This window comes from Peromyscus maniculatus, chromosome 1 (genome assembly GCF_049852395.1).
Source record: "Peromyscus maniculatus bairdii isolate BWxNUB_F1_BW_parent chromosome 1, HU_Pman_BW_mat_3.1, whole genome shotgun sequence".
Taxonomy (NCBI): Eukaryota; Metazoa; Chordata; class Mammalia; order Rodentia; family Cricetidae; genus Peromyscus; species Peromyscus maniculatus.
The window spans coordinates 18,664,313-18,736,401 of NC_134852.1; the positions used below are offsets into that span (position 1 = coordinate 18,664,313).

The 72,089-nt window shown below is 37.3% G+C and overlaps 3 protein-coding genes and 1 long non-coding RNA gene across 4 annotated transcripts in view; all 4 read right to left on the minus strand.

Annotated features, from left to right (window-relative positions):
* LOC102911678 (vomeronasal type-1 receptor 4-like) overlaps nucleotides 1-197 on the minus strand; it is a 900-nt gene extending 703 nt beyond the window's left edge. The window contains exon 1 of the mRNA XM_006996373.3: nucleotides 1-197. This exon is cut by the window's left edge and continues 703 nt beyond it. Coding sequence (XP_006996435.1) covers nucleotides 1-197 — 197 coding nt within the window.
* A 7,759-nt stretch (nucleotides 198-7,956) lies between these two features.
* On the minus strand, nucleotides 7,957-14,545 carry LOC143273049 (uncharacterized). The gene is made up of 3 exons (XR_013050897.1): nucleotides 14,288-14,545; nucleotides 10,418-10,496; nucleotides 7,957-8,417 (listed from the first exon to the last, which is right to left on the minus strand). It is a non-coding gene; the product is annotated as an uncharacterized LOC143273049 (long non-coding RNA).
* Nucleotides 14,546-18,583: 4,038 nt separating this feature from the next.
* Nucleotides 18,584-19,501, minus strand: LOC102911374 (vomeronasal type-1 receptor 2-like). The gene has a single exon (XM_015989721.2). It carries the CDS (start codon nucleotides 19,493-19,495, stop codon nucleotides 18,584-18,586), a length of 912 nt encoding a protein of 303 aa, XP_015845207.1. The 5' UTR covers nucleotides 19,496-19,501.
* Nucleotides 19,502-51,520: 32,019 nt separating this feature from the next.
* LOC102910742 (vomeronasal type-1 receptor 4-like) lies at nucleotides 51,521-52,555 on the minus strand. The gene has a single exon (XM_006996372.3). It carries the CDS (start codon nucleotides 52,553-52,555, stop codon nucleotides 51,521-51,523), a length of 1,035 nt encoding a protein of 344 aa, XP_006996434.1.
* Nucleotides 52,556-72,089: the final 19,534 nt, after the last annotated feature.

Consider the following 72,089-nt stretch of genomic DNA (forward strand, 5'->3'; position numbering starts at 1 on the left):
ATTGTATTTGGCACTCCTAAAGAGAGAATGATCAAGGTATTGGCTGCCATTAGGTGCATGAGAATCAAATCTGTGGGCTTTAATTTGCTTTCTCCATAGTGAACTAGATAGTAGTAAAAAAGAGAGAAATTTCCCAGAATTCCAGCTATATTTTGTGACAATAAAATGATTTTGGTGGTCAGATTCCAGAAGTCCATTTTGTGATTGGGTATGATTTTATGTAAATAATGGCCAAAGCCATTTCTCTGGTCAAATGAATGAAAAGTATTAGTAATCCAAAGAGTTACAGAAATGACTAAATCAAAATGTCCTTTAGAGCTCTGGAGTACAATCGCAGCCTGGACTACATATCAAGAATTTCTCAAAGTTACTGATAGTGGTATTTATTTATTACCATGCATACAACTGTAAGATATCTAAAGGCCTCAGCACACACACGTGGCTGAGGGATACGCCTTCATAATGAGGAAACAGGCAGAATTATGGTCTAGGATGTTTGGCCTATGAGAAGCAATGGAATGTGAGAGCAAATACTATCAAGTATATTGTAAGAGAATGAAAATATACTAATATTCTCTAGAATTGGTATAAAAGAAGATAATTTCAATAGCTTTAAAAAACTCAAAGACATCAATTCTTCATATGTATCTCATCTAAAATTCAAAGATGAGTAATGAAAAGTTTATAATGCCACCTAGAATATATCTAGAGTCATACATAAGAAAATTTTATTAAGAGCATAATACATATTCATATGATGGGGTAAGTGACAGATTTTATCTTTTGAAATTAAGAGCGACCTATTATGTGAAGTCACACCAAATAGACACACACACACTATTGTGCACACTTAGGTTAGGACTGTTAGAGAATTGATCACATCCAATTGTATGAAATGCCACACAATACTCAACAGAATAATAGTAGGCAAAATAAGTCAGCAGAAATAACAAGGAGAGGGCCACTATCTGAAGAATGACTGCTAATGGGGAAATGTTCATTGTCTTGATTGAAACTATGTCTGTGATATTCAGTCACCACTCAGAAGTCTCAATTAGAAATTGTAAAAATGAAATCGGTTAAACAGCCCATAAGTTCAGATGGAGGAGACTGTCAGGATGCAATACTCTTCCTGCAGGAGAATATGTCTGTAACCCTCTTTAGTAGGGTGAGATCCCCTTGAAGATGTAGGCAGAAGCAGCTGTGAATCAGTACCAGCCTGAACCAAGGAGCCTCAGGAAGGAAGACATTATTTCACTAATTTGCTATGCAAAGACAGCTGGACAATCGGCAGGGCAATAAAGAACTAGAGAAGAATTTCCAGTGAATCTTGAAATCTGAGGAAGTTAAAACAAAGTGCAGAGATGAGCTTAGGAACTACCAGACAGGTGCAGTTTCTCTTTATCCATGCTCTGGGACTGGAAACTCCCTAGAAAATGGATACATCAGAAAATAGAAAGTATTCTAAATGAGGTACTACAGGCCTTGAAGCATCAATAGTGTACATCGTGTCTCAATGTTGTTTCTAAGCTTATCATTTTTAAAATATGTGATTATGTGGCAGTGACAGTGTATCAAGGCCACAAAAGCTAGTACGGGGCCCTTAAGAGGATTAAAAAGAGACTCTATATGAAGCCAGTGAAGATGAGAACATACAGTGATAATAGAATATAAGAAATGTGTCTGGATCACATATGCTGGATATGGGTGGAGAAATGGGAAAAAAGTGGCATTGATTAAATCAGAACACTAAATAGGAAAAAGCATAAAAGAAACCTGCCACTTTTAATCTAATTAAAATTGGTTACCAAAATATAATAGATAATCAAAATGAAAACTAGTAAAGAAAATATAGTTGACAACACCAAAGTTGGTTATAATTCTGGGTATAACAAGAACATCACAGCCTGATAATGTCACTACAAACGATCAGAAATCTGGTCACATCTGCTTATGGGGAACAAATACAACAAAACAACCTACATGCCAATAAGGACAGTTCAAATAATGAGAACCAAAATAAATTTCTTTGTATCATCAGATAAAATGGTGGTTATAATCCACTAATAGTCTTGGATACTTCAACCGGCAGACCATCCACATTAGCCCAACTACATTTCTTGATCAATTAATCAACAGAAACACAGGATAGAATTCTGCATACCAGTAGGTCCTTGAAATCTTACAGTATTGTTTTGTGCTTCATCTGTCGGGTTCCAAGTGATATTTCCCTTGTGACATTCCCATGAGATGTATGGGTATGAGTTTTGTTTCCTTATTTGAAAATGTACAGTTCTCAAACAAAAAAGAAATTGGGTTTGTTTTAAGGTTGTTGGAGGAATGGCAGCAGGTGTCTGCACATGAAATTCATGGAATTACAGTTTGAGACTGATATTGTAACAAACATGTTCCAATTTCTGTCAACACTGATGCTGACTGAGAGATGAGATCACTGAAAAGTTCACATGAAGAGTATCACAAACATGTTCTTCATTGATGTTTTTGCTTCTTCTTCTGATGATCTCATGCATAGGAAATATGACATATTTTAATTTAATTTTTAACTTCTTTATTGATTCTGAATTTCACATTGTTCACCCCATTCTGTTCACCTCATAATCCCTCCTTTTTCCTCCTCACCCCTGAAGTGCCCTCCCACAAAAGAAAACAAAAACAAGGAAGGAAGGAAGCAGAGAAACAAAAAAAGAACAAACAAAAAACTCTTCTTAGATTCTCCTTCTTTTTTGCGCCGTTCCTGGAACTCGCTTTGGAGACCAGGCTGGCCTCGACCTCACAGAGATCCGCCAGGCTCTGCCTCCCGAGTGCTGGGACTAAAGGCGTGCACCACCACCGCCCGGCAAAATTCTCCTTCTTTTCCACCTCTCCAACACTCTTCATTCATCCTGGTAGCATTGTGGACCTCAATGTGTCACATATTACATCCTTTCATCCTATTAGCTTTATGAGCAAATGCTCATTGAATGAGTCACTCGTCTTGTTCAAGGACTCTGGTTTCTTGTAAACCGTCATCATTGGATTCTCACTGGAACTCCTCTGGGATACCACATCGCTGCCCTGAGTCTTGGAGATCCTAGGAGTATTATTTCATAGGACCAGTCTCTTCAAAAGCTACAGCATGTCCTAAATGGGGTAGATGCTAGGGTGCCTAAACCCATTGTCCAGGTTTGGGCCTGGCTGGTGACTGAGAGGGTCATTCTGGATCACTGTGGCTGCCCACCTCAGGAAGGACAGAGTCAAATCCCTAATGCCCATGTCTTCAGCATCACTTCATCCTTGCTTCTGATGAGGGGTGGGGACACCTCTCTGGAGTGCAGGGGCCAACTGTGATATTGTTTAAGATTCACAGAATTTAACATGATACAAATAAAACTCAACATCCCTGGAAGCCTTTGAAAGTTCTACGTACCTGGAGTTGTGCTTACTGGGAGTCCAGGAACATTTCTAGGGAATTGATGCCAGTGCATCTACCTTGTCAAATCTGGGAAGATGAACAAAAATACAAGTATTTAAGGAAGAGTGTGGTCACAGTGGTCACATCCATTGATACCCTGTATTCTCACATGAAAATATTCAGTTTTTAAAATTTTTTAGCTGTAAATGTATAAATACAAAATAAAATTATTGTGATATATATATATATATATATATCAGAAAACAGTAATGAAAATTTATGATTGTAGCAGGAAACCTAAAGGTACTTACTAATAAAATCAAACCTGAGGCGAGTTATTGGGGTGAATGCTGGTAGATCAGATGCAGAACAAGCCACAGCTACCTCACCTTGCCAGTTCCTCAGCTGGTCCTGTTTGCTCAGACTGGAAGCCTCTGAGTCCTCACCAGAATGAATCTCATCTGAACTGTGCTGCTCCAAAGCCTGAAAGCTTAACCAGCCAAATGCTTCTAGTTTCTGGTCTTCATGCCTTATATAACTTTCTGTTTTTTGCCATCACTCCCTGGGATTAAAGGCTCACTTCTTGAGATTAAAGGCGTGTGCCACCATGCTTGGCTGTTTCCAATGTGGTCTTGAACTCACAGAGATCCAGAGGGATCTCTGGAATGCTAGGATTAAAGGCGTGGGTGCCACTATTTTCTAGCCTCTGTATCTAGTGGCTGTCTGTTCTATGACCCCAGATAAATTTATTAGGGTGCACAATATTTTGGGGAACACAATACCACCACATATGATTCATTGCTATGCTCTAAGTTTGACACCTTCTTTGATGTTTAAAACTGTATAATATAGACAGTATCATTATTTCCATTGTCAGGAACTGAACTTAGAATCACAAAGAGCCTGTGCCTCTTTAAAGACTAAAAAATGCTTTAGGCAAAGTCAATATTGGGACTAGACCATGGCTACTTTGGCACAAGCACAGCCATCTCAGTCAATGCTAACAAAGCTAACAAATTCTGTTCTAGAATTCTATGCAGTTTGTGTTCCTCATGTGATTGATTTTTGTTCACTATATTGGTATTTGGTTGTATGTTTGGGCTTTAAAATGTTTTCATTTGAGGGAACTAGAGGTTGCTCAGTGTAAGGAAAATGTGCTGTTGATGTAAGTGTTCTGTGTTTGGTTTCCTGCCCCCACATGGTGCCTTACAACTGCCTGGAACTCTAATTCCACGGGGTTCCCTCACCCTCTAGTGACCCCTGCTGGCACTGCATTCTCAAAGATCTCAGTTACATGCAGCCAAAAGCATACATGCACACAAAATAAATATAGACACATAAATCTTTTTAGAAATAACTTTCACTTTGACATGAAGGTTTATCTCACTGGAAATGTCAAGTTCCATTGCTTCTGAGCTTTTAATAAAGTGCAGTGTTCTCAGTACAGTCTGACCTGACAGAAAACTGTCCTAACTTCAGTTTGATTTCAGAAGCACACAATGTCACAACAAATATAAATTAGTGTCATCACACAGGTAAAGGCTTTAGTAGGTAATACAGAGGAATTACTAACACTATTAATCTGTACAAAATATACATGAAACACTAATATGTAATTAACAAATAATAGCATGAGAGGAACATTAAGTTCCTAAACATTTCTTTTAAATGTGAGCATGCACTTGCTGATTTTTTGTGATTTTTCATGACTGGGTATCACTATGCAGCTATGGCTGTCCTCAGACTCACTATGTTGATTCGGTTGGGCTCAAATTCACAGAGATATGCCTTCCTCTGCCTCCCAAGTCCTGGGATGAAGGTTTTCACCACACGTCTGGCTTATTTGCTTATTCTTATATTGATGAATCTATTACAATGAAATTTATGGTGCATTCAAATAGAGGGGTGACATGTGAGAAACATTAAATATTGGCCAGTGAGATATTGCATACTAAATGTTAGTACCAATTTAGTTGACAGAAACCTGGAACATCATGCACAAGGCTCTGTCTCCCTTTAGCAATGCAGATAAACAGTGAATAAAGGCATGCCATCAGGTTGTGCTTAATAATAGAGTATGATGAAACCAGGGGAAATAACTCAAGATAAACTTGGTACTGGATGTGCTTGTCTGATACTCATGCTGGACATTCCCTTCCATTTGCCTTTTCCAAGGACAAGAGGCAGAGGCTTCAAACTAGTCACTTAAACAATGTCCCTTAAACAAAAATTCAGTTATTGCTTCTATAACCAGATCATAAATTTATTGTCACATATGAACATTTACTTTACAAACCTACTTTTATCCTGCACTTCCCAAGGATGTGTACTTCTTATATTTCCATTCTAATGTTTACTAGGACATAAAACCATATAATAATAGTGAAAAGAGAGTATACACATCATGTTAGCTGAGGTGACTTATCATATTGTCTTATTACCAAAATGCTTTAACACATTCACAGATGAGCTGCATTATTCTGGTGTTACCCAAAGTCACCCGTAGTGGAGGACTTATATTTACATTAAGAAATAAAAAGAGACAAGTAGGAACACTTTGATCTGTCTGACTCATCTCTTACTTATGCAGTTATTCTTTTGCCTTCTTTGTCTAATCCATAGATTTCTATCCCCTATCTCATTACCAGACAGGAACACTTACTCAGAACTTCCTTCCTTGCTGACTCTGCCAATCAGAATAAAGTACAAAGCACTCACCTAGCTTCTTGTCTCTGCAGGATGATTGTTTCATAGGGCAGATATATTCTCATTAATAAGCATCACTGTGGGAGAGTAATAACAAGTTGGATGGAGAGGTCTGTGACTGTGACCTCACCTCCTTCCAAAACTGCAATTTTCATTTCAACTGTGGTGGCAACGACAGGGACAGAGCTTGCTTTGGGAGACTAGATCATTAATGAAAAAGTTCTCAATGTTAATTAGTAAAGACCCTTTGGAGTTCCTTGTGATTTTATCCATAGGGATAAGGTGTATTGAAGAGGCACTGAGTTTTCATGATCCCTGAAGGCTGACCAGGGCACCTGGGGAAGGATCTAGAAACTTTGAGTTCAGATTTATGAGAAAGTTAGAGAAGTCTCTGTGTCTCATTGGATTCCACACTTCACTGATTTCTTCCAACACAAACCAACACAGTTAACATTTAGAATATTTATATCATCTGTTACTTAAAACATTTGAGTGTTTTATACATGCATATGTGTTCTAGTCAAGTCTACAAATGATTTTCTCCTTTCAGTTCCTTTTTTATGCACAGACTACAATTTCTTTCAATTTTCATATGTCCTTTAATACAAAAAAAACACAAAAATTAAAAATCAACAAGTCTACTTAGTAAGTCTACTATGTGCCTAGTAGACTGGCATCTATGGAATCATGAGTAGTCTCCAAAAGTTACATATCTGACACATTATCTCCCAGAAACCATCTGTGGCCACTAGCTCTTCAGCTAAGAGTGGGACATTCTAAGCATCTCCAGTCTACTGGGATTTTTCTAGACTGATCTGTGCAGGTTTTATGCTTAGGTCATAACAAGCAAATTCCCATGTACAAGGGCACTGTTCTGTATGGACAAAACCAGTTTTCTTGGAATCACCTACCACCAGAAATATTTTAACATGCTTTCTGCCTCGTCTTTCATGATGATCCTTAATTTTTGAAGGAAGAGTTCTGTGGGATAATGCTTTTGTATACTGATTTAATAAGGTGCTGATTGACCAGTAGCCAGGCAAGAAAAATAGGTGGGATAAACAGACAAGGAGAACTCTGGGAAGAAGAAGCCTGGGTGGGGAGACGCCAGCCCACTATCCAGGGAGCAGCATATACTGGCACACAGGTAAAGCCATGGGACATGTGGCGACATATAGATGAACAGAAATGAGTTAGTTTAAATGTAAGAACTAGTCAGTGGTAGGCCTAAGCTAATGGCCGAGCAGTTTTAGTTAATATTAAGCCTCTTTGTGATTATTTCATAAAAGGCTGAGGGATTGTGGGTGAGAGATTTGTCCCAACTGTGGGACAGGTGGGACACAGAAAAAATTCAGCTATATAAGAGGTATTATAAAGATGTCCATTTTAGGTGGATTTTCTAGCACATCTTATTCTCAATATCTTGCATGATCTGGGCATCTGTGTCATTCCCGACAGACTGAAAACAGAAGCTTTTCTAATAATAGTTGAGAAATATATTAATCAATTGATATAAAGTTAAGAGCTTAGTAAATAGTTTGTCAATATGTTCTTTTACCAGAATAATAGTAGTAGGTTCTTCCCAGGTGATGAACCAGTCTGACTATATATATATATATATATATATATATATATATATATATATATATATATATATATATATACATATATTTTATTTTTTTTTTGGTTTTTCAAGACAGGGTTTCTCTGCATAGCTTTGCGCCTTTCCTGGAGCTCACTTGGTAGCCCAGGCTGGCCTTGAACTCACATCGATTCGCCTGGCTCTGCCTCCCGAGTGCTGGGATTAAAGGCGTGCGCCACCACCGCCTGGCCTGACTATATTTTTGTATTGGTAGCCATCTTGTTACAATATCAAAATAAGTTCATTTCTATTTACTTTAAAATTTAATTCTATGGTTTTTGGAATTTGACTCCGCACCTTGACTTTATTTTGACCTCCATCCTTTCCCAAACCACATGATGTTCTGCTAGTTAATCTTAAACTGTTATCTGCTCCTATATTTTTTCAAGTTTCCTATGTTGCCAAATCCTCAGGCAACAACAAAAAGGAGTCTAGAAATTTATCTGTGGCTGGTCTTCTAAGCCCCACATGAGGGGACACAGCTGCTGGACCAGCTTTGCTGTACACAGAAGTAAAGTCTGCTTAACTGGATCAAAATTATGGCTGGGAAGTGGTGGTGCTTGCCTTTAATCCCAGCACTTGGGAGGCAGAGACAGTTAGATGTCTTTGAGTTTGAATCCAGCCTTTTCTTCAGAGGGAATCCAAGGACAGCCAAAGCTACAAAGAGAAACTCTGTCATAAGATACCAAAGTAATGAAAACAAGACCAACACCAACAAAATTTGGGTTAATATCATTATACAGATGGTCTTTGTATTTATTCAGTGGATTTACCACTGGGACTATGTACCCCATAGCCACATATTCTTGTCCCTGGTACTATCTCAATACATAGGTTCCATCGTGGGAAGTGAACCTTGAGTTCTTCATGAAATTGTTAGTTACTCCCATGATGTTCATGACCCTATTACACCAGGTTTGTTGTTGTTAGGGTTACCCTGGTAGATTCCATTGTGTTTTCATGGCACTGTATTAGTACTTCTGAAATGTGCCCCCAATTCTAGTAGTTTCTCCCATTTTTTTCTCCCTTCCCCCCACAACTTGATCACTACTGATCCCAACTCCACCCCATGACAGTAAATGTGTGAAATCTATTCTATTTTCCCTTTACAGGGAGATCCTTGTGCACTCATTAATTTCACTGTGTTACTTAGCCTCTCTGAGTCTGTGGATGATAGCATGATTACTTTTTACGTTACAAATAATATCCATTTATAAGTGAGTATATACCATGTTATTCTTTCTGGATCTTGATTACCTCATCAGGATGATTTTTTTCAAGATCAACTTTTTTTTTCAGATTGCCTGCAAATTTCATGATATTTTTTAACAGCAGAGTAATACTCCAATGTGTAAATGTACAACATTTTCATTATCCCTTCTTTACTTGGGTGACATCTAGGTTTTTCTAGATTCTGACTATTGTGAATGAAGCTGCTATGAACATAGTTGAGTAAGTGTCCTTGTGATGGGATGGAATATCTTTGGGTATATGCCCAGGAGTGTTATGGTTTTGAGGTAGAAAGTTTCCCATTATTTAAGAAACCAACAATTTCTTTTCAATAGTGGCTATACAAGTTTGAACTCCCACAAGCAGGGGAGGATTGATTCCTTGCTCTAAATCCTCACCAGCATGAGATGTCCCTTGTGTTATTGATCTTAGCTATTCTGATGGGTAAAAAATAGCATTTATGAGTTATTTTGAATTGCACTTCACTCCTTGTAAAGGAAGTTGTACATTTCTTTGTAAGTGTTGCTCAGCCAATTCAGACTCTTCTGTTGAGCATTCTGTTTAGATCTCTACTCCATTTTAAAATGAATTATTTAGTTTGTTGATGTTTAATATCTTGATTTCTTTATATATTTTGGGTATCAGTGCTTTGTTAGATATGGAGTCTTTAATGTTGAGGTATGTTTCTTGTAAACAGCAGAAGAGTGGATTCTGTTACCTTATCCATTCTGTTTGCTTATGTCTTTTTATTGAGGAATTATTCCACTCATATTGAGAGATATTAATGAACAATAATTGTTAATTTTGTTATTTTGTTGGTGGGGGTGTGGTGTGGTTGTGTGTGTGTGTGTGTGTGTGATTGTGTGTGTGTCTGTATGTCTGTCCATTTTGTGCATTTTGCTTGTGTGAAAATGTCTATTTTCTGTGTTTTTGTTGGTCTAGTTAAATTTCTTTTGTTGTTTTCCTTCTAATAATATCTATAGGGATGAATTTCTTTTTTTTTTCTTTTTATTATCCCAAAATAGAGGATATGTGATATGTTACTTGTCCTGAAATGTAATATTTTATTTGTGCTTTAATTAATAAAGCTTCCCTGGAGATCAGAGGAATAGAAACAGCCATTATAAGTAAGCAAAGAAGTCATGCAATGGTAACACATGCCCTTAATCTTATCACTTGGCAGGCAGAAATCTGTCTGGATCTATGTGAGTTCACGAGTTCACAGCCACACTGGAAACAGAGCCAGGTATGGTGGCACACACATAAATCCCACCACTAGTTAATCATGGAGGTCTGGAGGTCTGAACAAACAGACATTAATCAACAGAGCTGGGCAGGAAGAAAAAGTGATGTAGCTGGAGAGAGAGAACAAATCATATGGAAGAATAGCAAGGCATATAGGTATAGAAAGACAGGAAGTAACTCACATTTGGAAGCTGCCGAGTTGGTGAGGTAAGGATAGCTGTGGCTTTCCCTATTTCACAGATTTCTCTAAGGCTTTCACCCCTAAAAAATAATAGAAAAATAAAAAAAAACATTATAACTAATATAAAAAAACTATATACAATAAGTACAATAACTATATACATTATATACAAGCAATAAATAAATCAACAATGTCTAGTCCATTTGCATTTGTCAAATTCAGAGAAAATATGCCATATCTATCCTATTTTGGTGAATCCAAAATGTACCTAATTCACTTTCTATCATATCTTGTATTATGAACCGAAAACTTATCTTTTGATGTTTTTCATACTTAAACATTTTTAACACAACCTAGTGAGTTTCTTTTCTGAATTTCTTAACAAAGTATAACTATCTAATCATCAACTCCCTCAGAGACCTGAGAAGTAAATAATATTACCTAGTAAAAGAGGAAGTGCAAACAAGTAACTTCCAAAAAACATGAGTTATGACAGAAACAGCAAGCTTCCTTGACAGTTACCAGAGGTTTCTCTACACATTTGGGCATCATCTTCAGTATAACAGGCTTAGCATATGTGACAGACTCATTTGTGAAATAGGATGTACACAAGGCCTACAGCTCAACAAAATATTCAGTGCAAGTATTCCATGTACCAGGTAAATCTGAATTCCACAAGAATCATGTCATGGTTAAGAATTTTAAATTCTGGAAACTACTGGTGTGTTTTGAATTCAGCTTCCCATTTTTCTCGGTTTGTGGATGGCTTCATATCTTTTATTAAATGCCAGTCTAACATTGAGAGGCCAGACTCCATCAACCTAGTTACTCCTCCAAGAAGAACTGTTTCAGCTACTGTTCCACTGCACACCAGGAGCCATCAACCCACTGCCTATTCGGCTGCCTTCGAAGAAAGGGGCACTGTCCCTTTTCTGGATTGCAAAGCCACTTCAGCGATGGTGCCATATTGTCCTACCCTCAGAGGATTCCTGTTGCCAAAGCTGCATCCACACTTGTCTTGGCAAGGATTGGTAGCCCCTTTTTCGTGTCCTGTTTGTCCATTTTGGACAATATACTGTCAGCAGTAGATGAGAGGGCACTTTGTTGCCCAGTGGCTAATATTTGCCACAGTGAAAGTTAACTACATATGCAGTTTGCTCAATGACCATATCTTTTCTGAAGTTGGTGCTGCCAGAAGCAGACATGTCTCATAGTCATAAAAAAAGGGGGGAAAACAGTGTTATTAAAATATCTTAAATGCCATATTCTGTAGATTTCTGAAGGGTTTGAAAATGACCCATCTATCTAAAATAAAACTCTGCTTGATCTTGAGAACATACCTAATATGACTACAAGTTCATGTAATGACTAACTACTAACTTTAATTTCTTTATGTCTTAATAGTTGGTAATAATAACTTTCAAGATTAGCAAATTGCATTACATTGTTAAATGAACTATACAGGTACAATATCCTGAAGAAGATTAGAAACATATGTACAATATATCAATCTCAAATTGGTATCAATATAAATAATTTGTATATAATATACAAAAATCCAATCCCATGTAAAATATTTAAAACTAGTAGTTGCTTTTAAAACTAGATTCAATAATCTACCTTTTTATCTATATTCTGTCTTTTTTCTTTTCAGAGTAGGTTCAATAATAATCTACACTTTATTCTATCATTTATGTTTCTATCTACCTCTTATCTATATCCTCTTTTTTCTTTGTCTTTATTTTTCTTTTTTTCTCTCATTTTATTATCCAAAAAAGAGGAAATGTGATATTTTACTTGTCCTGAAATGTGATGATATTTTATTTGTACTTTAATATATAAAGCTTGCCTGGAGATCAGAGGAATAGGAACAGCCATTATAAGTAAACAAATAAGTCAGGCAATGGTAGCACATGACCTTAGTCATATCACTTGGCAGGCACGGATCTGTCTGGATCTATGTGAGTTCAAGGCCACACTGGAAACAGAGCCAGGTGTGATGGCACACACCTTAAATTCCAGTACTAGTTAAACATGGAGGTCTGGAGATCTGAACAAACAGACATTAAGTGACAAAACTGGGCAGGAAGAAGAAATGATGTAGCTGAACAGAGAGAACAAATCAGATGGTAGACCAGCAAGGCTTATAGGTATAGGTAGACAGGAAGTAACTTGCATTAGTAAGATGCCAAGTTGGTGAGGCAAGGTTAGTTGTGGCTTTGCCTATTTCACTGATCTCTCTAAAGCTTTTACCCCTATATCTAGCTCCATATTTTTTATTTAATAAGATTGTTTAGAAATTCACCTACAGTCATTTCCACAATGGAAGTATTAATTTGCACCCCTGGCAGCAGTGAAAAAGAATAACTCCTTGCTCTTGCTCTCATCACCTCCAACATTTCTTGTCAACTATTTTGATAACAGTACTTTGAATGTGGTGAATTGGTACTATAAAATAACCTTAATTTTTATTTTCATGATGATGAGGGTGTTAAACACATTTTTTGAAATACTTATTGGCCATTTGCATTTCTTGTTGGAGAAAAAAAATCAATTCATTAACTCATTGATAATTGTCAATTTTTTCCTTGATACATAATTTCTAAAGGGCTTTGTAAATACTGGATATTAGTTCCTTATCTGCCATCATTCCCAGGGTATTGAGCAAGCCATGACAAAACATGGGCTTTCTTCTATCTGTGAAACTCCTCAGACCTTTCTGCCTCTTAGCACATCTCCATTCATGAGTGTCAAATCCCAATAGCTTCAAAGACATTTTACCTTGAATCCACAGTGCACATGCCTGTCAATTATCCCATAAGAACTTAAAGAATATTAAAAGCAGCAAGTGAAAAAATCTAGTAAATATAAAGGAAGAATTATTAGAATCATACTTCATTTCTTAATCAAAAACCTAAAGGAGAATGAGCATAAAAAGATGAGATATAAACTTAAGATGTGCTACAAACTCTAAGAGATCACAGCTGCCATTCCAGACTACTACACCCAGCAATATTTGCAATGACCATAGTTGGAGAAAACAAGACTTTCCATGATAATAATATACTTAAACAATATCTAACTACAAATCCTGCCACACAGAAGGTGGTAGGAAAATTCCAGTAGAAGAAGGTTAATCACAACCAATAAAAGCAAGGAATAAATAATCCCAGAAAGCCAGTCCAAAGAAGGGAAACACACACACACACACTAATATACACACAACCCACAAACACTGCACATTGATATTGTAACATCAATGGTCTCAATGCCCTTTAAAAAGCACCAACAAAATGAATGCAAAATCAGGATTCACTCTTCTGCTGTATCCAAGTAACCTCTGTTAACCTCAAGGAGAGACATTGCATTAGTGAAAAAAGGTAGAAAAAGATATACTAAGAAATTGGGCATAAAAGGCAAGCTGAAGCAACCATTTTAATATTTGACAAAATAGACTGCAAACCACAACTTATCTGAATGGTTATAGAAGGACACTACATAACAGAAAAGGAAAAATCGACCAATATTACATTTCATTTCATAATATCTATGCAACAAACATGAGGTCTGTAAAAGAAACAGGACAACTAAATCATATATGAATCCTCACACTGTGATAGTGGGAGAATTCAGTACCCAGATCTCCCCAAGAGACAGATCAGCCAGAAAAAAACTAAAGAGAGAGGGATAGACATAACTGACATTATAAACCAAATGGAACTCAGAGATAGAACACAGCACTTGGGGACAAAGTATATACATGCTGCTCCATACCTCACAGAACATTGTCCAAATGTGACCACAAACTCAGACCCCAGTCAAGTCTCAACAGACACAAAAAATTGAAATAATACTATAGAGGCAATCTTACCACTATGGATTAAAATTGGGTATCTGTAGAGAGCTGCATATAGCCGCGCCTCAAAGATGGCACTGGCTTCTGCCTTCCACCTTCCCAATGGTAAGTGCTCTCTGTGATAAACAACTCCTTATTTGGCTTGCTTCCGCACACCTGGACCTATCCGCAGTACCCACGTGGCAGATTGGGGTTGGCTGCCCAGAAGCTATTTAGGTTATGGGTTGGCTTTCCCCGGGGTCAGAAGTCAGAAGATTGTTTCAAGGTTCCTGAATAAACTGCTTGGAGAAGAGTCTGGTGTTGTGTCTTCCTTTCTGGTCGAGGCAGACATGACAGGTATCAACAACAGAAACAGCAGAAAGATTAGAAACGGTTGGAAACTGAACATAACCAACTGAATGAAAAATGCTTCAAGATAAAAATTAAGAAAGAAATGAAAGATATTCAAGAATTGAATGAAAATGAATACACAGCATATCCAAATTTCTGGGACACAATGATGAAGGTTTTATGATGCAAGTTCTTAGCACTGAGTCAATCATAAAGGAGAGATCTCATACTAATAATTTAATGGCACACCTGAAAGCTCTAAAACAAAATATAGAAATCATACTCCAAAGAAGCAGGCAGCAATGGATACTCACACTCAGGCCTGAAAGAAAAAAATAACCCACAATACCAATAAAAAAAGTAAATAAAACAAAATGTTGGTTGCTTCAGAAAAATCAATAAAATTGACAAACCCTTATCTAATGAACTAAATGGGAGAGAATATCCAAGTCAACAAAATTTGAAATTACAAGTGGAAATAGCAACAAAACAAAAGGGAATCCAGAGAATCATAAGAATATTCTTTAAAAACATCTACTCCACCAAACTGGAAAAGTATAAAGGAAATGGATAATTTTCATGATTCAAGTTAAATCAAGATGAGATAAACAATTTAAACAGACATATAAACAATAGTGATTTTGAAAATGAAACTCAAATGAGGAACACAGAAATGTTCAAAATTCTTAGAAACCCAAAAACTACAAATCAAAATAATTTTGAGATTCCAACATAATGTAATGTCAGAACCTGTCAGAATGGCTAAGATTAATTAAACAATTGACTGCTCATGCTGGTAAGGACTTGAGTAAGGGGAACACTCCTCCAATGCTGTTGGGAGTAAGCACAGCCACTATTGAAGTCAGTATGGTGGCTCCTCAAAATATTGGAACTCAATCTACCTCAAGACACAGCTATACAACTCTTAAACTTTTACCCAAAGGATTTTTCATCCAACTACTGGAACACTTGATGAAACATATTCATTGCTGCTCTAATCATACTAGTCAGAAATTGGAAACAAGCTAAATGTCCCTCAACATAATAATGATTGGAGAAAATGTGAAACCTTTGCCCAAATGAGTAATACTCATCTCTTAAAACAAAGAAATTTGCAGACAAATGGGTAGAACTAGAAAAAAATCCTTAGTGAGATATCCTAGACCTGGAAAGATAAAAATGGTATGTGTTCATTTATTCCTGGATATGATTTTAAATAAATGATAACAAAGCCATAACCTGTAGACCCAGAGAAATTAAGCATAGAGGTAGAAACTAGGGGAGACACATAGATCTCCCTGGGACAAGGAAATATAATAACTTTATGGTTGTACTGGAACCAGAGTAGAGGAGAGACAAGATTAAGAAGTTCAGATGGGACAGAAGGGGAAATGGGTTTGAGAGAGGGAATGACGGAGGGGAGACAGCTGGAAATGAAGGACATTTGATGGGCAGTATGGAAACCCAGTTCTAGTTCAGTGGAAACTTTCTATGTGAATGTGATGCTAATTGAATTCCCAAGTAATGAGGAAGGAAGAAGCCCAACTGGCCATCTCATGTCAACAAAGCTCCTAGTACCAAGCCTGTTTCATCTAATTGAGCTGTTGGTCAAAGCATCCCAAAATGTCTTAGTTAGTGTTTCTATTGCTGACACAAAATTCCATGACCAAAGGACAAGTTGATCCCCAAAAGGATCATTTGGCTTACACTTCCAGATCATAGTCCATCATTTGAGGATGTCATAATGGAACTCAAACAGGTCTAGAACCTAGATGTACTAGCTGAGGTAGAGGCCAAGGAAGAGAGCTACTTACTGGTTTGCTTCTCATAGGATGCTCAGCTGATTTCTTATAGAACCTAGGACCATTAGCCCATGGATGGCAACACCCCCATAGACAGGCCTCTCCCACATCAATCAGTAATTGAAAAAATGCATTACAGCTGGAGCTCATGAAGGCATGTTCTCAGCCAAGGCTCCTTTGATGACTCCAGCTTAAATCAAGTTAACACACAACACCATCCAATATACATATGGAAATCACCAGAGAGGCCAGGCAGTTACCAAGAGAATGGCTTGCTCTCAACAAACTGGCAAGGACCCACTGCTGAAGACAACACCCATACAAGTCACAGAACATGGAGAGGTCCAGCTGATGGCTGCATAGAAATTTTACCCCCATCTTCTAGTGTCTATGAACCAACCGGAAAACCTTTGATCTAACTACTTGCAAATATATTCAAGTAATGGTGGGGAGAAACCATTTAGGACTAACCAGCCAATGTCTGATTTGACTGAAGTCCTAGTCAATGAGATAAAATCCATACCTGATAATGTTTGGTTACCAAACCCAGAGGCTAGATATTCAAGTGTCCTAGGGTTAAATCAAAGATTACTTATCTAATAAAAGAAAAAAATAGAAAAGAAAGGTAAATGACTCCTAATATTATTCTGTTATACTCATAAATCTGTGTCATATTCTGCCAATATCAGAGAGGCTTTCTTCTGTAACAGATGGGATCAAAAACAGAGACCCATAGCCAGATCTCTCTCTCTCTCTCTCTCTCTCTCTCTCTCTCTCTCTCTCTCTCTCTCTCTCCACACACACACACACACACACACTCATACTCAGAGATATAGACAGGTAGATAGATAGATGATAGATGATAGATAGATAGATAGATTGATTGATTGATAGATAGATAGATAGACAGACAGATAGATAGACCTTTGAACACACAGTTCTAAATGAGTTCTATCCATCAAATTTCTCCCGTCATATCTCAGGGAACCACACAGAAGAGGAGGCAGAAGGAGTGGGTGAGACTAACGGGGCAGAGGAGGACATCACGAGGGCCAGGTTCTCTCAACTGAGCAAAGCTCATGGGAACTCACAGAGACTGAAGCAGCAATCACAGGATCTACATTGTCTGCTCCAAGCCCTCTGTATTTAAATGATAACTTTTAGTTCAGTACTTCTGTGGGACTCCTGGATACAGAAACAAATGAATCTCTGAATCTTGGCACTTCACTTGAATTCCCTTTATTTTTTTCTGCTGGCTGGCTTGTCCAATTTCGATATGATGAGTTTTGTTTGAGCTCATTACATTTTATTATTTTTTTTAGTTACCTCTCAGAAGCCTGTTTTTTTCCAATAAGAAACCAAAAGTGAATGGATCTAGATGGGAGAGGATGTGGGTGTAACTAAGAGGATTAAAATGAGAGAAAACTGTACTCAGGTAATATAATATGAGAAAAAAAAAGTTTATTAAATGAAAAGAAAAATACTATCTAACAAAATTGAAGATCACCTCATAAACATAAACATAATTTTAATTAATTTTGGTACAAAGTGAAAGATAGGAGTCACAATTTTTGTCCTTCGTGGCTAGAGGAAATGCTCATCTTCACAGACTTTTTTGAACACTGTCACTAAAAGGTTGGGAACAGTCAAACATTTACTTTTTCTGGAACAGCTGAAATCAAAACACATGGGAAATGATCATTGAAGATGATTTCTGGTCCTAGAGGATGCTAGAGCGGCTGTCATGGGACAAGGGCCACCAGAAGTACAATTTATCCTCCACCATGATGTCAGTTTGCCTTGCAAGTAGAGTGTGGTATACACAGGTGTCTATCCTGCAGCAGGCAAGCAGGCAAGATTCCATGAGAGTATAAAAGCCACAAGAAAGTCAGTTCTATTGGCAACAAGTTATTGGCTTCTTTGCACATCATATGGGCAAAGGAAAAACTCCACTTTCTGAAAGTTGAAGATTATAGTGCACTAAATACAGTATGATCAGTTCATATAGGCTGTTGATTCAACCATCTGACAAAACTCTCATACTCATTTAACTAGTCTTAGGAAGACAAGGGGCTAACCTTAACTTTCTTTGTTGATTTCATAAGGTGATAAATGAGTAAAATTTGTATGACAAGACAAACTAATTATTTTACATAGTTATACTAAAATTAGGAGAAATTTATTTTCTTAACCATATCAAACTGAATAAGGACAAAACTGAGTAATGTCTCATAATAACAAATGGTACAAAACAGGGAAAACAAAGAGAAGTGAGGCGAGAAATGTACACCAGCCACCAACTGTGATTATACAAGAGAGCAATGCAGCCTCGCAAGATGGTGGAGAGCATATAAAAAGCCAGGAAGGTAGCCAACAGGACAAGGATGTTCTGGGTCGCTCTGGACTCAGGGTAGTTTCTCCTGGAACCATGAGAGCTGCGGATATTTTGAACCCTCCTCTTGTGTCTGCAGAGTACGACAATCATGGAGGCACTGGACCATGTGATGAGCACGGCAAAAAAGGACTCAGGACAAATCACCAATGCTGTATAGAACGAGTCACTGATTTCATCACGCTCTACAGTAGAGCAATATCCAAAATCTCGACCTTTTGTAATATTTTTGCTTTTCATTTTGATAATTTTGTGCATAAGGAAAATGAACCATATCACCATGTAGAAGACCCAGAGTAGGGAAATGGAGCATTTAATGTAATTTGAAGCTTTGACTGTATGGTCTTTCCAACAGGATATCTTGGGACTGAGGGTCATGACCTGGAAGACACTCAAGAGGCAAGTGGTGCCAATAGACACACTTCGAGCAAATCCTTGAATGTACAGTAGGAGGTCACACCCAAAATCATTCAAGAACTGCTTCAATCCCCAAACTGCCATTGTTTGGGGCACTCCTGCAGAGAGAATGACCAAGGCATTGGCTGCCATTAGATGCACGAGAATCAAATCTGTGACCTTCAATGTATATTCTCTGTAGTAAAGGAATAGATAGTAGAACTTAAGATGGAGATTTCCCAGAATTCCAGTGGTAGTTTGTGATAAGAAAATGATTCTGATAGCCAGATTCCAGATATTCATTCTGTGATTCAGTTTAATACATTTATGAATATGGGTACACTATTTCTTAGGTCAAATGAATAATAACAAATGATGGTAGTCAGGGGTGAAGAAAGATGCCATTAATCCATGAAGCTCCTCAGAGGCCGAAACTGAGTGTCCTTGAAATTCAGGAGTTCAAGGCCAGCCTAGATTACATAAAAAATCTTACCCCCAAATTTTTGACAGGAGTAGTTATTTTCTATGTTGTTACTTTGAAATTCTTAATACTTCAGAATGCAAGTGTTGATGGAAAAATAGCAATCAGGTTTCCTAAAAATGAAACACTCAGGATGATAAGATGTTGACCCATTAAAAAATTGTTACAGGCAGCCGGGCAGTGGTGGCTCACGCCTTTAATCTCAGCACTCGGGAGGCAGAGCCAGGTGGATCTCTGTGAGTTCGAGGCCAGCCTGGGCTACCAAGTGAGTTCCAGGAAAGGCGCAAAGCTACACAGAGAAACCGTGTCTCGAAAAACCAAAAAAAAATTGTTACAGGCAGTGTAGACGCACTGAATGTAAGTCTTTCAGAATATACTGATATTTCTAGTCATGTTGTAAAAGAAATCAGCTTTAAGAACAGCCACAAGACTTAAATAAAGCAATATGTTTTTCCAACACAACATTATTATTGATTACTTGGTTTCACATAATGCACCCTGATCAGAGTCACTTTCCTGTTATCCCATGTCTACTCACTCTTCCTTGTGACCTCCCCCAAAGAACAATTTTTAGAAAAGGAAAAATACCAAGTCCAATTTGTGTTGTCTATATACTCACTGGATCATGTTCACTTTTCTTTATTAAAGCAATTCTTAATGTATATCTCACCTAAAGTCCAAAGATATTAATGAAAAATGTATAGTTCCAGTAAAATCTATAGTCTTGTTATAGGGTAAAAGTTCTTCTATCTTTCTCAACTGGAGCCTTCTTAGATTTAACCTGAAATTGGCTGTCCATTTTCTACCCACTCCATGATAATTCCCTTGGGAATATACCTGACTCTGTTCTAGATGGTGGGAGCTGAATTGCCCCCAGCTAACTGCGTAGTTTGGATTTTGTAAATTGCTTCCATGCTTTGCTTTCCCATGACAATTGCTAGCCAGGATGATGATTTTCTAGATTATTTGCCTTTAGAAGCTCCATGTAAAAGGGATGCCTGGCAGCTCTGGGGGAAGTATTTCTCTCTAGGCAGTCACCAAGGCTCTTAAATATAAACTCTGAATACGGACTTTGGTTGGGCTCTGTGATCTATTGGTCTTTAGACCACAACAGTCTGAAATAAGAAAAAAATTATTAAAAGCACAAAATGGTATAGAATGGTATTTCAAGGGACAGTGTACATCATATTGAGTGATGAGCTAGCACTTATGATAAGTCACAACTCAGAGACACATACACATGTGAGCGGACTCAAGTCAGGACTGTTAGGGAGAAGGTAAAATCTGTTGTGACAAAATCTCAATGAATGCACAACAGAATGAAATAAGCAAAATATGCTAGGAGAAACTGAAAGAAGGACAATATCTGATGTGTAATAGCTACTGGAGAAATGTTCAGTGTCTCTTTTGAAACTGTGTCTGAGATAATCAGACACCACTCAGAAGTCTAGAGTGGAAATGACAGAAAAGAAGGCATTTGTTTACACAGCCCACCAGTGTAGTGAAGTTGAAGAAATCCATTAAGACACCACACTCTATTCTCATGAGAGAAGTTGTCTGCAAACCATTCCTAAATTGGGTGAGATTCCCTTGTAGAAGGAGACAGTGTCAGTTGTGAATCAGTACCTGGTTGAACCATGCAGCCCCAGTGAGATCATTGTAGCCCCTCACAGTCAGCTGTCAATCAAGAGCTGGGGTATAACTGGCAATGCAGCCTAGGACCTGAAGAAGTTTACACAGAATGGGGATATGAACTGAGACATTAGGAACTACCAAATACAGGCTCCCATTCCCTGTGAACTTTCATGTAGAACACCCTAGGAAATGGCTGCAGCAGAAACAGAAAATACTCTATTAAATGATGTAATAAAGGCCAAGAAAAACAGATACCTGTAGTGGGTAGCCATTCCAGCTTTGATCTGGAAGTTTCAACCCCCATTGAGACTCTGGCAACTGTCATGCCTACGAAGCGCGGCCAGGGGATGCGCTTGGAGACCCGAGATCTGGATGGGCCAGCGCTCTCTTTGTTCTGGGACCCTGAAAGGTCAAGATGGACCCAGCAGAGCTCCAGAGAACACTGCTGGACTGCGATACATCTTCCCCAGACCCTGCAACCTACCTATCCCTTAATTTGTAAGTTACACCATTAAATAAATATCCTTTTAACTACATGGAGTGGCCTTAATAATTTCACCAATATCTGGTGCCCAACGTGGGGCACGAGCCCACAACCCTGAGATTAAGAGTCTCGTGCTCTACCGACTGGTTCCAGGACCCTGAATGGTAGAGGTGGACCATCCAGATCTTGGATCTCCAGGCACCTCCCCTGGCCCCGTCTGGTAGGCGTGACAGTTGCCAGAGTCTCAATGGGGGTTGGAACTTGCAGATCAAAGCTGGAATGGCTACCCCCTACAGATACCCACTGTCACAAGAATGACTTCACAGCTTCTAATTTTTAGAAATGTGTGTTTATGTGGGAGTGAGTGTGGGTAGCATTCACAAAATTTGAAAGGGGCCCATAAGAATAGGTCAAATGTGATCAGGATGATAAAACACTACATGTGTTTTGAAAGTGAAGGAAGGAACTGTGTATATTGGACTATATAAGCTGGGATGAGGGAAGAGAAATGGAGGAAGGGGAGGGGTTGAGTCTATCAAAATAGTAAGTATGAAAATGCCTTAAGGAAACTTGCTATTTTGTAACCTAGCAAAACGTAAATAATAAAGAACAATCCAAAAAATAATAATCAATAAAAAGGAAAGGAAGAAAATGTTGATAATACAAAATTTGGTGATTCATATATAAAAATCAAGAATTACATGCCTTGCAGTATCTGTGAATGCCACGACACACATGGAAGTAAGGGGCACATCTGCTTAATCAGGGCAAACATAACCCTACCCACCAATAACCACACTTTCAAAAATTTTTCCAACATTCTCACCTGTATTTAACTATTCTGAGAAGAAGCAATTTGTAGAACTATAATTTAAGTTGTGTTATAGAAGGTAAGTAATTTTTATAAGGTATAGCTGCATCTCTTTAATTTTTGAAAGAAAAAAAACATAATTGCATCATTGTGCCTTTCTTCTCTCCAACCACCTCCAAGTACCTACACAAACTCCAATTCTCAAATTCTTGGCCTTCGGCCTCTTTTTCTTTAATTTTTTTTACATGTAAATATATATGGGTCTATGTTTTATACTAATATGTAAGTACAGCTCAGTATATAAAATATATAAAACCAGCTCAATTTGTAAAATATGCCTTGTACATACATGATTTCAGTGTTTACAATTTGGTGCCAGATAACAAAGTAGGGCCTATTTTCTTATATGCAAAGCAATTCCTTCATTACTTGTAGCTCTAATCACTAAAGGAAAATCTTCTCAACGCAAAAGATCATTACAAAAAATACAGGTAATCCAAAGGTAGAAAACAGAAAAAGCATGAGTGATCAAAAACAGACAACAACTGATTGTGTTGTTGTTGTGTTGTGCCAATTTCCAGTTATACACCCACAATACAACCCCTGAATTCAGGGCTCAGGGCACATTGTAGTAGAGGAAGCAGAAAGACTTTAAGAGCCATGGATATATGTATCCGTTGTGTGATGGCATCTCCTAAAATGTTGGGAAAGCTATGTTCATGAAGTCTCAACATGGTTGCTTAAACAAATCTGAAAAATGACACCAACACATATGCTCACATGGAAGGCGGAAGTAACAAAAGTCCCCAATCATCCCACTTTTAAAAATAACCAAACAAATGAATAACGACACCATCACACATGCTCACAAAGAAGGGGGTAGTAAGAAAAGGCCCCAATCATCCAACTTTTAAAAATAACCACACAAATGAGCTTAGTTTTTACATCACCCAATAACAATCATGGAAGCTTTTATCTGTCGATTACCCAGAAATGCCCAGTAGCAGCTCATCATCAACTAACTGATGAGCACAAATTATAATTTTACATATTAGTTGGGGCCCAGAGACCCCATATCATCTCAGACATGGGGCAAATGTGTGACTGCTGTGGACAACATGGTTGGCAGGAACAGTTGTCACCATGTTCCAGACACTGTGCATCTACCATGACCAATGGGAGCACTGAAAGTTCTAAAGTGTGAGGGAAATGTGCAGAGATTTTGCTGCCTGAAGGAATACAGTGTCTCATAGCATGCAGTTACAGGAGGCTGAGCTTCATTGGTATCAAACATTCATTGGAACCATGTGGACCAACACCATCTGCAGGTGTCCAAGCAACTGCAAACAGACGATCTAAAAACTTCAACTCAGAGACAGAAGTGCTACAAAGACCTTGAACAGAAAGATGGATAAATTCTCAAAAAAATTAGGAGAAACATGTAATTTAGGTTGAGATGAGGCATTCAGGAGAAGAAAATGAGGATATGGTGTATCTTTTGTGAAAAAGTTAAGGGGGGGCTGTTACAGGAAGAGGAAATAGAATAAGCACATTCCAGCCACAATATTAAACACAGAGGTTAGGCAGTGGAAGCACACGCCTTTAATTCTAGCATTCCAGAGGCAGAAATCCATGTGTTCAAGGATACAGCCAAGCATGGTGACTCATGCCTTTAATCCCAGAAAGGGAGCCTTTAATCCCAGGGAGTGATGGTAGAAAGCAGAAAGGTATATATGGCGTGAGGACCAGAAACTAGAAGAATTTTGGCTGGTTAAGCTTTCAGGCTTTCAAGCAGCACAGTTCAGCTGAGAGCTATTTGGATATGAGGACACAGAGGCTTCCAGTCTGAGGAAAAAGATCAGCTGAGAAGTTGGGAGGTGAGGTTAGCTGTGGCTTGTTCTGTCTCTGATCTTCCAGTATTCACCCCAATAACTGGCCTCAGGTTTGATTTTATTAATAAGAACTTTTAAGACTCATGCTACATCAGGCTCCTTGGTAACTTTTTAAAGATATATATATATCTTTATATATATATATATATATATATATATATATATATATATATATAGTGACAAACACACACACACACACACACACACACGAGAGAGAGAGACAGAGAGACAGAGAGAGAGAGAGAGAGAGAGAGAGAGAGAGAGAGAGAGAGAGAGAGAGAGAATTGATAAGGATACACAGTGCCCAATATGAGGCAAGTGAAAAGACAAAATTGCTGGAAGCTTTTTAAAGTTCTACCTACCTGGAGTATACTTACTGAGAGGCTGGGCACATTCCCAGGAAGATGATGCCAGTGGACCTGTACCAAAACATCTATGAGGATGGAAAGTGTTAGTTACAATTATTGACAAGATGTTTCATACTAAAAGATGCTGTGGCTAGTGAGACATCTTGAATGCCAATGACCAAGAAGTATGTGTGCCATGTGCTTGAGAAATGAGCATTTATGTATCCATCTGCATTCAGTGGAGTGAGGTAAGAAGTAATGTTAATAAAAAGAAAGAGTGGCCAACATCAATCACAGGGTGAGATTGCTCTTTTGCTCAGATCTTTGAAGTCACTCTGCCTAATCTCAAAATGAGAGTTTGTCTTCACAGCCATAGGATTCTGCACACAAAGTTCCAGTATGGTCAAATCCACTAAAACCCAATATCCTCATTGGTAAACATTCACTTTGTTTTATTTTATAAGAGTTTCATGTGTAGTGGCAAATGTAATGTGTAGCAAGATTTATTGTTAGTGTATGTATATCAATCTATATAACTCAAATTCTACAGCCTTTCTTTTCTGATCATATCTCATAGTGTGCATCAACATAGACATGAAGTTCAATACCAGTGCAGAGGTCACTTGATTTTTTCCTACCTTAATAGAGAACACAGTCCTATTCTACTCAGTGAATAAATCTTCTCTCTCATATTTCCAGCTCCCTCAATCATGCCTGACCATCTTCTGGGATATTTTAGTTGGTTATATTCACTAACATGTCAACCAGAAATAACATGTCCTTAGTAAATCAGAAAAACCACTCAGTCCATAATGTATTTATCTTATAAAGACTCATCTACGCACCCTTGTTCCAAAAGAGAGGGGTTAAGTTGTATTCCACATTTCTCTGCTTCCAAAGTTCTCACAGTGATCACATCAGACCCGTATTTCAATTGCCATGTGATTCTTTGTTCTGAAGAATTCCAATGTAGGCAGTTCAGACACTGTGTTTTGCCTAATTTTCTTAGTATCCTCTACTGAGCCATGTCCATACTCATTCATAGATTTTCCATTTCTATGAGCTACAGCTTATACTTCATGGTTGTTTTCTATTGCTTCATCTGTATTTTCTTTCTTTTTTGTATCCTAAACATTATAAGAAATGGCAGGGGTGATGTTTTTAGTAACTAAGTGTATAAGTTATTAATATTTGTAACAGTTTATGAGACACTGTCCATTGTTTAGTTGCACTTTGAAGACCAGAACATAGAAAATCAGGACTAAGTGACTCTTTAAATCCAAATGCTGTTTGTGTCAAGTGGACCCCTCAGACTTCAACAAAACTAGTGTGGTACAAACACAGACACCAAAAACCCTGATCACAAAGGCATGGGACATGTTCTCAAACATATTCCAGGCTATATGCAGTTTGTGTTCTCTACTTGATTTTTTATGTACTTCATTGGTTGTATCTTGTATGATTTGGCATGTCATCAAGATATGTTTAAAATTTGAGTATAACTATACCAGAAGAGAAAATTCAAGACAGATTTGGACCTGGATGTCTTTTCCTCATACTCATACTGTGACTCTTCCCTTCAGTGTTATTTTCCCAAGTTCACAGGGAAGATTCAAATGGTCATTGTACCAGGGCTCATTCAATGCAGACAGTTACTGCCTTTGTGGCTCATCAATGTACTCTTAAATAAGAGTACATTTTACTCCATATGAGATCCATATTGTGTACCTTATATGTCCATTCTAATGATTACTATGACTGTGGATCCAGGAAGTTCACCTAAAACAGTAATATGTGCAATGTTCGTCTACACTACACATCATGTGAAGTAAGTGAATTATCATATTGACTTATTTCTGCAATACTTCAGTATTTTCACAGATGAAGTGTATTACCCTGGTGTTACCCACAATCACCCCCAGTAGGAGCCTTCGATTATGGTAAAAACAAACAGGAACTGGCACAAGATTAGGGACACTTTGTTCTTTCTCACTCATCTCTTAACTATGCAATAATTCTTGTGCCTTCCCTCCTTGTTCTACAGATCTATTTCTACCCAGGATTCCCATCATCAGACATGAACACTTACACTGGCTCAGCAGCACACTGCAATATCATGTACTTACCTGGATTCTTACCTCTGCAATGTGGTGGGCTCAGTGTACAGATCCTGACTTCATAATAACCAGCACCATGAGAGAGAGTGAGCTCAAACTCAAGCCTGAGATAAAGGTTTGAGACTCTATGACCTCACCTCCCTTCAGATTGACAATTTTCATGTAACCTTCCCTAACAATTACAGTGTGGCTTTGGGAGACAAAATCATTTATGAAACTTTTTCCAGTTGCTAATTAAAAAGACACTTAGGAGTTTCTCATGTATATCTCCAATGATACAATGTGTTTTGAAGATCTGTGTAGTTTTTCTGGTCACTGAAGTGTGACCAGGTCTCCAGTGGAAGGTCCTAAAACTTTGAAATCAGATTCAGGACAAATATACTTCAATCTCTATGTCTCATTGGATATCGGCTTCTCTGACTTCTTCCCATACAAATAAACTTAGTTCCTTTTAAAAGATTTAGAACATTTACTACTTAATGTCCTCTTGAGTATTTCATGTATTCATATGCCTTTTAGTCAAGTCCATCCCTTTATCTCCCTCCATGTCATTTCTTTCCACCTACCACTTTTCCCTTCAAATTTCATGTGTTGCTAATATCAAATCAAAACAAGCCAAACGAAAACAGACACTTCTTATACTTCTTGATGCTAGTATGTGCCTAGCAAGGGGCATCCATGGAAACACAGGTAGCCTCTCAAAATTCAAATCTAAGGAAATCTGGTACATCCTCTCCTATGGTCAGACAATTTCTTATGTCCCATCTGTCTGGCGGCAGGGACAAATCTCTCCTACTCATGTCCCCCAAGTAAACACACAGAGGCTTGTATTAATTATAACTGCTTGGCCACTAGCTCAGGCTTATTACTGACTAGCTCTTATACTTATATTAACCCGTAATTCTTACAGATATTTAACCAAGTGGCTTGGTACGTTTTCTCAGTTCTGCCTTGTCATTTTTCTTCCTCTGTGTCTGGCCTGGCTTTTTTGAGCTTGCTACCTAAGATAGAACACAGCCTGCAGCCCTTGAGGCAAGGGGAAGGGCTTGAACTTGCCTCTACTGGCCATCCTTGTGAGGTCACTGCCTAGACCTGGTGCCCTGGCTGCTTTCCTGTGCCCAGAAAGGAAGGGCTTGTTGCCCCCTCTTGGCAACATTCCCTTTCTCTTGTGAATTCTCCCATAAGCCATCTGGTCTACTCTTAAGGCCAGTTGAAGATGATTCCTTATGGTTTCCCTTGTTAGGTTAGTGATGTGAAATGCTCCTGTCCCCAGCTCTTATCCAGGCCCCACCCATGCAGAAGGCAACTGCTAACTTTTTTTTTTTACCAAGTATGTTTTTTTATTCTACTTCCAAAACCCTTGATCCAGAAGTGGGGGGCTTATACTCCCAAACCCTGAGTATCCAGCCTTTCCTTTCTTAAGTTTTCAGTCAGTTGTGCTGTGCCCAGTGATACCTGGACTCAGAGGGCATTGCACTGTCTGGGTTTTATAAATGTCTTACTCAGGTTCAAACCTCCACCTTGTAAATCAAGTGTATCTCTCTGACTTGATAAGCAAGAATTAGGCTTTGGTGTGGGAGGGAATTCTGCAATGTGAAACAACTTTGGTATCTTTTTCTTTCCTCCCATCATGGAAAATAACTTTTAAAGGCCAAACACCAGATTTGTACTTTTTTCTAACTGCCAAAACCATTCTTTTACATCTGTATTCACTGTAACAATTGGGAAAGGAATAAATGCTGTCCCTTAAAAACAAACAAATAGACTAAATATTGTAACCGTAATTTTTGCTTGATTTATTCTACTATGTTAAAGCTAAAACCTTCCTTTTTGATTAGACAGAAATAGGGAAGTGCTGTGGAATGTCATTCTATATTCTGTGAATGTGCCTTGCTCTGATTGGTTGATAAATAAAGTGCTGATTGGCCAGTAGCCAAGCAGGAAGTATAGGCAGAATAAACAGGCAAGGAGAATTCTGGAAGTGGAAGTGCTGAGTCAGGAGTTGCCCTCATGCACCAGAGATGGATTCTGATCCTACAGCCAGCAGGTCCCCCAAACAGATCAAGCTGCACAGCTGTTTCACAATGCAGAAGGCCTAGTCCAGTTCCATGTAAGCTCCACAGCCAATGATCCAACTTTCCTGAGTTCCCTCTAGTTTGGTTTGGTGGTTCCTGCATGTTTCCTCATCATGATGCTGATGCACTTGCTCATAGAATCCTTCTTCTCTCTCATTGACCGGAGCTCTGTCTCATGATTGGATGTGGATCTCTGCATCTACTTCCACCAGTTATTGGAGAAAAGTTCTGTAATTACAGTTAGTGTATTCATCAGTCTGATCTCTGGAACAAGCCAGTTTAGTTCAGGCACCCCTCCACTATTGCTAGTAAGCCTGGCTCAGGTCATACTTGGGGATTTCTGGCAACTTCCCTAGCACCAGAGTTTCTTTCTATCCCTATGTTGTCTCCCTCTATCTTGGTATCTATTTCATTGCTTTCCCCCTCCCTCCTTGTTCCAGTTCAACCATCCCATTCCCAAATGCTCTCATCCCCTATCCCCTACCCTCCATTGTCTACCTTTCATCCCCAGTTTACTCATGGAGATCTCATCAATTTCCTCTTCCCAGGGTGGTCCTTGCGTCCCACTATGAGTCTTCCCTGTTAGTTAGCTTCTCTGGAGTTGTGGGTGGTTGCCTGATTATCCTTTGCTTTATATCTAGTATATACTTATGAGTGGGTACATACCCTGTTTGTCCTTCTGAGTCTGGGTTACCACACTCAGGATGATATTTTCTAGTCCTATCCATTTGCCTGCAAATTTCATAATGTCATTGTTTTTCTCTGCTGAGTAGTACTCTGTAATGTATATGTACCATATTTTATTAATCCATTCTTCATTTGAGGGGCATGTAGGTTATTTCCAGGTTCTGGCTATTACAAATAATACTGTTATGAAAGTAGTTGAGCATGTGTCCTTGTGGTATGATTGAGCATTTCTTGGGTATATGCCCAAGAGTGGTATAGCTGGGTCTTGAGGTAGATTGATTCCCAGTTTTCTTAGAAACCATCATACTGATTTCTAAAGTGGTTGTTTAAGTTTGTACTCCCACCAACAGTATAGGAGTGTTCCCCTTGCTCTACATCCTCTCCAACATAAGGTGTTTGCAATGCTTTTGATCTGACAGATATGGGATTTCATCTCAGAGTTATTTTGATTTGCATCTCCCAGATAATTAAGGATGTTGAGCAATTCCTTAAATGTATTTCAGCCATTTGAAATTTCTTTGAGAATTATTTGTTTAGCTCTATAGCCCATTTTTAAATGAATTGTTTGTTATTTTGATGTCCAGTTTCTTGAATTCTTTATATATTTTGGAGATCAGCCCTCTGTCAGATGTGGGGTTGGTGAAAATCTTTTCCTATTCTGTAGGCTGTCTTTTTATCTTATTTACTGTGCCCTTTCCCTTACAGAAGCATCTCAGTTTTAGGAGGTCCAATTTGTTAATTGTTCTTCTCAGTGTCAGAAGAGCAACAGCAAAGGAAATTAAAAGTCATTACCCCTGATGATGCAAAAATTCTCAATAAAATACTAGCAAACCATATTTTGAACTATATCAAAACCATCAGTTGTTATTATGTGAGATTTGTAGGAGGTGACTGATGTTAATCCTTTTTTATCGGTATCGGTGCAGGCTACAGCCGTTGTCATGCAAACTGGGCCTCCTGATGCACACATTCATATTTATGCAGTGAGAATATAATACACAAAGTGGTAAGTGAAATCACCAAGTAGTCAAGTTTTCCTGAAAAGAATGAAAGCCAAAAGAAGGGCATATTTATTGAGAGATTTTGCTAGCTCAGATGGGCAAAGGGAAGCCTCTCACAGCTTCAAGTTGAAGAGTAAAATGGGGCTCACATAATAGGACTGGACCATGTAGGCTGTTGATACAAAAAGCTAACTAAACTCCCATAATTTTTCCAGCTACCTACTTAACAGTCTGCATTGACCTTATGACTTATGACAGATGAGTAAACAACTTTATACTAAGCAAAACATATCACTTGCATACTCATTATGAGATTAAATGATTTTTATTCCTTATCAGCCCTGAACAAAACCTGGATACAAAACAGTAATTATTAGTGACAACAAAGGGTCCAAAAGAAGAGAAACACATAGAAGCAAGACTATTGATGTTCACCAGCCACCAATTGTGATTATACAAAAGAGTAATGTAGCCTCTTAAGATGGAGGAGAGAGTGCAAAAAGCCAGAAAGGTAGACACTGGAATCAGAATGTTTTTGGTGGCTCTGGATTCAGAAGAGTTTTTCCTGGAACCACGAGTGCTGTGAATGTGTTGAACTCTCTGTGTGTGTCCCTACAGAATGACAGTCCAGACCATGAGCACAGAAAAGAAGACTTCAGGGCACATCACAAATGTTGCATAGAGTGAATCAGCAATTACACCCTTGCCTTCAATGCAGCCGAATCCAAAATCTCATTTTATTGTCATATTTTTACTATTCCCGTTGATAGTGTGTATGCAAAATGAATGAAATCTATGAATATATACATGATCCAATGGAGAGGAATGTGGCAGCCAATGTTCTTCTCAACTTTGACTTTATACTCTTTCCAAATGAAATTCCTGAGACAAATGGTCAAGGCTTGGAAGACACTCAAGGGGCAAGTGGTGCCAAAGGACATACTCCTACCAAATCCTTGTATGTACACTAGGATCTTGCATCCAAACTCAATCAAAAAATTCTTAAATCTCAAAACTGCCATTGTTTGTGGGCACTCCTGTGGAAAGAACTATCAAGACATTGGATGCAGGTAGATGCAAGAGAATAAAATCTGTGGGCTTTAATGTGCATTCTCTGCAGTAAAGGACTAGATAGTAGAAAATTAGACAGAAATTTCCCAGAATTCCAGTTGTAACTTGTAATAAGAAAAAAAAATGATTGCCAGGTTCCATACTTACTATTTTGTAAGTATATAACATACTTATATACTTACAAAGTAGGTTCTCTTCCACTTCATTTAAGGCTTTATTCACCATCCTGAGGATTTACATATGAAAGTAAAATAACCCTAAATTGTATAGACTGTATCTTAAGAGATCATTCCCATTTGTCCAGACATGGAAATAAATCTATTTTTAAAATAGACAGCTCTTCTAAAACTTGCTGTTCTTACAAGATAGTAGGTCATAAAACTAACTGCTATTTCTGCTTTTGTGATTATATTTCCTTGCTCTTCCCTGAAAAATGACTACAGCACCTACAAGACATATTTTAAAATAAGAATCTGTCTACACATATTCATAAAATAGATAATATTGGGAGTTTTGTCTTTAGCCTCATTGATTTGATATGGATAGCTTCTGAATCTTGGGAATGCTTTTAGCTATAAACCTGGGCCTAATCAGTACCTATATAAAAAACTCTATTTATTCTAATTTATTCATGGTCATAGTGAACCTCTGAGTGAACATTGACCCATAATAAAAGCAAACTATGCTATATAGAATTAATCATTTTCGTAGTAAATACTTAAATTTGTCTATTCCTATATTAGAATAATATTTTATTTCTCATGTTGTGACAGAATTTGAGGAAAGTTCCATTAATTAATTCAAGTTGTGTTCCTATAGATAAATTTATGCACATGGTGTTGGCTTCCTGGAAAGATAGTTTGGCTTGATATTCTGTTTATGTGTGGTGTGGTCATTTTCTATTGGATTATCCAGTAAATTTTGGCAAGATTGGCTCCACATTTCAAACCCATTAGCTGCTTCCCTTTTCACCATCACTCACTCTTCATCAAAATCCATCTGTCTGCTCCAGATCCCTTGATTCCCTTTATGTGCTAATACTCAGGAGAGCAGAACTCAGACAATTCTTCATCATATACCTCTGCAGATAAAATCCAATTGAAACTTCCTCAAAGTTTGAGATGGGAATAACTTTTCTTCAGGGGTAAAATCAATTCTCTCAGCTGGTAGTGTCATGGCTACCTCCTAAAACCTCATCTTTACCTCAAGAGACATGAGTTCTCAGCATATCAACATGTCAGTCACACTATATCAGGACCTCCCTCCTACACTGAGACAGGCTGTCTGTCCTGTGACTTTTGAGGTCCTATCCAGCATCAGCCATCAAAGAGAAATCTACTTTCACAGATGAGTATTGGTTTCTTCCCTCTGGATTGCAGAAGCTAGGACAGTCTGCTGTAAGCTACGTGAGTTCAGCTTTGAACTAGTCTTTCTCATTCACTAGAGGAACCAGCTCAGGCAAAAAACCTACAGAGGGACTGATTGCCCTTGATACCGCAGGGTACACATGGAAAAGATGCCAGGAGTTATATAAAAGAACACAAACATGATCACCAGGACATGGATGGTTTGGGTGGTTCTGGTCTCAAGAGATGACCTAGGACACATAATTCTGTAAATGTTTTGAATCCTCTGCTTGTACCTAAGGAGAAAAAGCTCCATAGAACCACTGGCCCACATCATAATTCCCAAACACATGATATGAGAGTATCCCAATAAGATCACATAAATTGTGTAGATTCGATTCTGAGGTTTGGCCACAGCACAATATAGAAAATCTCTAATCCCAGTGCAATTTCTTCCAACCCACATGTCTGTCACAAGCACAAGAGTGAAGTCATTTACCATTAGGTGCAGGGCTCAGCACAGACTGACAGAAGGTCCAAATATATTTGAGCCCTGACATTAAACTGTACATACTTGCCATACCTTGAGATGATCAAGATAGCCTGAAATAAAGTTAAGAGTGATGCAGATGTGTGAGATAATCCTCTGGCAACTCTATGAAAAATTTTTAAAAAAGTTTACATGCAATGTTATCTAGAAAATATGTCTGACCAAAAGCAGCAATTACAGAGAAGAACTATGAAGTCAACCTCGGTCACGTGTTTGACTATTAAGTCTGTTAGCCTGGCTCTGATCCCAGAGAATACATCAATGATAAAACAGCAAAGCAATTCTGAGATATCCAGCATTCCCAGTGCAGTCTGGGACAGAAAGAGGATGCCCATGGTCAGGTCTGTGTATGAGATTCTGTTATACCTCTGTGACTGTCACTTAATGTGAGATCCAGAGAACTCTTGATAGACATGTAGGACTATTGTCTTCATGCCATGCTAAATACTGTGCTTCTCTTCACCCAGTACATTCCAATCTTGAAGAATAAGAAAGCATGTCATCTTCAGAAGAATTTTCCTATGGTGATATTTTACTTGTGCTGAAATGTGATTTTATTTGTTTGTTAATAAATAAAAGTGCCTGGGGGTCAGAGCTAATAGCAAACCATAGCAGAAGTCTGGCAGTGGTGGCACACACCCTTAATCCTGATCACATGACAGGGAGATCTCTGTGTGTTCAAGGACACCACCAGCATGGAGACACATGTCTTTAATCTCAATATCAACCATAGAAGACCTGGAGGTCTGTATAAACAGGCAGTGACAAAGATGTTGGGTTTACAACCAATGAGAAGGCAGAACAGAAAGTCAATAAAATGACAGGCACACAAGAAGTAGGTCTCTTTCTCAGGGGAAGGATGGCAGCAGCAGCAAGGGGTAAGAAGGCTGTCTTGGTCTCAGCTCTTAACTACTGCTCTATGACCTCTGGGGCTTTTAACTATGCATTTGGTTCTGTATTTCTTATTTAATAAAACCGTTCAGAATTACATCTACATTTTCCTGAGTTTGGAAGTGTCCTAACCATGGTGAACAGTCATCCTTACAGTATCCTTCACTTGGAGTTGGCATGTTGCACTGTGCCTCATAATCAACATTCAATTCAAATTTGTTGCAGCCATGTACCTGAGGTTCCAGTGGTAAGAATTCTAAAACCATTACTTATACTTTACAAAGAGAGAAAGACAGACAGACAAGTGAGAGAGAGAGAGAGAGAGAGAGAGAGAGAGAGAGAGAGAGAGAGAGAGAGAGAGAGAGAGAGAGAGCACAGGAATCATGTCTCCCCTTTAACCACATAAGCCTCTGGGATTCTCAGGCTTGCAGGCAGGCACCTTGTCCAGTGCAGCATCACTTTAACTCCCTGATTCACCAGACCCCACCAATGGGAAAAGACAGACTTAGCAGGACTGAGAACACCTGCAACAAATAACATTATAATCATAGGATATCTGCAACACCACCATTTATCACCTTTAAAATATTCCTTTTTTAATATAAATAATTTTGTTCATCTGGGTGTTCTTTGCTTTATTTCATCCTGTGATGGCAAATTATCCTCAAGTCCTAAAATATTTTGTAGGCCTATATTATATAATTATAAAAATACTATTACCCAAAGAAAGCAATGTAGTCATGTAAAGATAAATTTTACATAAAATTGAATTCAATAAATTTAAAAATAGCCTCAGTATTGGTAAAATTTACCTACAAATGTCTAGCTAAGGTATCATTATTCACACCTTAAAAATGACCACTAATAAACTGGGGTTGCCTAAAAAATATTGCAAAATAAATTATAAATACCTAAATATTTACAACATATAATATTTCATAGTAGGCATGACAAAAATATGTTCTCTGTCTGTATGTATGTCCAAGGTAGCTCAGATACTCCTGGCATCTGAACCATGTGTTTAAGCTTTGTAAATGGAACCACCAGGTGGATGGTCAATGCCAGCATAGAAAGAGCTGCATGCTTCCCAGCACTTTGTCCCTTTCTTATCATCAGAAACTACAACTCAATTTTCAGGCTCTGATGGACTTGCTAATATCAAAAAACAAGTGTCAAAATTCAAAGAGTTCTAACATTAATACTGCATACCCTCTTTTTCTTCTTAATTTATTGTGCCTATAAGGTAAGACTTAGCTATAACGTTATACTTTCTGAAAATTCAACTTTAAACAGGACAATATTTAAGGATGGATGAAAATATGAAAAGTTTTAGCAATTCTTTTCTATAAGATCACTACCAATAGAAAAAATGTCAACACAGGGACTACATGTATCACAGCAATTAAGAATTCTTATGAGAGACCATCTTAATCAATGATACATCACATATAAGAGATGAATTTATATTCAATAAAAAAGAAATAATTAAAGAAATGCCATGAAAAAAGAAAAGCAAAAGAAAATCTACAGGTAATTAATGAGTGCAGAAGAAGAAGAATTATTCTTCTCTAGAAATGAATCAATTAATTGTTATTCCAATACCAGTGCAACACCCTAAAAATACATACATATGATCAACAATAAATGAATGTAGCAGATTATAAATATATATATATGTGTGTGTGTGTAATATATATATATATATATATATATATATATATATATATAGTAAAAGAGTATGGATTTGGGAGGCATCAGGGGAGACTAAGGAAATCTAGAGTAGGGAGGTGCAGGACATGAGGCAAATACAGTCCACATATGCAAAATTTTCAATAAAATGGGGTGGCTCTTTGACTATAATAAAAGCTGCAAAGTTAGAGAATGTAACATAACAAAATGGAAATGGGAATTCAGTAAAATAGAACATAGCAGAGAGGTGGAAACAAGGAGATGGAGTAGGGAAAGAAACAATCAAAATGAAATGTGCACAAAGATCTTATATGGAAAAAAGATCATAGTGATAACTAATTAAAATAAGAAGATACATATTCTAAAAATAAATCTTGTGTAGACAAAAGCAAGCCACTGTAGCACTGCCAAGAACACAAAACATTAAGACAGAACTTAGTATCAAGGCCATTAATCAAAAAGAGCAAGAGTAGAGGATGCCCAAGATTATGTTAGAGAGGCTTAAAGTGTCCTTATATTTTTGTAAATTAGGATATCCTTGGAGGATTTATGATCAGTTTAGAGATTGTGCTTCCTTAGTCTGAGGGTTAACACATATCCTTGGAAGGGTGCTATGTGGTTTATAGTAAAATTAATCTGCTATAATTAGATTAAATGTCCAGATAAAAATGGTCAGAAATGAGGGGGAAAATAGTAAATGATAATTAGTAGATAATATTTTATTTAATTTAATTTTGTATATCAGCCATGGATTCCATTGTTTGCCCCCTCCTGCCTTCCCCCTAGGCCAGCCCCCATTCCCATCTCCTCCAGGGCAAAGACTCCCCTGAAGATTGAGTTCAACTTGGTAGATTTAGTCCAGTCCCCTCCTCCCAGTCTAAGCCAAGTGTCCCTGTATAAGCCCCAGGTTCCAAAGAGCCAGCTCATGCACTGAGGACAGGTCCCAGTCCCACTGCCTGGATGCCTCCCAAACAGATCAAGCTAATCAACTTTCTCACTTATCCAGAGGGCCTGATCCAGTTGGGGGCTCCTCAGCTATTGGTTCATAGTTCATGTGTTTCGTTCGTTTGGCTATTTGTCCCTGTGTTTTTTCCAACTTTGGTCTCAACAATTCTCACTCATACAAACCCTCCTCTTTCTTGCCAATTGGACTCCTGGAGCTCCACCTGGGGCCTGGCAATGGATCTCTGCATCCGATTCCCTCAGTCATTGGATGGGATTTCTAGCATGACAATTAGGATGTTTGGCCATTCTATCACCAGAGTAGTTCAGTTTGGGCTGTCTCTCGACCATTGCCAGTAGTCTATTGTGGAGGTACCTTTGTAGATTTCTGTGGACCTCTCTAGCACTTTGCTTCTTCCAATGCTCATGTGGTCTTCATTTATCATGGTCTCTTATTCATTGTTCTCCCTTTCTGTTTTTAATCCAAACTCTGGAGGCATCACGATCCCTGCTTCAAACTCTACTATAAAACTGCAGTAATAAAAACAGCTTGGTACTGGCATAAAAACCGACATGTGGGACATGTGGACCAATGGAATCAATTGAAGACCCTGACATTAATCTGCACACCTATGAACATATAATTTTTGACAAAACTATACAAGGGATAAAAGCATCTTCAACAAATGGTGCTGGCATAACTGGATGTCAACGTGTAGAAGGCTGCAAATAGATCCATATCTGTCACCGTACACAAAACTTAAGTCCAAATGGATCAAAGACCTCAACATAAATCCAGATACTCTGTACCTGATAGAAGAGAAAGTAGAAAGTAGTCTTGAATTCATAGGCATAGGAGATCACTTCCTAAATATAACACCAGTAGCACAGACACTGAGACAAACAATCAATCAATGGGACCTCTTGAAACTGAGAAGCTTTTGTAGAGCAAAGGATACTGTCAGCAAGGCAAAGCAACAGCCTACAGAATGGGAAAAGATCTTCACCAACCCCACATCTGACAGAGGACTGATATCCAGAATATATAAAGAACTCAAGAAATTAGACATCAAAATGCCCAACGATCCAATTAAGAAATGGGCTATAGAACTAAACAGAGAATTCTCAACAGAGGAAGCTCAAATGGCTGAAAGACATTTAAGGAATTGCTCAACATCCCTAATCATCAGGGAAATGCAAATCAAAACGACTCTGAGATACCACCTTACACCTGTCAGAATGGCTAAGATGTGTACATATTTAATCAGGTGACTAGAGATAAACACACAGTGAAGAGAGAGAAACGGACTTGTGTGCTCATTAGAAGTTGGACCTGTGTCAGGCATCATGGATTTAGAAAATCCAGAAGAAAGAGGAAATTGAAGTTGTGTAAATATTCTTCTCTGCAGGGAATCTGTTATATCAGAAACTAGGTTCCCTGGCATTTGTATCCCAATACACTGAACAATTTGATAGGAAAAATAATTAGTTTGCTTAATTTTCTTGAGATTTTAATTACAACATCCTCCTTTCCCATTTTGTACTCCAAATCATCCTACACACTGCTCCTTCCTTTCTTTCAAATTCAAGGCCTACTTTTGTCATTCATTATTGTTACATAAATATGCATGAGTTCTTATGCTACTTATAATGGTAAAACTGATCACACTTGAAAAAGAAAATCGGGGTTGGGTATTTAGCTCAGTGATAGAGTGCTTGCGGCCCTGGGTTCCATCCTCAGCTCGAGAGAGAGAGAGAGAGAGAGAGAGAGAGAGAGAGAGAGAGAGAGAGAGAGAGACTAGCACACTCATGCCAGGCATTGGTGGAGCATGCCTTTAATCCCAACACTCAGGAGGAAGAGCCAGGTGGATCTCTATGATTTCAAGGCCAGCCTGGCCTACCAAGTGAGTTCCAGGAAAGGTGCAAAGAAGATAGAGAAACCCTGTCTCAAAAAAAGAGGAAATAGTCCATTGCAATTTTATGACATGTTATAAGGGGAACTATTGATACACTCAAAGACAACAATTAATAAAATAATTGCAAAGAAAAGTAACTAATGTAAATTAAATATACTATCATTACTTAGATGTGCAATGCAGGAAAGTTAAATTATTTCAGATATACTTAAGAAAATATTATGTTCTTTTGTACATTGAGTCTACATCAATAAACTTCAACTGATCAGTGAATAGAAGAACAATGACCTAAGGTAAATAACTCTGTATAGGGGAAGGAGAGATGGAGCTTTGGTTAAGAGCACTTGTTCTTCTCTAGCACCCAGGTTTCATTCACAGCTTCCACTTAATGTCTCATAACTCCCTGTGACTTGAGTTACAGGGAATGAAAGCCATCTTCTAGCTTCCATGAAAACTGGAGTACAAATGGTACATGTAATAATAAAAGCACTTGAATGTACACATAGAATAAAAACAGATATTTTTAAAGAATTATTTGTGTAGATGAGGAAGATGCTCTCCAGATCTTCACTAATGAGCTATTGGTAGTTCATAGCTGCTGTGGGACAGGAAATAATTTCTGTAGGACATTGTAGTCACTGGCAGGTTTCCCTAATTCAGTAGACAATTCTACACATAATTATATATAATACATACAGTGTGTGGTATGTGTACATATGACTATTTAAGTGTGTGCTATGTATACAAACAAAATTATACAGGAATGGTTTCATCAACAGAAAGAATAATATTGTTTAATTCTTGAGCAAATAGAATCCTATTCAAAAAGTTCTTTCCTTCTCTTTATTATGTACATTCCTGCCTATGTGTTCTTCTATGAATTTTAGTGTTTCCAGCTTCAGATTTAGGTCTTTGATCCATTTGAAATTAGATATTTTGCAAAATGATAGCTACAGCTCTTATTGCATCCTTTTGCATGTAGAAATTCAGTTTTCTCAGCACCATTTATTGAAGATGTTTTCTTTTCTCCAGTGAATGTTTTAGGCATATTGTTTAATATTAAATGGTTAAAGTTATATAGGCTCTTGTTTGGATCATCAATTATGTTCCATTTGTCTACATGTGTGTATTAAACCATATTTATGTAGTCTCTGTAATATTCCTTAGTAGCTGGAATGGTAATCCCTGTACTAATGTCCTTTTGCTCAGAATAGTTTTTACTACCTATGTCTGTCATTGTTCCACATGAATTTTAGTTGTATTTTTCTAATTCTTTGAAGAATAAGATGGGAATTTTTATTGGGATTATATTCAATGTATACAAAGCTTGTGGCAAAATGGACAGATCATAGTGAAGAGTATATAGCTTCTGTACATTTGAACAGTCAGTCACGCTTTTCCAGTTGGGGAGATTTCAGCATAGCATATCACTCCCCTGATGTTAGATCTTTTTTATTATAGCATATTAATTCCACAAAATATCAAGTCTCATCATGTTCAGCCCATTCCATGTAAATTCTCAGACAATATAACCAGAAGTTCAAAATTAAATATCTCAAAGCCTTTAAGACCCTTAGGTATTTTGACAGCAATTACTGTGTGTAAAATTAGGTGTGCATGTGCCCTGGAAACGGAGAAAATCACTTTTGTGGAATATCCTCTCTGGGTTATGGTTTGTGATTTGTACTATAGGCCAATATCTAGGATCAGAAAAGGGTCCAGAGGCTCCCCGGGATCATTGTAAAAGCACTGTCTGTATCTACCATCTTTCTATCACTGTGACTTTCAGAAATCCACTACATATCACTGTACTTAGCTGGACCTTATTGCATCTTTTTCTGTTCTGCAAACTCTTTGAGTGACTGCTTTTACTTATTGAAGGTCCTTAGAATTGACCTTCCTAGCCTTCAGTCCCTTGTCAATTATGTATGTCTTCCACCTTTCTTTTCTCTGTATCCTCCAAACTCAAATATCTTAGACAATCCCCTATGTCCTTTGTACTCCACTCCAAAAGCTTTGCTGCTCAAGTTTCAGGAATTATCAAATTCTCTGTGACACTAATATACACTCATGGCACCTAAATGTGAGGGTTTGCACAGCTATGTAAGGGAGTGAGTGCAAAGGGTTTTCGTGAAGTTACCTAAAAAAACTGATTCCGAGGCCAGCATTAGGGTGCAGATCTAGTGTAAAGTGGCCATTCACTGGCATATATACATATATTATCCAACCAGCTAAGGACATATTGCACTGTGATCCAATGAGTTCAAAGAGCATGGAACCCACTTCGTTTTAGGTTGTAAATGGGGCCACATGTCCTGGCAGTGTGTCTGTTGACAAATGGCAGGAATCAGGCAACACCCTGGATTTTGGTGACATTCTGAGGTTGTCGTGTTAGCCAGTACTCCATTATTTGTCATCAACAACACAGGTTCACAGTTGTCCTGTCCTCCCTAGTTCCCTTTGGAAGCAATACATTAAAAAATTCTTAAATTTATAATTTATGATTATATGGATGGTATTTTACTAGCTGACTCAAATGCAGATTCATTAGAAAGAATGCTTTAAGAAGTAAATAAAATTTTGCCTTGATGGGGATTACAAATTGCTCCTGAAAAGATACAAAGAGGAGATTCTATTAATTATTTAGGATATAAAATAGGTCTAAAAAAATTAGACCTCAAAAGGTGAAAATTGGGAGAGATCAATTATGGACACTTAATGACTTTCAAAGATTTTTCAGAGATGTTTTCCATCTTTGAACTATTGCTGGGGTTAAAAATGATGAGCTGATTACTTTGTTCAAAACCTTAGAAAGTGACAAGGACTCAAACAAACCAAGAGAATTATCTGAAGCTGAGAGGGAATTGGCCTTGTTAGAAAAGAAAGTATAGGAAGTACATGTGGATCATATGGATCCAAAGCTCGATTATATTTTGGTTATTTTACCCTCTAGGCATTCATTCTCCTACAGGAATTTTAATGCAGGGGGTAGATATTATATTGGAATGCATATTTCTATCAAATCAACAGTGTAAAAAAAAAAACTCATGTGTAAAATTTCTCTGACTTGTTTAAAAGGAAAACTGAGACTTCGCCAATAAGCAGGAATAGACCCAGCAGAAATTGTCATACCTTTAACTAATGAGGATATTGAAAACTTATGGGCAGAAAGTGAACCTTTTCAAAGAGCTTGCAGTAATTTTTGGGAGCGATTAACAGCATATATCCCAAAATGGATAGTCTTCAACATGTGAAGAGAGCTGGTTGGATTTTGCCTCGCATTATACAGGAAACACCCATATCTGGAGTTCCTATATTTTATACAGATGCAAACAAATAAGGAAAGGCAAGTTACAAATCAAAAAATTTAAGTAAAGTGGTTCAAAGTCCTTATAATTCAGTTCAAAAATCAAAATTGTATGCAATTCTGTTGGTATTATTGGATTTTTCAGAACCTCTGAACATAGTTACTGACTCTTATTATGCTGAAAGGTTAGTATTACATATTGAGACTTCAGAATTTATCCCTGATGAGTCAGAATTAACTTCACTATTTATTCAGTAACAAGATATAATAAGGAACAGGAAGCATCCCTAATATATAACTCACATTTGATTCCATACTTGTCTGCCAGGACCTTTAGCACAAGGTAGTGATGAGAATGATAAATTATTGATAGGAAATATGCTGGAGGCCTCAGAATTTCAAAAAAACGATCATGTCAATAGTAAAGGTTTAAAAAAGGATGTTTCCATAACCTGGCAACAAGCCAAGGAAAGTGTAAGGAAATGTCCTACTTGTTCTTTTCACAATCAGACTCCATTAGAAACAGGATGTAAACCAAGAGGTACTCAGAGGAATGAAATCTGGCAGATGGTTGCGTTTTACTTTGCAGAATTGGAAAATTGAAATATGTACACCATACCATTAATACTTATTCAGGATTTCAATGGGCAACTGCTTTGAGTTCTAAAAAGCTGATTCTGTAATCATGCATTTGCATTTCCTAGAGGTTATGGCCATCATGGGTATATCTGCACAAATTAAAACTGACAATGTTCCAGCATATGTCTCTGGTAAAATGAAACAATTTTTTGATTATTACAATATAAAGCATATTACAGGTATACCACATTATCCTCCAGGCCAAGCAGTTATAGAAAGATCAAATAGAACTCTAAAGGATATTCTAAATAAACAGAAAGGGATGACAAAACAGCCTAGAAATAGATTATATAATGCTCTATTAACTTTGAATTTTCTCAATGCTAATGAGAAAGGAACAACAGCTGGAGAGAGACATTGGATAATAGAAAAAAACTACAAAATTAAATCAGCATTATACATTAAAGATGTGTTGACCTCAGAATGGAAACTAGGATGTGTGTTATGTTAGGGTTGAGGTTTTGCTTTTTTTTCTACAGGAGAAGATAAGCTGTGAATACCATTAAAATGGATTAAGGTTTGAATTGAACAAGAGAAACCTCTTAATTAGAAGAGGTGATAGTTCATCAACCAGCATGACCATCCAATGTAACCTAATTGATACCACTAACAAATGCTTTTCATTTAATCAGATAATAACTTGCCAAAAGGGAACCTCCCCAAATTTAGTCTTGGGGAAAGGTTATTGTTTTTGTCTTTCAGAAGATTGAAGGCTAAGAAATCTGAAGAACACTGTACAAATGAGATGTCTGAAGAAAAAATATAAATTAGAAAAAAATGTCTCAAGAAAGAGTAAATTGGCCTATTGGTGTAGCACATATAAAATTTCATATGTCTTCCTAAATGTCTCTTTCTGCTCTTCTCTACAGACATATAACACAAATGGTCTTTTTGTAGTCCCATTTCAATTAAAAAGTAAAGCTAGCATTGGATTTGGAGAATGGCTCTCTCCTTCTTTAAACCCAAGTATGCTGTTAAAAAGAAAATGCAAAATCTCTATATCATTCCAGAAGAAGTAGCTATTTTCTGATATGGGACAAAAGAAAAGGAAAAAAATTAAGGGACTGTTCTATTGCCACTAATCTCAATTCTTTGATTCTATTTTGATTCTATAAACTTTTCTTAATGAATAAATTTTATATCAAAATTTATAAGATTAATATATATGTACATATATATTTTTTAAACTTTAATTGTGATATTAATGGTTGTATAGAGTACTAATTCTAGAAAAGGCTTCAATTAGCTGGTTATACATATTTTTGTGTTCGAGTCTCTATCAGTTTTCTGCAGGGAATCATGACCAGGCCGAACAGCAAACTTTAATTTTCCATGAAGATGATGGGGCCCCACAACAAGGATTCCATGTGGACAATAATAATAACATTAAGCTGACAAACATCACCCAAAGATCATCTTTGGACTACAATCTTCTGAGAACAATTTTGAGATGACCAACTGAGATGATCCAGTTTCACAGACTACTTGAACAAGGACTTGAGCTAATCCCTGAACCTTGGCATTATGTAGAAACTGGACAACATATGATACAGCTACCTTTCCTAAGACTTGACAATTCACCCAAATTTTGTCTTTTCAGAATCCCCTAAAGACACCTTTGCTCACACACAGCAGGAAGCAATATTAAGAACATGACACCCACATTCCCAAAGAGGTGGTATGGGGCAGGTGGTTTTTGGCCTTTCAATGGGGGTTTTAGGTTTGGGATAGTTGTTATTGTTTAGGAGGTTTGGTTATAAGTTGTTTTTGTTAATGGTTAAGAAAAGAGCTAAACAAAGGAGATTAGATTTAAGGTTCTTGTTTGAAAAAAAAGAAGATATAGAAATGATAGAATAAAGGGTAGATTATTGAATCTACTCTGAAAAGGAAAAAGAGAAGATATAGATATGATATAGTTAAAAAGGTAGATTAATGAATCTACTTTTAAAAAACAATTACTAGCCGGGCCGTGGTGGCACACGCCTTTAATCCCAGCACTCGGGAGGCAGAGCCAGGCGGATCACTGTGAGTTCGAGGCCAGTCTGGGCTACCAAGTGAGCTCCAGGAAAGGCGCAAAGCTACGCAGAGAAACCCTGTCTCGAAAAACCAAAAAAAAAAAAAAAACAAACAAGCAAACAAAAAAAACCAATTACTAGTTTTAAATACTTTACAATGGATTGGATTTTTATATATTGTATACAAATTACATATATTGAGATTGATATTGTTAGAAAATGCTATATGTATATTTCTAATCTTGATCAAGATATTGTACTTATACAGTTTATTTAACAATGTAATGCAATTTGCAAATTCTTGAATGATATTAGTACCAACTATTAGGATATAAAGAAATTAAAGTTAGTAGTTAGACATTACAATTAAATTTGTAGTCATATAAGGTATGTTTTCAAGGTCAAGCAGATATATTTTAGATAGACAGGTCATCTTCAAACCCTTCAGAGATCTTCAGAATATGGCATTTAAAATGTCTTAATAACTTAGATTTTTCTCTTTTTTATGACTATGAGACATGTCAGCTCCTGGCAGCACCAAACTTGTTCAGAGAAGATATGGGTATTGAAGAAACTGCATATGGAGTTAAATTTCATTGTGTCAAAAGTTAGCCACTGTACAACAAAGTGCCCTTGAATTAACTGCTGACAGTATGCTAACCAAAATGGACAGACAGGACACAATACAAATGACTACTGATCCTTACCAAAACAAGTTTGGTTGCAGCTTTAGCAACAGGCGTCCTCTGAAGCCAGGACAATACGGCACCATCACTAAAGTGGCTTTGCAATCCAGAAAAGTTACAGTGCCCCTTTCTTCGAAGGCAGCTGAACAGGTAGTGGACTGGTGGCTTCTGGTGTGTAGTGGAACAGTAGCTGAAACAGTTAATCTTGAAAGAAAAACTAGGCAGATGGAGTCTAACCTCTCAATGGTAGACTGGCATTGATTCAAAGAGATGAAGCCACCCACAAGCCAAGAAGAATGGACAGCCGAATTCCAAAAACACCAACAATTTCCAGAATTTAAAATCCTGAATCATGACAGGACAATGGTGGAATTCAGGTTTATCGGGTACATGGACTACTAGCATTGAATGTGAGGTCCAGCTGTTGACCTTGTTTACATACTACTTCACAAATAAGTCTGTCAGATATGCTAAGCCTGTCGGCTGAAGATGATGTCCCAATGGTGCAGAGAAACCTTGGGGGACTGTCCAGGGAGCTGGCTATTTCTGTCAACTCACATTTTTTGGAAGCCACTTGTTTACAGTTTCTTTTTTATTAGGTAATATTATTTCCATCTGAGGTAGTTGAAGATTACATACTTATAGTTATAGATTCCTTCTTAAAAATTTCAGAAAAGAAGCCGGGCGGTGGTGGTGCATGCCTTTAATCCCAGCACTCGGGAGGCAGAGCCAGGCAGATCTCTGTGAGTTCGAGGCCAGCCTGGGCTACCAAGTGAGTTCCAGGAAAGGTGCAAAGCTACACAGAGAAACCCTGTCTCGAAAAACAAAACAAAAAATAAAAATAAAAATTTCAGAAAAGAAACCCACTAAAGAAGTGTAAAGTGTAAAAATTTGAAAGACATTATAAGGTAGTTCTCTGTTAGTATTATGTTAGAATAGAAAGTGAATCAGGTACATTTTGGACTTACCAAATAAAATAGATAATGGAATATTTTCTCTGAGTTTGTCAAATGCAAATGGACTAGACATTGTTGATGTATTTATTGCTTGTATATATTGTATATAATATATAGTTTTTCTTATATTAGTTACAACATTTCAAATACTTTTTAATTTTTTTTTTTTTGATTTTTCGAGACAGGGTTTCTCTGTGTAGCTTTGCACCTTTCCTGGGACTCACTTGGTAGCCCAGGCTGGCCTCAAACTCACAGAGATTCGCCTGGCTCTGCCTCCCGAGTACTGGGATTAAAGGCGTGTGCCACCACCGCCTGGTACTTTTTAATTTTTATTAGAAGAAAGGGGGAAATTGGTGATATTTCATTTGTGCTGTAATGTGATGATATTTTATTTGTATGTTAATAAATAAAGTTTGTCTGAAGATCAGACGACATAGTCAGCCATAAACAAAAGTCAGGCAGTGGTAACAAACACCCTTAATCTGATCACATGGCAGGCAGAGTCTCTGTGTGTTCAAGGACACAGCCAAGCGTGGTGACACATGCCTTTAATCCCAGTACCAAGCATAGAGACCTGGAGGTCTGTATAGTCAGGCAGTGATAAGAAATTGAGTTGGCTGGGCTAAGAGCCAATAAGAAGGCAGAACAGCAAGGCACTAAAGGCGCAGGTTAGACAGGAAGAAGCTGGTTCTCTGGGGGAAGCTATGGTGGCGTGGTGAGCTAAGGTTAGCCGGTGGCTATTGCTACTTCTCTGATCTCTAAGGCTTTTGCCCCTGTATTTGACTCTGTGTTTCCTATTTAATAAGACTCTTTAGAAATACATACACATTTACATGAATAAAATTTAATTTGTAATATATTTATACAACTACACTGAATTAGTGATAATTCTGTAGGTGTAAATAATGATAACTTATAAAAAATTATGTAAGTGTTCTCATGACTTTAATTCTGATATTAAGGATTTTTATGTTTATTGAATTCAAATTTATGTAAAGATGTTTTAAAGTTTTATATGATCAGTATTGACAGTATCTATAATTTTATTTTATACCTGCATTATATAGGCCATAAAGTAATTGAAGTTTCAATAGGATGGTTTGCAAACAGATGTGGTTTTTATTTTATTATTTTTCATTTCTCTACTCACTCCACATAACACCCACAGACCCCCCTCCACCCTCCTCCCACTCCCAGCCCTCTCTCCCAAGCCACCCCACATCCCCATATCCCCCAAATCAAGGTTTCCCATGGGCCTGGCACACTGAGCCTAGGTAGGTCCAAGCCCCTTCCCACTGCACCAAAGCTGCGCAAGACATCACACCACAAGCACCATGATCACAGAATCCTGCCCATGCACCAGGGACAGATCCCAAGCCCCCTGTCTGGGTGCCCCCCAAACAGTTGGAGCCAAACAACTGTCTTCCATATCCAGAAGGCCTAGTCCAGTCCCATGGGGGTACCACAGCCGCTAGTCCACAATATCATCTTGAGTGAGGTAACCCTGACTCAGAAAGACAAACATAGTATGTACTCACTCATAAGTGGATACTAGATGTGAGGGAAGGGATGGCCAGACTGAAATTCACAACTCCAGAGAGACTAGCTAACAGGGAAAGACACTAGGAGGGACACATGAATGACTCTGCGAAGGAGAAGTGGATTTGATCTACATGATTGGACTAGGGGTGGGGGGGTGGCAGAGGGCAAGGAGTGGGGGATAAGAACATAGGGAAATGGGAGGGTCAAGCTGGAGCGGGGACAGAGTGGGAGGGCAGGGAGGAAGATACCGTGATAGATGGAAAGCTACAAGTAATTAGTGAGTGCACATAATGGGAGAATCAGTCTTCCCTAGGGATTGGTTATCTGATACTATGTGATCAGCCCTAAAATAATATACATTTAGTCAACACTACATGAATTTAGGAGTGTATAAATATGTATATAATGGTAATTATAAAAATAAATATATGTAATATACTTTATCATATATTTACATTTTATATAATTAAAAATATAGCATTACATATATGTATTGCTAATTTTATATGTATGTAAAGTAAAAAAAGACTATGAATTTGAAAGACAGCTGGCACACTTCTAATGGTAGACCTTTATTAGAGCATATTAATTATGCAAAGCAATTAGTATCATTATGTAAGATCACTTCAAAGGACAGGCTCAGACATTGCAACACAAAATTCTAAATTCAGAATCTGTAAAACTCCTAGGCATGTTGACAGTGGTTACTGTGTCTAAATCTGGGCACGGATGTAACCTGAATTCACTTAAAACATTATTAGGTTCATGTGCTTTCTGATGCATGGTGAATGCTTTGTACTGTAGAGTAAATCTAGGATCAGAAAAGGGTTCAGAGGCTTTAGAAGGTCATTGTGAAAGCATTATGTATATCCAAAATCTTTCTACCACTTTGATTTTCACAAATCCAATACACCTCATCATACCCAACTAGTGTCTATTGATTCCCATTTCCAATCTGGAAACTCTTCAAGTGACTCTGTGTTTGCATTAGTTTAAGCTCCTTAGCAGTGACCTCCCGAGCCACTAGTCCATTTTCAATCATCTTTGATTGCATCCTCATGTTCTTTTGCTCCTCCCAATCAGAATATCTTACACTAGACACTACTCCAAATGCTTTGCCCCTTGTGTTTTAGGCATTTTCAAATCCTCTATGACACTAATAAATACTGTTGACACATAGAGTCTTTGTCATTTCTTGGAGCACTTTTATGTAACTCAGATACACAATTGTCCTATATTCCCTAGTTCCCTTTGGGTTTTTTTGTGCTCATTTAACTTTCCTCATCATATCTTTATCATTCACCCAACCTATTCCTTTTATTGATAAGGCTCAATAGAAAATGCTTTCCAATGACTTGGATTTTATGGAATGTACCCCAACTATGGCACTATTTAGAAAAATTGATTGTGGGCCTTTTTCCAGGTTAGAGACTCGAGGTGGTTAGTAAGCTTAAAACTCCTGTATATAATATTCTTGGTTCCTAACCCTAGGCTGTAGGTTTATAGTATGCAACATTTATTATGCTGGGGTATGATCCCTGTATCTCTTGACACTCCGTGGCATTTATGATGAAAGAATGCTGAATTTTATTAAAAGTATTTCTGATGTTAGGGATGGAAAAGTGGATGTTTCCATCAAACCCATCCCTTCAGAGAACAGACACCACCATGGGAGAGGAAGCAGAAAAAGCACAAGAGCCAGAGCAGATGGAGGACACCAGGACAACAAGGCCCTCTGAATCAATCGAGAAAGATCCTATTGACTCACTAAGACTGAAGCCAAAAGCACAGAGAATGCATGGGTCTTCATCTAGTCCTCTGCCTATATAATATAGCTTTCCATTTAGTATTTTTATGGGCCTCCTGGGTATATGAATGAGTGGGTTTGTATTGTCCAAACATGATTGGATTTATTTTATCTCATTATATTTTTATTGTCATGTTATTGCTATATATCAAAAGACTGTATTTCTAATGACAGAAAGAAAGTGGATTTGATTGGGAGGGGAGGTGGAGAGGAACTGGGAGAGGTAGAAGGAGGAAAAGTTGTAATCAGCATCTATTGCATAAGAAATAAAACTGGTTTCAATAAAACAGAAAAAAGAAAAGATATTTTGTGGCATCTGATAAGTGATGTATGTGGTTTCTGACTTTTAGTCCATCTGAGTGATGCACTGAAGATGATACTGCTGGCTTTGCCTAAGCCATCCCTATATCTTTGGATAAGTTGTGATACCATTTTATTTTAAAGTAAAATCACTGTATTGTAATGAACTCACGAATAAAAGCATTAAAATCTACAATGAAATAGCCACTCGAATGAACACTTGCTCAGACCCAATTTCAGTATCTTTCAATTTAGTTCTATACAGTTAGAATAGCTATGCTGTAGTCATAGAGCTTTGCTTAGGGTATTACACTGTCACTAACAAATATATTTTTATGCACTCCCTTTCCTTGATATAATAAAGAGAGCAGCAATAAAAATGGATTTGGATATATCTCTGTGGAAGTATGTACAGTTCTCTGGTTATAGGCCCAGGGGTCAAATAGCTGTGTCAAATAGTAGTTCTATTTTAGTTTTCTTAGAAGCCTCCAAACTGATTTCCACAATTTCACTACAAATTGGCTTCCAAACTATTGATTAATATAGCACTGCAGGGATTTGAAACTAAATATTTAGAAAGGAAATTACAGACTAATCTCCCTGATGAACACAGATGAAAAAATCTAAAACATGTTGACATACAAAATTCAAGATAACATTAAAAACATCATTCACTTCTATTGATTATATTTTTTCACTAAGTGGTAAGGTAAGATGTTTTTCTCAGACCTTGTTGAGGATTGTTCCTACAAGCTTTGCAAACCAACCTGATTGTCTCTAGTGTAGCTAAATGCAGGATACTTGAGAAGTTAAAGCTGAAGAACTTTTCTGGTACTGGTGCAGCCTAGAGCTGTTGTGAATGGACAATCCATGGTTTCAGTTTTCTTTGCCATTAGGCTGTAGGACCTATAAGCTGTTTGTGAAAATCTGAACACTCAGGGTGCCCTATAGAATAAGAGTGGGAAGAAAGCCACCTTTATTGACAGCCTTTTGCTAGCTCCCTTGTACATGAGCAGGACAAAGGGAGGCCTAGAAAGGATAAGTTGAGAAGTGAGATAGTCCTCTTACAATGGGATAAACTCACGTAGGCTTCTAATTAAACCAGCTGACAAAACTCCCAATTTATCATTTTGGTCAATTGTTAAAGAACAAGACACCAACTCCTTCGCTTTCTGTACTGACATTGTGAGGGAGATGGTAGAGTGAACACCTGGATACAACCAAAAAAACTCAAATCATTTACATACTTAAAATAAGAATTAGAGATTTTATTCCTTATCCAAGCAAAACTGAGTCTAGGAACCATAGAACAACTATTTATAAGAACAAATGGTGCAAAACAGGGAAAACCCAGAGAAGTGAGGCAGTTGATGTTCACCACCCACGAACTGTGATTATACAAAAGAGCGACACAGCCTTGTAAGATCGAGGAGAGAGTATAAAAAGCCAGAAAGGTAGACACCAGGGCCAGGATGCTCTGGGTGGCTTTGGACTCAAAGCAGATTCTACTGGAACCACGAGTGCTATGGATGTGTTGAACCCTCTGCTTGTGTCTGTACAGAATGACAATCATGGAGCCACTGGACCAGGCCATGAGCAAAGAAAGGAAGATTTCAGGACACACCACCAGTGCTGAATAGAGTAAGTCATTGATTTCATCCCTCCCTGCAGTGGAACAGTATCCAAAATCTCGTTTTCTTGTTACATTTTTACTATTCCTTTCAAAAAGTGGATACACAAGGAAAATGCCATTTATCAGCAGGTACAAAACCCAGAGGAGGGCAATGGAGCAGCCAATGTACTTTGAAGCTTTGATTTTTAGATCCTTACAGGAACATTCCTTGTGACTGATGGTGGTGAATTGGAAGACACTCAAAAGGCAGGTGGTGGCAATGGACACACTCCTGCCAACACTTTGAATGTACAAAATTAATCTACATGCAGAATTGCTTAAAAAGTGCTTCAACCCAAAAGCTGCCATTGTGAGTGGCACTCCTCTAGAAAGAATGATCAAAGTGTTGGCTGCCATTAGGTGCATGTGAATCAAATCTGTAGGCTTTAATTTGTTTTTTCCATAGTGAACTAGATAGTAGTAAAGAAGAGAGAAATTTCCCAGAATTCCAGCCGTAGTTTGTGACAATAAAATGATTTTGATGGTCATATTCCAAAAGTCCATTCTGTGATTGGGTATGATTTTCTTTAGACAATGGCCAAATCCATTTCCCTAGTCAAAATGAATGAAAAATATTAGTACTCCAAAGATATACAGAGAGACTAAATCAGACTGTTCCTTATAGCTCAGGAGTGTCATCTCAGCCTAGACCACATAATTAGAATTTCTCAAAGTTAATGCCAGGAAAAATATTATTTACAATGCATACTACTATAAAATGTCTAAACGCCTCAGTACATACACATGTATGTGGGATATGCCTTCATAATTATTGAGTAGGCAGCATTATGGGTAAGGATATTTGGCCTGTGAGAAGCAATGGAAGTGAGAGCCAATAATATCAAGCAAAATAGAAGACAATAAAAATATACTGATATTTTCTAGACTTAGTATAAAAGAAGACAATTTTAATAACCATAACCAAACTCAAAAACATCAATTCTTACAGCATATCGAAAATTAAAAGATGATTAATGAAAAATTTATCGTATCATTCAGAATATATCTACAGCTATACAAAAAAATTGTTAAGAGCATAAAATGTATTCATGAGTCACTCGTCTTGTTCAAGGACTCTGGTTTCTTGTAAACCATCATTATTGGGTACTCACTGGAACTCCTCTGGGATACCACATTGCTGCCTTGAGTCTTAGATCATGGGAGTATTGTTTCATAGATCCAGTCTCTTCAAAATCTACAGCATGTCCTAAATGGGGTAGATGCTAGGGTGGCCAAACCTGGCCTGGTTGTTAACTGAGAGGGTCATTCTGGATCACTGTGGCCACCCACCTCAGGAGGAACAGAGTCAAATCCCTTATGCCCATGCCTTCAGCATCACTTCATCCTTGCCTCTGATGAGGGGTGGGGACACCTCTCTGGAGTGCAGGGGCCAACTGTGACATAGTTTAAGATACACAATATTTACTATGATACAAATGAAACTCAGCATCCCTGGAAGCTTTTGAAAGTTCTACATACCTGAAGTTGTGCTTACTGAGAGTCCAGGAACATTTCTAGGGAATTGAAGCCAGTGCATCTACCTTGTCAAATCTAGGAAGATGAAAAAAGTACAAGTATTGAAGGAAGAGTGTGATCACAGTGGTCACATCCATTGATATCCTGTATTCTACATGAAAATATTCAGTTTTTAAAATTTTGTAGAGTTAACTGTATAATAGAAAAATATAATTTTTGTGAGTTAAATATAATTTATGTATATGTGGAAAACAGCAATGACAATTTATGATTCACTGCTATACTCTAAGTTTGACACCTTCTTTGATGTTTAAAACTGTATAATATAGACAGTATCATTATTTCCATTGTCAGGAACTGAACTTAGAATCACAAAGAGCATGTGCCTCTTTAAAGACTAAAAATGCTTTAGGCAAAGACAATATTGGGACTAGACCATGGGTAGTTTGCACAAGCATGGCCATCTCAGTCAATGCTAACAAAGGCATGTTGGATGGTCTCAATCCTGTTCCAGAATTCTGTGCAGTTTGTGTTCCTCATGTGATTGATTTTTGTTCACTATATTGGTATTTGGTTGTATGTTTTGGCTTTAAAAGCTTGTCATTTGAGGGGACTAGGGGTTACTCACTGTAAGGAAAATGTGCTATTGCTGTAAGTGTTCTGTGTTTGGTTTCCTGCCCCCACATGGTGCCTTACAAGTGCCTGTAACTCCAATTCCATGGGGTTCCCTCACCCTCTACTAGCCTCTGCAGGTACTGCATACTCAAAGAGTTCAGTTACATGCAGTCAAAAACATACATGCACACAAAATAAAGATAGACATATAAATCTTTTTAGGAATAACTTTTCACTTTAACATAAATGTTTATCTCATAGGACATGTCAAGTTCCAGTAGTACTTCTGAGCTTTGAGTAAAGGGCAGTGTTCTCAGTACAGTCTGACCTGACAGGAAAGTGTCCTAAGTCCAGTTTGATGTCAGAAGCACAAGATAGACATATTGTTTATGATGTTACAAGAAAGATGAATTTTTATCATCACACAGGTAAAGACTTTAGTAGGTAATACAGAAGAATTACTATCACTATTAATCTGTACAAAATATGACAAGAAATACTAATATGTAATTAACAAATAATAGCATGAGAAGAATATTAAGTTCCTAAACATTTCTTTTAAATGTGAGCATGCACTTGCTGAATTTTTGTGATTTTTCATGACTGGGTATCACTATGCAGCTGTGGTTGTCCTCAGACTCACTATACAAATCCTGTTGGGTTCAAATTCACAGAGATATGCCTTCCTCTGCCTCCCACGCCCTGGGATGAAAGGTTTTCACCACATGTCTGGCTTATTTGCTTATTCTTATATTGATGAATCTATTGCAATAAAATTTATAGTGCATTCAAAGAGAGAAGTGGCATGTGAGATAATAAAGAACAATCTGAATAATGTGAAACCTTAAATATTGACCAGTGAGATATAGCATAGTAAATGTTAATGCCAATTTAGTTGACAGAACCCTGGAATATCACACACAAGGCTTTGTCTTCCTTTAGCATGAAAAAACAGTGAGTGAAGGCATGCCATCAGATTGTGATTAAAAATAGATTATGATGAAACTAGGGGCAATAACTCAAGATAAAATTTGTGCTGGCTGCTTTTGTCTGATATTCATAATGGACCTTCTCTTCCATTTTACTTTTTCAAGTTCAAGAGGTAGAGTCTTCAAATCAGTCATTTTAGCAATGGCTGTTCAATACAGATTCAGTTATTGCTTCTATAAACAGATCATAAGTTTAGTGTCACATATAAACTTTTGACTCATATCCTGCACTTCCCAGGGATGTGTGCTTCTTATATTTCCATTCTAAAGTTTACCTGAAACCAAGGTAATTCAGGTAAAATAATAATACTGAAAAGAGTTTCTACACATCATGTTAGCTAAGGTGAATTATCACATTGTCTTATTACCACAACATTTCAGCACATTCACAGATGGGCTGCATTATCCTGGTGTTACCCAAAGTCACCCATGGTGGGGGACTTATATTACATTAAGAAAAAAATAGAGACATCATTAGGAATGTTTCAATCTTTCTAATTCATCTCTTACTATGCAATTATTCTCTTGCTTCCTTTGTCTATTCCATGGATCTGTTTCTATCCCCAGTCCCTTTTCAGACAGGAACACTTACTGAAGCCTTCCTTCTTTGCTGACTATGCCACTCAGACTGAAATACAAGGCACTCACCTAGCTTCTTTTCTCTGCAGGATGGTGGGTTCATTGGCAGATCTACTTTCATTAATAAGCATCACTGGGCTAGAGTTATAACAAGGCAGATATAGAGGCCTGTGACTTTGTGACCTCACCTCCCTCCAGAACTGCAATTTTCATTTCAACTGTGGTGCCAATGACAGTGACAGAGCTCGCTTTGGGAGACTAGATCATTTATAAAAAAAGTTCTGGTTGTTAATTAACAACCAGAGATCCTAGTGATTTTATCCATAGAGATAAGGTGTATTGAAGAGGCACTGAGTTATCATGATCCCTGAAGGCTGACCAGGGCACCTGGGGAAGGAACTAGAATCTTTGAGTTCAGATTCATGAGAAAGTTAGAGAAGTCTCTGTGTCTCTTTGGATTCCACACTTCACTGACTTCTTCCAACACAAACCAACACAGTTAACTTTTAGAATATTTATGACTTATGACTTAGAATATTTGAGTGTTTTGTACATGTATATGTTTTTAGTCAAGTCTACAAATGACTATCTCCTTCCAGTTCCTTTTTTATCCACACGACACAATTTCTTTCAATTTTCATGTGTTCCTTAACACAGGGAAAAAGACTCAAAAACTGAAAATCACCAAGTCTACTTAGTTTCAGTACAATGTGTCTAGTAGAGTGGCATCTATGGAATCATGAGTAGTCTCTTAACATAAAAATCTGACACATTCTCTCCCAGAAACCACCTGTGACCATTAGCTCTTCAGCTAAGAGTGGGACTTCCTGAACACCTCCACTCTACTGGGATTTTTATAGATTAATTTGTACAGGCATTGTGCATAGGGTCCTAGGAAGTCAATCAACAAGTGTAAGATCTTTGTTCTGTCTGGACAAAACCAGTTTCCTAATAATCATCTATGACCAGAAAGGCTTTAACCTGCTTTCTGCCTCTTCTTTCATGATGATCCTTAATTCTGTGAAGGAAGAGGTTTTATATAGATGTCCTATTTTTAGCTGGACACTTCAGCATATCTTATTCTCAGTACCTTGCATAATGTGGGTCTCTGTGTCACTCTGTACAGATTGTAAAAAGAAGCTTCTCTAATGAGGGTTGAGAAATATACTGATTGATCATCATAAAGAAAAGTTAGGTGGCCAGTATTACTGTGTACTTTATGCCAAATAATTGTCTTAGCTTCTTCTCACATGCTGAGCCAGTCTAACTCAATCTTAATATCAGTGGCCATCTTGTTACAATGTCAAAATACATTCATTTGTGTTTACTGTAAAACACAACTCTCTGGTGTCTGGAATTTGACTTGTTCCACACTCTGACTTTATCTTGACCTCCATCCTTTCCCAAACCACAAGATATTCTGCCAGTTAATCTTAAACTGTTATCTACTCATATATTTTTGCCTTCAAGGTTTCTATGTTGCCATATTCCTCAGGCAATCCTAAGATTATGATTTCCCCATATAAAAGGAGTCTAGAAATTTGTATTGTGGCTGTTCTCCACATTAGGGGACACACCTGCTGGGCCAGCTTTGCTGTGCACAGAAGTAAAACTTGCTTAATTGGATCAAAATTATGGCTAGGCAATGATGGTGCTTGCCTTTAATCCCAGCACTTAGGAGGTAGATACCTTTAAGTTTGAAGCCAGCCTTGTCTTCAGAGGGAGGGAGTGACAGGACAGGCAAAGCTACAGAGAGAACCCTGCCATGAAAAACCTAACCAATAAAAGCAACAATATTAATAAAATTCAGGCAAATATCATTATACTAATGGTCTTTGTATTTATTCAGTGGATTTACCACTGGGTCTATGTACCCCCTAACTACATATTATTGTCCTTGATAAGATCACAAAGCATGGGGTCCATCATGTGAAGTGGACCTTGAGTTCTTCATGAAATTGTTAGTTGCTTCCATAATGTTCATGACTCTACTGCACCAGACTTGTTGATGTTAATGTTACTGTGGTAACATACATGGTGTTTTCATGGAACTAGATTACCACCTCCAAAATGTGCTGACAATTCCAGTTGTTTCTCTCAGTATTTCCTCCTTTTCTCACAACTCCACCCACTGCCATTACACACACAAAATCTATTCTGTTTCCCCTTCCCATGGATATCCTTGTGTCCACATTATTCTCATTATGTTACTTAGCTTCTCTGGGTCTGTGGATGGTAGCATGATTTTTTTTTCTACTTTACAACTAATATCATTGTATAAGTGAGTAAATACCATGGTGTTCTTTCTGGGTCATGGTTACTTCACTCAGGATGATTTTTTTCATGTTCAGTTTTTTCAAATTGCCTGCAAATTCCACGATGTCACTGTTTTTAACCACAGAGTAATACTCCATTGTGTAAATGTATAACATTTCTTTATCCATTCTTTAGTTGGGTGACATCTGGGTTGTTTCCTGTTTCTGGCTATTATGAACAAATCAGCTAGGAACATAGTTGAGCAAGTGTCCTTGTGATAGGATGGAATATCTTTGGGTATATGGCCAGGAGTGTTATGGTCTTGAGATAGATTCCAAATTTTCTATAAAATCAACATATTTACTTTAATAATGGCTGCACAAGTTTGAACTCCCACCAGCAGTGGAGGAATGCTTCCTTGCTCTACATACTCACCAGCATGAGATGTCACTTGTGTTATTGATCTTAACTATTGTGACATATATAAGATAGAGTTCATGAGTCATTTTGAATTGCATTTCACTGATTGCAAAGATGTTGACCTTTTCTTTAAGTGTTGTTCAGCCATTTCAGATTCTTCTGTTGAAAATTCTGTTTAGACCTATACCCCATTTTTAATTGAATTATTTAGTTTGTTGATGTTTAATTTCTCGATTTCTTTATGTATTATGGGTATCAGTGCTCTGTTAGATGCAGAATTAGGGAAAAACTTTTCCCAGTCTGTGGGCTGACTTTTTGTCCTATTGAAAGTGTCCTTTGCCTTACAAATGTTCAGTTTCATGAAAATTTATTAATTGTCTAACCTAGTGCATGAACTATGTGTTCTGTTCAGGAAGTTGACACCCGTGCCACAGAGTTCAAGGCTATTCTTCATGTACTGTAGTAAGTTTGTGCATGATGATTGATATGGACCTATTTGCATTTTGCTACAAACACACATTCAGCTAGATGAAAATAATTTGTTGAAGATGCTTTCTTTTTCCGTTTTATAATTCTATATTTTTCAATCAAAAATCAGTGGTCCATAACTGTGTGGATTTTTGTCTGGGTCTTTGATTCAATGCCATTGATCAACATTTTTGTTTTTATGCCAACATCATGAACTTTTTATTACTAGACCTATGTAGTAGAGCTTGATTTCAGGGTTGGTGAAACCTCCAGGAGTTCTTTTATTTCATAGGATATTTTTACCTATCGTGTTTTTTATCTTTCCATATGAATATGAGTACTAGTCTTTCATGCTTGTAAATAATTGTGTAAGAATTTTGATGGAGATTGCATTGAAACTGTAGATTTCTTTTAGTAAGGTTTCCATTTTACTGTGTTAATGTTACTGATCCATGGGCATGGGAGATCTTTCCATCTTCTGACATATTCTTCAATTTCCATCTTCAAAGTCTTGAAGTTTCTATCATACAAGTATTTCACTTGCTTAGGTAGAGTTACTCAAATACATTTTATATTATTTGTGTCTATTGTGAAGGGTGTTGTTTCCCTTATATCTTTCTCAGACCACTGGCCATATGTCTATAGTTCCTGTTCACTTTCCCAGATTTCCAATTTCCAGAAATCCCTCAATTTGTGTTTTTTATTGTTCAATTTTGATTTTTATGTCTTGAACAGTTTCCTTGGCATGGTTGTGATGCTAGAGTTTTCTGCCTTGCCCACAGTCAGGACAAATCTTTGTCACCCGCCAGTCCCACAGCCGCTCAGACCCAACCAAGTAAACACAGAGACTTATATTGCTTACAAACTGTATGGCCGTGGCAGGCTTCTTTCTAACTGTGCTTATAGCTTAAATTAGTCCATTTCCATAAATCTATACCTTGCCACGTGGCTGGTGGCCCACCGGCATCTTCACATGCTGCTGGTCATGGTGGCATCTGGCAGTCAGTCCTTCTGCCTTCCTGTCCTTTTATTTATCCTCTCTGTTAGTCCCGCCTATCCTTCCTGCCTAGCCACTGCCAATCAGGTTTTATTTATTGATCAATCAGAAAAACTTGACTTACAGACCATCCCCCAGCACAGCCAAGTGCAGACCATCTCAGACACCTGCACTCAGGCCCATGGTCCTAATCATCCTCTATGCGGACCTGCTGGGTAACGCCACAAAGAACCCAAGAAGGGCTCCCACAGGACATACAGAACATCCCACAGCATGGTTGTTTTTTTTCTTTACTTTCTTGGCATTATTTTAGGAAGTTATTGATTTCCTCCAATTCTTGGTTTGTGTTTTCCTGGATTTCTTAAGGGATCTTTTCATTTCCTCTTTAAGAATCTCTATCATCTTCATAAAGATGTTTTAATGTAGTTTTCTTGTGCTTCACATGCATTTGAATATTCATGTGTTGCTACCATAAGATAGCGGGACTCTGGTGGTACCTGCTTATTGTCATTGTGTTCTTCCACTGGCATTTATAGATCTGTATTTGGGTTGATTATAGATCTAGATGCTGATTTCTGAGTTTGTGTTTTGGATGAGTGTATTGTTTCTTTGTTTCTGTTTCCTCTTTGGCCTTCTGGTCTTTGTGGCCTGGACCCATCTTTCTGCTGCATTCAAGAAACACACCTAAACTTTAAAGACACACAATACCTCAGAGTAAAAGGCTGGGAAAAGACTTTCTAATCAAATGGACTTAAGAAGCAAGCTGGTATACCTATCCTAATATCTAAGAAAATAGACTTCCAACTAAAATCAATCATATTATACATAGGAATTACATGCTTACTGACCACTTCCAGTTATGTTTAACCTGCAAAAAGGTCCACAACTTTTCTAAATTTTGCCATAGTTGGGGAACATCCTGTAAAACAAAAGTCTTTGGAAAGCATTATCTATTTAAGCCATATCAATACAAGGAAGAGGTTGGGTGAATGATAAAGATATGATAAGGGGAGTTAAATGAGCACAAAAAAACCTGAAAGGAACTAGAGAATACAGGACAAATTTTGTATCTGAGTTGTATAAAAAAGTGCTCCCCCAAAATGACAAAGACTCTAGGTGTCAATAGTATTTATTAGTGTCATAGAGGATTTGAAAATGCTTAAAATATGAGGGGCAAAACATTTGGAGTAGTGTCTACTGTAAGATATTGTGATTTAAAGGAGTCCTAGAACATGAGTGTAGAGTCAAAGATGATTCACAATGCAATGGTGGCTCAAAAGTTCACTGCTAAGGAGCTTAAACTAATGTAAACACAGAGTCATTCACAGAGTTTCCAGGGTGGAAATGGATGCAATAGACAAAGTGGGATATGATGAGGTGTAGTGGTTCTGTGAAAATCACAGTGGTAGAAAGATGGTGGATGTAGATAATGCTTTCACATGACCCTTTAAAGACTCTGAAAGCTTTTCTGATCCTAGATATTGGACTATAGTTCAAAACATTCAACATGCATCAGAAAGCACATGATGCAAATAACATTTAAAGTGAATCTAGGTTACATTCATACTCAGATTTAGGCACAATAACCACTGTCAACATGCCTAGTAGTTTTACAGATCCTGATTTTAGAACTTTGTGTTGCAATGTCTGAATCTGTCCTAAGAAGTGATCATACATAATGATATTTATTATTTTGTGTAATTAATATACTATAATAAAGAAGATCTACGATTAGAAGGGTGCCAGCTGTCTTTCAAATTTCTAGTCTCTTTTACTTTACATACATATAAAATTAGACATATATACAATGATATATTTTGAATTATATAAAATGTAAATATATGATAAAGTATATTACATATATTTATTTTTATTATAATTACCACTATATGCATATTAATACACTGTTATATTCATTTAGTGTTGGTCATTTATATATAATTTTAGTATTATATTATGATATTATATATATGAAAAACATCATATTTCATAATCAATACCTGGGGAAGACTGATTCTCCCTTTATGTGCACTCATTGAATAGTTTTCCATCCAGAGGTTGAGAATTGGCAGATTTCCCATCCATGTTGGCATGTCAAATGGTGCTGCCACTGTTCAGGCCTTGTTTATAAAATCATATTCTTGAAATTTCATGGATAAAGTTAAGGCTGTCTCAAGAACAGGGAATTCATGTCTGATATTGTTAACATAGCTTCATATTTTAATGCCTGATGAGGCCATTAATTTAGGAGAGAACTTAATATTTCCACCTTCCTACAGCAATATAATTTAAAATTGTATTCTATGTACTTACTCTAGTACCTAAAGTCTCAGCCTTCATCAGCAAAGAAACTTCCTTTGGTAGTAAATAGAGATCATTACTGAAATCCAAAACTACTCAAAATGCAGAGAACAACTTACTATAGGGTCCTGAGCCACAATTTGATGCATCTACAACATATATACTGCAACTAAATTTCAAAGAACAACATACAAGTAGTGGAAATATAAAATTCAAGGATCAGGACATATGCTGAGAGATTATATCCTTTCCATATAACAAAGAAGCAGAAGATACAGGCCCCTTCTAACTACCTTCATATTTCCTTTATTTACTCCCACATTTAAATCCACATATAAGAATTATAGGACAGCATGTTCATTGATTATGATACATACTCCTAATGCTCTTCATTGCTATGATACCTACATTTCTCTATGGATTATGATCTCATCGAAAGAAATGGTAATTCTTTAATATTTACACCCATCTTCAGATATTGTCCTGCGTAGAGATGATTATACAAATGAAAAGATGATACAACAAAAGAATAGAAAGAGGACAGGCAATGTAAATGTTGGAATTCTCTGAATTTTAATGTGTTACTTGATATTAGCAAGTGCAGCAGAGCATTGAACCTGAGGTATAGTGACTGATGAGCAGAAATGGACAAAATGCTGGAAATCATAGAGCTGTTTATGCAATGGCAATGACCAGCCACCTAGTCATTCCAGTTATAAAAGTTAAATACATAGTTCAGTTGTCAGATATTGTATAAAAGAGCACAAAACTGTTCACCAGGACAAGGATGATTTGGGTGGCTCATGTGTCAGAAGATGACTCAGGACACAGAACTCTATACATGTGTTGGAATCTCTGATTGTGTTTCAACAAGATAAGCACCATGTAACTACTGGCCCCCATCATGAGTCCCAAACACATGACATTAGAGGAGCCCAATAATATTACATATAAGGTGTAGATTAGTCTCTCAGGTTTGGGAACAGCATAACATAGAAAATGTCTAAACTCACTGTAGTTCTTTCCATCCCAGATGTCTTTCTACTGCAGAGGAATGATTCCATTATCATCAGTTACAGATACCAGCACAGGATGACAGAAAGTCCAATGGGCTGTGGCCCCAAAATATTTGGAATTCCTTGGCATGATCATGCTAGACTGGAAGAAACTTAAGAGGGATGTGGAGCACTGGGACAATCTTCTGGCCACTCTATAGAAATAAAAACAAATTAATATACAATACTATATAGAATATACATTCAAGAAAATACAGGATTGTTTGTGCTATTACTGCATCAAAAAGAACCATGATGTTAGCCCTAGTCATGTGTTTGACAATTAGGTTTATAGCTCTTGCCCTTATCTTAGAGAATTCATCCATGTTATTACAGCAAATCAAGACTGAGTTCAGAGCATTTCCATTGATGTCTGGGCCAGCATAGCCATGTCTGTGGATGACATTCTAATATACTTCTAGAACAGAGAAAGATTTAGATAAACTCACAGGAGTCATGCCCCCTTCACTCATGTAAACCTCTGGAATTACAAGGGTTAGAGGGAGGCACCTTTACAAACTGAATCATGTTAAGTATGTTTTCAAGGTGAAGCAGATGTATTTTAGACAGACAGGTCATCTTCAAACACATTAGAGACTTACTGAATATGACATTTAAGGTGTTTTAATAGCATAGATTATTTTTATGACTATGAGACATGTCTGATCCTGGCAGCACCAATCTACTTCAACAATACTTATTTGAATATAACAATGAATTTTGTACATATGACTATTCTTTGCTTCATGAAAAAACTGCATCTGTATTTGAAAACTATTCTGTTGAAGGTTGAATTGCTTTGTAGGCCAATATAATGTAGGTATAAAACACAATTATAGAAAGTGTCAATACTGATTATCTAAAACATTAAAACATCTTTACCTAAAAATTGAATTCAATATATGTAAAAATTGCCTCAATATTAGAATTGAAGTCATGAGAACATTTACCTAATTTTTTTTATCAGTTATCATTATTTATACCTAGAAAATTATCACTAATTCAGTGAAGTTGTATAAATATTTTACAAATTAAATTTTATTCACACAGATAAATACAGTATCTAATATTGGCAGGTACATAGAACAAAAATATGTACTGTTTGCATATACATCCAGGGAGTATATATACCCAGAAGACAAAATAATATCTACCAATCAAAATTCAAAGATTAGTGATGTAATCATTCAGCTTCAAAAATGAAAATTATATTTGGTACAGTGAGAGAACCCCATTAGAGTTGCTTGATATTGGTATCTACAGATGTCTGACTTTCTACATTTTATACACATAAATTCAACATTATTTCCTAAGTACTATTACTTCCCTTTGCAAAGGGAAAATAGCCTCTTAATATCCACTGTGACTGAAATTTACACCAGGAAAAAGAAAACCGTTAATCGACTTCTTCTGGAAGCGGAGTTTATACAGTCAAGCAAAGGTGGTTCAAGTGTATAGGAAACCACTTCCCTATCTCATCATGGCTGCCATGCATTGCAGAATCTCATTGAATAAAGCCTGAGATATCTTCAAAGGGTTAGAGAGGAGAACCTTTAAGCACGATAATGACAAGTTACAATCACAGAGATCCCACCTCCGTCTTACTGCTACGGACCTACAGCTAAGACAATAGCAAGTACTTCCAAGAGTACCTGAACGAGACTGAAACAGGATCTAATGTACAGGTTTCTGAACCTTTATTATGCTGAGGAGTCATCGATTATCAGTCTCTTTGTAGGTATTTTACCTCTGCTTGTTTCTCCAAAGAAAAAGAAAATCACTAATGAAATCTACTAACAAAGCTTGCAGTTGTAGCTTCTGTGGGCTGGAGGGAATAATTCAAGACTCCCTTATTAAAATAGATTTCTCTGTGGTGACCAATTCTAGATAGGCAATTAGTTGTCAATGTGACAGACAGCCTGTCTCCAGGTATGAGGGAATCCATCATACCGTGTGATTGTGATTGACATATTAATATGCTGAGACCTCATGTTCCTTGTGGTCAGTTTGAAGTTACAGCCATAACACTGCCTGCTGAGGAATTGATGTCATTCCTGAAGAATACATCTTCCCATCACAAACTGAGAAACTTTCCATCTGTTTTGAGAGACCAGAAAGACATATTGAAGACTTACCTGGGTTCTGCTCTTGTAGGGTGTTAGGACACAAAGAACCCAAGGAGCAGGAGGAGTGGTATGGATTCTGGGGAAGACTGAATAATGGTGAAAAGGGACGCTATGGGTGGATTTTGAATTTTGGAATCAATATCCCCAAAATTTAATGATTAAACCAATAGAAAATGACATTAACACACACACAGATACACAAACAAAGACAGACAGACAGACACACACACACAGTAGCAATCCAAATCATTTTTACAGTAAGTCAAACACAACCTGCAAAGGTTTCTTTGAAGGAACAAGACTTGGATTACTTAGTGCCACAGTTCTGTCACAACTTCGGGAACACATTGTTATTTTAATTTAGGAGCAAGGGAATTAGATATGCACTATGAAAGTGAAATTTCCACATAGCATATCTTGCTTTTCTAATGGATCTGGAGTCACTCAAAAATTCTTCATGGCTGTGAATCAATTTTAGTAAGAAGAGGCTTTTTATATTGCTACTGGCACCTTTTCAGATTGGACCCAGGTCTACAGCCATGTGTAATATGAATCTTAAAAGGTCTTATTAAATAAAAAAAAAACACAGAAGCATGTTAGCTCAGTTGGTAGAACATGAGACTCTTAATCTCAGGATCATGGGTTAGACCCACACATTGGGTCCCAAATGTAGCTGAAAGTTTTCCTGTTTCCCAGCTGGTAAGTGGTCAGGACAAATCTCTCCCAGTCATGTTTCCCAAGTAAACACCCAGAGGCTTATATTAATTACAAACTGTATGGCCATTAGCTCAGGCTTATTACTGACTAGTTCTTACACTTAAAATTAAGCCATAATTCTTGTTTATGTTAAGCCATATGGCTTGGTACATTTTCTCAGTCCTGCCTTCACATCTTGCTTCCTCTGTGTCTGACTGGTGACTCCTGACTCAGCCTTCCTCTCCCCAGAATTCTCCTTGTCTGCTTATGCCACCTATACTTCCTGCCTGAATATTGGCCAATCAGCATTTTATTTATCAACCAATCAGTGTAACACATTCACAGCATACAGAGCAATATCACCCATCATTTCTCTTTTTCTATCTAGTTAAGAAGGATGGTTTTAATTTTAATATAGTAAAGTTATATCTAACAAAAATTATCAAGCAAGAATTACAGTTGTAATATCTAAACTATTTATATTTGACAAATTCAAAGAAAATATTTTATTCATCCTATATTTGTGAGTCTAGGGTTTCATATATAACTTATCTTTTATAATAACCTAGGAAAATTATAATCATAGCTATCTAGTCTTCAACTGTATCAAAGACCTCAGCAGGATACAAAATTACCTAAGTAAGCAAGAAATGCATTTCAGGCAACTTTCAAAATTCTAGAAATGACAGAGACAGCTGCCTGCCTGGATAGTCATCAAAAGTCCATCTGCAATGTCTATAGGCCTAAAGTCTATCAGTCACCTCTCTGTGTGTCCTGTAGAATGCCTGGCAGTTTCTTCTGTGAAGAAGGAACCTGAAGGATGATTTTGCCTTGCAAATTTCAGTGGTCACCTTCTTATGTATGGGTCCTGCATGTCCAGTTTATACAACATACTGTCAATCATTTGATGCAAGAGCACATTTTATGACCAGTGGCTAACTTTTGCCACAAAGAAAGCAAACTACATAATGAGTTTATTCAATGACCACCATCCTCCTTGAAGTAATTGGTACTACCAGGAGCAGACATTTCTCATTGTCCAGAAAATTCTGCATTTTTAAAATATCTTAAATGCCGTATTCTCCAGATCTTTGAAGTGTTCGAAGATTACCTACATAACTGAAATTTATCTATGTATACCTAGAAAAATTAAATTTGATTATCATAGAAGACTAATTATTAAACTGTATTTCTTAATTATCAATTACAATTTAAATGAGTTATATAATATAATACTTTAATCAAGAGTAGAAATATGTATAGTATAACAAAATTAACTTTAAATTTGTATCAATAAACTAAAACCTATACCAATATAAAACATTTTATACAGGTTGCTCTTTAAAAGTAGATTCAATAATGTACCCTTTTATCCTATCATATCTATGTCCTATATTTCTATATCATATCCCCCTTTCTTCTTTTAAAAAGAAGTTGACTATGACCAATAACAATTTGTAACCAACAACCAAAACAAAGACAAACATCCAAAATCCATTTTTGGAAATGTAGGCATAGTGTTCTATGCTACTTCCTGCTGATAGGGATTGCTGGTAGTCTTATGGGGATCCTGAAAGATTTGAGATAATCATCAAGTCCTGGAAAGTGCAGCTATAACCTTTGTTGATAGGAATTTTCTGTTGATGATCAAGAGGTCTGGCTTAATGAAATCAGATCCATTTTAACCTGGAACAAATCCATAGTCTTTCACTTCCTGTGGAAACAAAAACAGAGCCTCCTTTCCAAGGCATCACATCCTTCGATCCTAATTTTGATGTCAGGATATCTTTAAATTACACATATTTGTTTAACTGAGCAGCCTTTATAATTAAATGTTTTTCTACAGTTAAAAAAATCCCAAAGACAGTATAATCAATACTCTCTGTGTCATTTCCACCATTACATGGCTTAGTTTTTATATTACTTTTTACTTTCTCTTTAAACTTTATCTTTTAAAACTTGCTATTTCTTTACATAATTGTCTATCCTCCTTTTCCTCTCTCTTCCAAAACTACGTGCATTTTTACACATAATGTAAACTGTTTAAAGTTTTATTACATCTGACTCTGTCTTATTTTAAATCTATAATCTTTCTCTAACAAGAAAAGACTTTAAACTGCTAAACTGCATGGCTAGGATCAAGGTGGCAGCCTTGACTGCTGGTTTTGCCCACATTAGATTCCCAATATGGTGGATGTATATCATTGCCAGCTCTGGGAGCCATGAACTCCACTGACTATGAAAGTCGATGGCCTGCACCCAGCAGCATGTAGCTAAGAAATCTTTTTTATACTAGCAAAGGTTATACCAACCGCACACCATGCTGTATGGCTTGCAGATGCCACTGTGTACAGTGGCAGGAATCTGCCATACTGCACTAAAGCAGTGAACATGCCATACTGTAGCTCAAGTCCACATGCCACGGAATCTCTATATCTCGACTTTCATGAGACAAGGAATAGAAAGCTGTTTTGCCTCTGTTATTGTTTTATTAGAAGCTGTTTTTAACTCTTTTAGGCATTATGGAATTTCAAGAGTCCCACTTGGGTGCCAAATGTAATATGAATCTTAAAAGGTCTTATTAAATAAAAAACATGGAACCAGAAATTTGGCTTAAAGCCTTAGAGAGATCAAGGAAATACAGAAAGATACCAGCTAACCTCCCCTCATAAACTCTGCAGCATCCCAAGAGTGACTTCATTTCTACTCAGGCTTATAAGCCTTGCTTTTATGCCCTCTCATTGGCTCTTAACCCAGCTACCTAACTTCCCCTTCCTACATAGCTGTGTCACAGTTTGTCTGTCTGTACAGACATCCAGGTCTCTATGGTTGGTACTGGGATTAAAGGGGTGTGTCACCATGCTTGGCTCTGTTCCCTAGTGTGACCATGAACACACAGAGATCCTGCCTGCTAATAAATTAATGGCATGGGCTGCTTGACTTCTTTGTTTACTTAAAAAGGCTGGCCTTTAACCCCTGATCTCCAGGTGAGGTTTTATTTATTAATGCACAAATAAAATATCACCACAGCCATGAGCTCATCCACAATGTAGAAGCTAGCCTTATCAAACCAGGGATTGTAAAGGCATAAATCACAAGGTAATGTGTATTCTGCCTGCATGTAGATAGAAGCTGATTTGAAAATATAAGTCTTGTAGGTGTCTTAGTCATTTTCAGATCAGAGTATGGAAGTTTGATTACAAATGCTGAAATAGCAGTTAGCCTTATGATCTTTTAAGTACAGCAACTCTTAAAATATCAGCCTATCTTCAAAAATAGATTTTCATGTCTGGAAAAATTGTAATGTGCTGTTATGCTACATCCTATAAAGTTTAGGAATATTTAAGTTTTATATATATAATGTATGCATAGCAATTAAAACCTTAAATGCATTTGAAGCAAAACTACTTCTGTAATTGTGTTAACTGTAAATCATAAAGACCAAAAGCTAAGAGGTCAACATTGCTCATTCTCTTACTATGTTCTCAAAGGGAATTTTTAGCATGTGTTACACTGTGAACTTGATGAACTTGATGACCATAGTGTCATGCAACACTGAGAATAGACATTTAAAGAACAGATAGGATAAATGTCAGGCCTCACTGCTCAAGTAACCCCAGAGGAGATGAAGGAAAAGAATGAGAATCATGTGGGAAAGAAACCTGAAATAAATTTATACAAAAGTAGATAGGTCAGAGTTGTAAAGGAGGAGTGTGAGGTTAACTATAATTAAAAGAGCCATAAGATTGTAGCATGAATCTTAAGGGTCTTATTAATAAAAAACCTCAGATGCAGGTATTGGTGTGAACTCTGAAAAATCAGAGAGACAGAATAGACCACATCTAACTTCACCTTGCCAAATTCTCAACCAATCCTGTTTCCTCAAACTGGAAGCCTCTGAGTCCTCATCCAGAGTGAATCTCAGCTGAATTTCTGCTAAAAAGTCCAAAAGCTTAACAAGTTTCTAGTTCTTGGTCCTCACGCCTTATATACCTTTTTGCTCCCTGCCAATACTTCCTTTGATTAAAGGCATCTGTCACCATGCCTGGCTGTTTCCAGTATGGCTTTTTACTCACAGAGATCCAGATGCATCTCTGTCTTTGGAATGCTAGGATAAAGGTGTTTGTCCCACCATTTTCTGGCCTCTATATCCAGTGGCTGTTCTGTTCTCTGAACCCAGATAAGTTTATTAAGGTACACAATATATTGGGGAACAAAATATCACCACATAAGATAGCTCTGGAAATCTTTTGATTCTGGCTTTTCCTCACTCGGTTTTATGCATAAATCACTCAGAGAGCATGGGAGACTTAGAGTATCGAGTGCTCCTCATGTGCATGGAGACAATAAATCAATGCACAGAGCTTTAGAAGGAGAATGTGGATTCTTTTCTAAAAAGACCTTTAATTGAATATTTCTGTTTCCTAAAATAATCCAAAAGTTATTGAAAGTAAACAGAGAACCATGTAAAAGAATATCAAAACAGAGAAAAAATCTGGTTACAAGTAAAATCTATAATTTTTTCCTACCCTCCATTGTCCACCCCTCATCCCCAGTTTACTCAAGGAAATCTCATCTATTTCTCCTTCCCAGGGCAATCTATCTGTCTTCTTTGGGTCTTTCTTGTTAGCTAGCTTCTCTGGAGCTATGGGTTGTAGTTTGGTTATCCTTTGCTTTACATCACTATCAACTTATGAGTGAGTGAGTACATACTATATTTGTCCTTCTGAGTCTGTTTTACCTCACTCAGGATGATATTTTCTAGTTACATTCATTTGCTTGCAAATTTCATGAAGTGATGGTTTGTTATTGCTGAGTAATATTCCATTGTGTATATGTACCATATTTTCTTATTCCATTGTTCAGTTGAGGGGCATCTAGGTTGTTTCTAGGTTCTGGCTATAACAAATAATGCTGCTATGAACATAGCTGAGCATTAGGTTCTGGCTATAACAAATAATGCTGCTATGAACATAGCTGAGCATGTGTCTTTGTGGTATGATTGAGCATTCCTTAGGTATATGCCCAAGAGTAGTACAGCTTGGTCTCGAGGTAGATTGATTCCCAATCTTCTGAGAAACTGCCATACTGATTTCCAAAGTGGCTGTACCAGTTTGCACTTGTGCCAACAGTGGAGGAGTGTTCCCCTTGCTCCATATTCTCTCTAACATTATCTGTCTGCAGTGCTTTTGATTTTAGCCATTCTGACAGGTATAAGATGGTGTCTCAGAGTCAGTTTGATTTGCATCTCTCTGATGACAAAGAGTGCTGAGAAATTCCTTAAATGTCCTTTGAGAATTCTCTGTTTAGCTCTATATCCTATTTTTTAATTGGACTGTTAGGTATTTTTGATGTTTAGTTTCTTGGATTTTTATGTATTTTGGAGATCTGCCCTCTGTCAGATGTGGGGTTGGCAAAAATCTTTTCCCATTCTGTATGCTATTGTTTTATCTCATTTACTGTTTCCTTTGCCTTATAGAAGCTTCTCAGTTTCAGGAGGTCTAATTTATTAATAGTTGTTCTCAGTGTCTGTGCTACTGGTGTTATATTTATGAAGTGGTCTCCTGTGCCAATGCATTCAAGACTATTTACTACTTTCCCTTCTATCAGATTCAGGGTAACTACTTTTAAATTGAGGTCTTTGATCCACTTGGACTTGAGTTTTGTGCATGGCAATAGATATGGATCTATTTGCATTCTTCTTCTTGTTGGTTGCTGGGAGCCATCCCCAGTGGTGGATGGATCCTGCAGAGGGTATAAGGAAGTTGTCAGGAGAAGGAAGTGAGCCTAGCCATGGTGGTCAGGAGAATCTTGCAGCCTGACTGACTAGCAGCCAGAGTGTTTCTTTAGTTATACAGAATTTAGTTAATAGCAATACATTCATAATGTTCCAAAACATAGATCATTTCATTTTTGTTTTTGGACATGTGTTTCACTTCCTTTTGCTCATCTTTTAGTCATCCTTAATAAACTATGACAGAACAGAGTTATCATTTCCAATCATTCCCTCAAGTTTTGACATCATTAATAAACAGAGTTATCATTCTTATTCATAAACCA

What these genes read in the sequence shown, in the direction of transcription:
- LOC102911374 (XM_015989721.2), bottom strand. Translation starts at nt 19,495, where the DNA reads ATGAATATCTGGAATCTGGCTATCAGAATCATTTTCTTATCACAAACT.
- LOC102910742 (XM_006996372.3), bottom strand. Translation starts at nt 52,555, where the DNA reads ATGGACTTTTGGAATATGACCATCAAAATCATTTTATTGTCACAAACT.